General features: G+C 48.0%; 1 pseudogene; it reads right to left on the bottom strand.

Annotated features, from left to right (window-relative positions):
• Positions 1 to 19,936: 19,936 nt before the first annotated feature.
• On the bottom strand, positions 19,937 to 54,286 carry LOC144125575 (cytoskeleton-associated protein 5-like; annotated as a pseudogene).
• Between the last annotated feature and the right edge of the window lie 17,803 nt (positions 54,287 to 72,089).

Genomic DNA, 72,089 nt, shown 5'->3' with positions numbered 1-72,089 from the left:
GTGTTTTTCCGCGCTGTTTTACCACGGATAGTAGTAACCAACTCGTTTAGCTTTCTGTACTTCAACAACGAATTTCCAGTTCAACTGCATAAGACCAGTTGCCAAATGGTTTAACGAACAAGTTTCCAGTTTAACTGGGACCAGCAGCCCTCTGGTTTAATGAACAAGTTTTCAGTTCAACTGGGACCAGTTGTAACTGGACCAGTTGAAGTGTAGAATTGTTCCTTAAACCACTTAAATTGGAACCAAATGGTCCCGGTTGAAAATTATCACCTGGGCCGGTAGCCAGCGGCCTACTGGCGAGCACTCGCCTGCTGACTCCAGCCTCCCGAGTAGCCAGGCGGCCCACCGGCGAGCACCCGCCTGCTGATTCCGGCCTCCCGGCAGCCAGGCAGCCAACCGACGCGCTCCTGTCTGCTGGTACCGGCCTGCTGATACTTCCCCGGTGACCGGGCTGCACCTGCGCCGCCGTGTGCGTCGTCACCGACAAGGACTGTCCACTGGAACCCATAGTCGGACGCTGGTGTTCACCTTGACATAAGTTGTAAGTGCCCTGTAGTGTTTGTGTGTGTGCTAGTGCGCAAGCGGGCGATCATATACCTTCGTCCTCGTTGCTCAAGAAAAACAGCGTCGTGATGCTGGATGATGTCTGTACTATTGCCCAGGGCTCCTGAGCCGACCTGAGTCCATTAATTACATCACAGATGGGTAGCGCGAGGTGATGTGACCTCCTAACGTCATCACACCTTGCCTGCGGCGGCAGGTGTCAACCCAGCCACCGGGGCAGGGGGCAAATAATGCATAGCCGAGATAGGTCACGCGACCTTGTAAACTCATTGCAACCTGCCCATCGGATTGTAAACAGCGTACTGCCTAGAAAGCAATATACATAATCTAAATCAAAAACAAGAAAAAACTGACATGAAAATGTTAGCACTGTCACAGCATAGCATATACCTGCTTATGCAGCTAACAACCCGAATGTTGCACTGGAGTTGAGGTTCAGTTTTGGTCTGGTTGCATGTCTGGCTGCTTCCAATTATGTGAATGTTGCAGTTCATGGACATTAAAATTTCGAAGAAAGCGATGCAAACACACAGAAGCTGAAATGAATGTGAAATCTACTGCTATCATGATTCCACACTTCATGAGCCTTAAGTGTGAAGGCAGGGGCCGATCTGCCACCTCGGTCACGTGACCTACGTGCTGTCACAATACGTAGCTGGCATTGCGGCAACCTGCCCATCGGACTGTGGGAAAACTACCCACCATTGCAAGCTGGCAGTTAAATCAATGACTTCATGAGAGGTTGCTCGGGAAAAGCAATGAGTCTCACAAGCCCCACTAGTGGCTGTGCTTGAAACAGCCACCTGCCGCACAGTGGGCGCATCACTTATCCACTGCACCAGGAGTGGAACGAGCTTTCCCCGCTATCTTTGAATGTAAAAAAAGAATGCAGAGTCTGCGAAGTGATATGCAAAGAGGATCCCAGGCAGCTGAAAGGACCCACAAAGCCATCACGAGACACAGTTAAGGCGGGGCTTAAGTGTCTCCTTGGAGTTTGTTTTTTTCTTGTTCTCACCCATTTCGCAGTTAATTCTGCCGCCTTCTTCGTTTTGCCCCTTCGCTCAACGAAATAAAACCTAATGCAGAAGTATTTTTCCTTTCCTGTAAACCTCTCCTTCGGAGATCATGTATGCATTACACCACTTTGCCCATTACAAAACTTATTGCTACTCTGCCATATTAAAAGTGGAAAGAAAGTAAGAAAGTTAGCAGCAATCACTTATCACCCAAATGTTTTTAATAGGCCTTTCGTGCATTAGTTCTGTACCTCTACATGCCTCCTGTAACACCCTTGAAACAAAATGACAAGTGAATTGTTTCAAAGGCACTGTAAAACCTAATGCCTTGACAGTAATCTGTTACTGATAAGATGCAGTAAAATGGCCGAAACGTGTTTGTTTGCAAGATTCCTGCCTTGAAAGAGCATTTCCGAGGTTTTATAATTTATTGTCATCATTAAAACGCAATTAAAAGCAGAACAACTAAAAGCAAATGCAAGGCACCTGGAAGATGTCATTTATGCTTGTCTAATATTTACACAATTTGTCAATTACACAGCATTAGCTGCCATCACCGATGGCTTGTCTTCTGCTGAACAATCCCTTATGCCGCTGGCTTGCTCAGCAATTAGAGTTCTCGTGGCTTCTATTGTGACCTCTAAGTTCAGAAATCAGCTGTAGTCCGGCTTTCATCAGATCTTCACATCGTTGCACCATCTGCGTGTACCTTGCCTCATGGACTTGGATGGGCTCATTAAATATCTGTAAAAGAAAACAAGAACCCCATAATGAGAATACAGAAAAAAAATAAAAGGAAAGGAAGAAATAAGGTCGGATGCCTGTTGGTTGAAAGGTCTCTGAAAAGGGTGTTTGAGGCTGGCCGTACAAGACCTCAAAAGCGACCCGATAATTTACAATACAATGTTTAAAACTGCCCGCATCCGCGCCTAGCGGCAACCTGTGGTGCTGCGCTTTTGCCTGAATCCGCTCTCATCACGTCAGCATCCACGCTCGTAACGTCATGTGGCACTCGTTACGTCAGCAGCAGACTGCTAGCATTGGTTCACGCATGTCGGCAGCCGGCGGAAAGGGCAAGTGCGAGAGGCCGGCGGAGAAGCGCTGACATTTCAGCATGCAAACGGTGACGATGGGAGAAATAAAGGCGCAAAGATGCGGAAATTCAAATTTTGACTACAGATAACTCAGCTTTTACGAAGCGCATCTAAAAAATTCTTGCTGGAAGATATTTGTGAAGCGGCGTACTTTAGCATCCTAGGCACATCGCATCTTTGTTGAGACCCCCTTTCACAGCCCCTTTAAGAATGAACCTGATTTTTTGTGACAACTACAAAATATGGTTTATAACATGCAGTTGTACAAAACCACTCCCGCGGTAACGTTTTTAGTATTATCACGAACTGTCACACCTTGGGCTCCATGCTGCGCTCGTGGCAAGCTAGGATTTGAGCACAAAGAAATATGACAAAGCAACTGCAGTGGAGACTAACATTAGGGTTGTTCTGCTGCGTGGAGGGGTAGTCATTGATCTGGTAGTGCCTCTTTATTCCTATCGGCTCCAAGGCTGCCTTAATGTGGGCTGCCCACTCTGCCTGGCTCGAGTGGATGTAGCCTTTTGGCAGTTTCTGCAAGTCCCTTTTACGTGGGCTTCCACCTGAAAAATAAGAGCACAAACCGTATGGATCACTAAAACTAGGTGCAAACTTTCAATCTGCTTACACCTGCTTTCTGCCTAACGCGACCTAAAACCATAACACAATAAAAAATAAAGTCAGTTTGCCAGCCAGTAATATGCAAGTCATTATACTGCCTTCCACAAGAGAACTTTAACAGCGATTAAAAGGCCAAAACAAATCCACCAAGAAAGTGATGCAAGAAGCAGTTCGAACAGGCTGCTTCACCCAGCTCGCTATCTAAAACAAAGCAATAGCCGGTGGTGAGGCTAAGTGGCAATGCCAAATGTCAAGAAACGAAACGAACATTCGCAAAGTAGAGTTTAACGTGGATGTAATGAACCTGAGAAAAGTCCACGCGGAAACTGTATATAACGAAAAATTGCGAAGACTTGAAAGGACAATGTAAAACAAACTAAAATAACAAAAATATATATTGGGACACTTAGTTGTCAATATGCAATGAAAATACGTTAGCAAAGGTCTTCCACTTGCTTTTAATTGCTTCTCTACTGCTTCTTATCTTCTCATATTTTCTTATATATACTTTACCATGCATTTTTTTGTTCATTAAAGGTTCTTCAACTGCTGAGCAACTTTGCTGTGCTCTTTGCCGAATTCTTCGCAGTCCTTTTCATTTTTGCAGCCACGGTGTATGCTTGGAAGAGGCTCTGCAAACCCTGCTGCGCCCTTTCAGGGGCAAACCCAGTTCCGAACATCTGAGCCTGCAAAGGTGGTTTTTGTTGTGTTTACACGGGGGTTGAGCGTGCTTCCTGCCTAGTGTTCGGCCATTGTGGGATCTCAACGCTCTGAAAGATGACCCAGCTCAACTTGAGCAATTGCTCCGTTGCTAAGGGTGGCCATCTTATATGGAAGTGGTAGCCTTGTTGTAGAGCTACTGCCTCGCATTTGGGAGTTGCTGGGTTCTACGCCCAGTGCCAGTGGGCACCCACTGGTTTTCTAATGGGTAAAAGGGTAAAAGACCTACCCTGGCCTGGGAAAAGGGTCTGTGACCAAGTTGTTGCGTTGACGGGTCAGCGACTCATTAGGTCGTCAAACAAATTAAATCTTCCCAAGCGGCAAAACCCGCTCGCCAATTTCGCTGATGCTTGTTTGGCTCCTCTGTGACCTTGAAGAGCTGGGTGACTGGGTGCTGCCTGCCTGGGTGGCAGGTGGGCCACCAAGGTCACGTGACCTTGTGGCATCATCACAACCTGTCCTCCATGGCAGTTCAATGCTACTGCGTCAAACGCTTAAGGCGGAGCTTTAGTTTCTCCTCCAGTCTTTGCCTGAAGCCTGCTTGACCTTTAGAACAGAGCCTCGAACCGAAATGGAACTGAAAACGGAAGTGCTATGATCTGGCGATGCGCTTTATGTGCTTGGTAAGACCTTTTCAGGTGGCCCATCTGGGCCAATTTACCCATTGTAGCAACAGTGCTGTTCTTTGGGAACAATACTCACTTTCCTCAAAGTGTATACTCACTTTCAATACTCACTTTTCTCAAAATGGAGGTGGAAATCTACTTTGCACTGAATTCCATCACTGGTTGACAATGTATGAAGGTTTTAACGCGTCTGCACTAAAGATCCCGTTCAGTGGAAAAATCGGTGTCGGTGTTGTGACTAGAAGATCCTGATTGGTCGAGAGGGTAGTGAGGTAGAAAATCAGCTTAGCTGAATAGAAATAGGGTGGCCAAGCCGTATCGAACTGCTACCCTCTAGGTTGGGAGCCGGGCAAGCTAGCTCTACACCACCGAGGAACGTTCTTTCAGCAGAATAAATGGAGACCTTGTACGAACACCTCACACTGCATAGTAGGTTAATTACATTATATGAACACTTGGTTCAATAGGTCACTAATTAGCACCACCACCACCCATTTAATGTGTGAAAATTGCTGCTGATTTAGCTCTGGTTAACCCTGGTCGAAAGCAAAAAGCTACATCTCCCTGCCTACGTTTGTGGTCGAGCGATTGGTGGCTACCACAGATAGCCATACTGATAAAAACGCGGCGGCTGCGTTTTTATGGAGGAAAAACGCTAAGGCGCCCGTGTGCTGTGCGATGTCAGTGCACGTTAAAGATCCCCAGGTGGTCGAAATTATCCCGGAGCCCTCCACTACGGCACCTCTTTCTTCCTTTCTTCTTTCACTCCCTCCTTTTCCCTTCCCTTATGGCGCGGTTCAGGTGTCCAATGATATATGAGACAGATACTGCGCCATTTCCTTTCCCCAAAAAAACCCATTATTATTATTATTATTATTATCATTTTTTTATTTAGACATCTTGCTTTCTTCGAAACAACATTAAAGGCGCTCACACAAAACGGTACATATCTAATATAGCTTCAGTGATTTTTACAAGTGTATTATTGCTCGTCGTATGTGAAGATATGGAACCAAATCCCATTCCAAACGACCACGCACAAACCCTGCAGATAATTTCAGATAGCCAAATTGAAAAAGAAATTGTTTTTTGGGGAAAGGAAATGGCACAATGTGAGACAGGCCCAATGTGAGACAGGCAGTTCTTTATCTTAAAACCAACTTTATTTCACTTTCCTTCCCTTACAGAGGGATTCCCACCTCCACCAAGATATGTGAGACAGGCATTATTTCCTTTCCTTAAAACCAATATGGGCTAGCGAGATATGTGAGACAGGCAAGTGTCATTTCCTTGCTTGACCTCAAGGTCAAACTTGGGGGCCTGCTAACCCTTTGAGAACCTGGCATAGTAAAGCTTTTCCAATCAATAAGGCAGTACGTGATGACAACAAGTGTTTTGATGTTTGTGAAGGGATGTGCGAGGGGACCCCCAAGCAACCATAGGAACCATTTAATGTAATCACAACTATAGTGAACTTAGAGGACTGCAGGCACCTTCAGTATACAAATTTCAGTTGAGTGTTTTTGTCTAACAAACGATGCATTAGATATTAGAAAACACTAATCACCTAGTGGTAGTCGCCTACGACCGCTAAATAATTTATAATCGGATTTCTTTCATGCTCTTTCGGTTTCATTACCGGAACGATTCCTGCGAAGAGTAGTTGGTGTTTAGGCATGAAAAAAAGCAGTTTAATCGCAGACACGCACCTTGAAACCACTACAACATTTAAGTCAGCCTGATTGAAGAGCTGGAGTGGCAAAAAACGATGTATCAGGAGTTATATTACCGTTTTTTATGGCTCAAGTGACCTAAACACTAAACTAACTATGCGTCACAGCCATTGATCAGTTGATGAAACCAAAACAGCATCAAGAAGAAACTCAATCATAAATTATCTAGCGGCCTCCGGCGAATACCAAGGGGTGATCCACGTGTTCTAATGTCTAACGCATCATTTGAAAGAAGGAAAACACGCAAGCAGAAATTGAGTGTCTATACTCCATTCAGTGTCCTCCAAGTTTTTTTTTGTACAAAAGTTGCCACATGATGTGGCTGATACTGCCGTAGGAAAGTAAAAGAAGGGAGTGGGGTGTGGGGTGTTAAGCGGGGGGAGGGGGCATTGTTGCACTAAAAGACTGAACCCATCTAAACCTCCTGGCAGAAAATGTATTTTCTTGAAACTGGTACCTCCACAGGTTTGGTTTTGAACTCTTTGTCATTGTGTGGAAATTTGCTTTTCAGAGCTACTTCACGCTAATCTAAATATTTCTGTGTATAAAAGGACTGCACCCAAATGAAGAAAGTTTCCAGTGCACTTAAAAAAAGTTTTCTAAAACCAAGGGTATTCAAGGATTTCAAGGCCTGTGTGAACTCTGGACACTACAGAAGTGGAAGCTGCAGAGACTGCTACATTTGCTGCGGAGAGGTACCAATAGGGGACATTACCATATTTACCCTGGCAATCCGCCTTTTTCACAAGGTGTGGTGCCATGTGGGCACTGGGCGTAAACTTGCTGAAAACAAACACACTGAGACGCAAGGGTTCCACGATGCACCAATTGTGCCGGCGAATGGCAGGCGTTTGCTTAGCAGCTGCCGCCAGTCACTAACAAGAACTGTGCATGCGCAGGAGAAGCAGACTTTGTTTTCAACCGGTGGAGCGGGAGGAGAGGCACGCATGCAAAAAGCAGCAATGTGAAAAGGGCGGATTGGTTGAAAAAGCGCCCATGCAGGAAAGCTGAAAATCTGTATGGTGAAAGGACTTCCTTACCGTTGTGGTTGGAATCGTTCATAGGAAGGTACTCTGGAGTGTTGCGCGAAGATGGGTCCACAATCACACTCGGGTTTGCCTGAGTGTTCTGGAAAGACAAAGCAGGTAAAGGTAAATCTTCTAGTGAAGATATGAAAAGCAACAGTGAGTTTCAAAGTAACTATTTCCTTTGCATAAAACTTACTACAGCGTTTGCACGCAATGCTTATTGTAAGTACTCATTAAGCATCCTCCGGCTCACTTGATTTCAATCATCATGGGCAGGATGGGGGAGGGACAAAAGAGAAGAAGAGGAAGTGGGCATTTCAGGAAGGTCAGATAATACAATGCTGGACAGGTCACTCTTCGTAGCTAAGTGCACAAAGCCAGCAATAGACTTGACCAGCGAAAATGCAACAAATGTTACTACACAAATACCAGCACCCAAAAACACTTTTCTTTTCAACTTTAGTACACAGTCTCTAGCAGCACATATGCTCAAACCAGACATCAGTCTCTCTAAAGTGACTTGGTGTTCTTCTGTTGTATCTGATTAACAGGTGCCCAGGATCTACAGGTAAATATCTAAATAATGAATGTTTACAGTGTAATAAGCAAACATTTTGCAGAATTGGTATAGAGTAGAGCAGTTCTCTGCAGGGGCATCATGGCACTGCTGTGCTTTCTTGAGACTGTCCAGGTGCGACAGCCCGGTACCTTTCATTTCGCTGCAACAAAGCCGAATGAGCTGAACACTGATGCCAGTTCAGTGGCTGTGCACGGGCGCATCTCTTCTGGAACACAGTTGTCCTCATTGCCGCTAGAATTTTCTTCTTGGCTGCCAACTATTCCAGCCACAATGTCCTCATGAGCGAGGTCAGCTACAGCCTGAACTTCGCTGTCAGCGTTGATGAAGTCCTCAACGGTAAGTTCCGACGGGATGAGCCGGAAAAATGGGACAAGTCGCAAGATGCGTCCTCCAAGCATTCATCATCATCCAAAGCTTCAGGACACTCATTTCCAGCCACTTCAAGGCCTGCCTTGCCGAAACAGTAGGCTACCATGGCCGGTTTTACGTCGTTCCAAGTGCCGGTAATCATCTGGATGACACCGAGCAGGTCAATCTTGAGATCACTTCCCATGCGGAGGTTTATAAGGAGCCACTGAACAAGACGCCTTTTGCAGCCTAATTTGAAGGTCTTTATGATACCCTGGTCCATGGGCTGCAGTCTCTCTGGTTTTCTGCGGCAGAAACTTGAGTTCAATTTTCTGCAACTTGCAAGTCGTTTGATGAACCGAGCAGTTGTCTAACAGAAGGCATACTTGGCGGCTCGACCTGCCAAACTCGGCGTCCCAAGCCCGCAGCCATTCAGCGAAAAGTTGGCATGTCATCCAGGCCTTTCTATTACAGCCGTAGCGGACAGGAGGCTGCTTGCAATTCTTGAAGCAGCGCGGTGACGTACTCTTTCTGATAACAAATGGAGGCAGCTTGCAGGAGACATCCATGTTTGCTGCAAGCAGAACTGTCACATGCACTTTGCTCACTTTCCCGCCATGACATGAGCTCCAATGAAGATTGAACGTCTTATTTGGCTGCATTTTCTAAAAGAGAACAGTTCCGTCTGCACTGAAGACTTTTGCAAACGAAAACTTTGCAGCGACTTTCGGCCACTACTCTGAAAGCCACTGCTGCATCTCCTGGCTGCTGACAGCCCCACTTTCACCTGAGATGGCTTTTCCCACAATGCTGTGGCAGTTTTCAAACCGTTGCAGCCACCCAGTGCCACCGCATAAGTTCTCTTCGCCAAAAGCTGTGGCAAACCCTTTGGCCTTCTTCATTAACACGGGGCCATCCACAGGGCAGTTTTTCACTCGGACTTTGAGAAACCATGCATACAACACCTTCTCAACTTTGTTGAAGGCAGCAGGATACACACGACATGCTCCCGAGTGAGTTTGCTCACCTGCTTTGAGCGTGATGTCCTGCTTGTTTTTTAACAGCGTACTTAGAGTGCTCAGCGGCATGCCGAATGCGTGTGCCAAGGAGGACTTCTTTTAGCCATTCTGGACGAGCCGGATCACCTCAAGCTTTCTCAAGATTATTTCTCTTTTTATATAAGTAGGTGCCATAGCTCATTAGATGACAGCAGTCATGCACGCTGCAATCGGAGCACTCAAACAAAGATATGCACAAGAAAAATGCAACAGCCCTGCAGTGGCCAATGGAGTGGACTGGCATCGGTCGAGTCGAGGAGTCAGCAGTCAGCAAAGGAATGACAAAGGCACAAAGGGAAATGAAGAAGAGAGAGGGAGAAAACTCCGCGGAAATGCGCCGTTGGTGCTAGTTGCGCCAGTCGTAGGGCACCGCGGGCGCAACCACCGCCTGGCTCTTTCCAGTTCTCTCGTCTCCCTCACCAGTGAGGAGGTGCTGCCCTCATTTACGACTGGTTTTTTCTCTTTCCCGAGGAGGCATGGCTTGCAAACGTCTCCGCTCGCCTCCGTGCCGCGCGTTGTGCGACCAGAAATTCAAGTGTCTTTCGGGAATGTGCACCTCCCAGGGGCCCAGCGCAGCGTTCGAAATATCGAATGGCCCGCGAAACTGGAGTTCGATATACTATGCAACTGTCCTACACTTTTGCATAGTATTTTCAAGGGGATAATCTTTTGAGTTCGATATAGCTAATAATTCCAAATATGCGGGTTCGACATATCCGGGCTCGACTAATTCAAACTGCCGGCTTGGTCCCAGCCAACACCCATGCATGTCTATGGCATTGGACACTACGGGTCTCACACTGGTTGATTCGAACAGCTTCGGAAGGCCGCATCCAGGTAGGACTGTTGCCAACAGGCATAACGCAAAATAGCAGGCTCGGTCTCTAACATTAGTTCGACCGTGCAGTTTCAGTTTCACTTTTCCGAGCTTAGCACCAGCCTGCACCAATTGCAGTTATCGGCCAAACATCAGCCAGCAAACCGAGCCCAGCAGCGCGTAGTTTCGGATGTTGACTGGCGCTGCTGCCAGTTTCCCTAGCTTCCATCCTCGTGGTTCTTCTAATCCTCCATTGCACCGAAACTGCACGTTCATCACGTTCCATTTGCCCTTCGCGCAATGAAGCTTCCTCACACGCGATGCAGCCGCTTGGCGGGGGTTCCACCGTATTGCCACCGTTTCGCACTATGAAGGATGCTCTGGAGGCCCTCAACATTTTGGAGCAGTTCTGTTTTGACACTCCCAATAGTGTGCACGCAATAAAGCATAGATGTAAATCTGAGAACTAATTGCTAGCTGTACTCATCTTAAACGAAGAAGACCACGGCCCAGTTATTCACCAATTGAATTCATCATGATGCAAGCAGCTCTTGTTACTTTTTCTCGGTCATTCGGTAATTAGAGCTTTGGATAATTCTAACGTTTTTTCCGGTCACTTTAAATTTGAATTAACTATTCATAGTCAAAAATTTCAATACTCGTACACCCTTACTGATTACCTAATGCACAGTGCAATCCAACAATATTGAGAAGACAAGAAAATTTAATCGTAACAGCCAATTATCGTTATATCTGGACCAGAAAAAAAATTTATAAAAAACACACACACCAAAGAACACACCCACTTAATACCCTATGCAGGTAGGTTTAGTTACTATATTTAATCGTGCAAAGAATCCACTTATTTCCACAAAATTTGACAAACCTTGGGGGAGGGTTCAGTACATAAGGGGGGGGGGGGGAGGGAAGCAAGTTTTTGACACTTTTCTTTTTGGGACATACCATGGATAGCGCTTGGTTCAATTTTATGGCCACACCCTTTGTATAGGACAGGGAATAGTACACTGTCTAGAATTTGTGAAGAATTTTTTCGTTGATTTAAAAATAAGAAAAGGCCGTAGACAATGCCCCCTCACGAATTCTGCCACACTGGACCATTTGCAGCACTTATATCCAGTTTCATGCCACTCGCTTCAAAGTATTTTATTTTGCCAAACTTTCAGAGTAACTTTTGGAGTAAACACCTTCCAGGCGACCAGAATTATACAGTATCCATTATTTCGGCGACAATTGTATCATTACATATGATTTATTTTTACAGAGGGGCAATGGGAGAACTGAAATCTAAAGAATTTGAACATTATAGTGATATATTGTTATAACAGGTATTGTAAAGTTGATAACACTGGTAATAACACTAAAAGGACAACATTTGCCGCAACAAAATTTTCGCCTGCGCCTCCTTTTTTTGCTTTGCTCAGTTAATTAAAAAAAGACAGCTTTGCTTCAATACTTTTCGCACTACAATTACCTTAAAATAACAGAGTTTTACTGTATAGCGAACCATGGTGCAGACAAACAACAAAGTGAGAACAACACATTAAACAATGAATGATTAGAATGCCTGACGAGAAAAGGTATGCGAGCACCTCAGCAGAGGATGGGAAAAGAGATGTCGTGTACCTGGGCCGAGCCTTCGAGCCCAACGGTTACCTCCTGCGATGTCGACTGGGAAGTGAGGGTGCCTGGGGAATGCGCATCAGCGGGAAGCCTGCGGTCTTCATGACTCGAGGGCTAGCACTCTACTCCAGTCACCTGCACAGCACACAAGGCAGCAAGAACGTTAGATATCTGGATTTTCACTGCACATAGCCTGTAGGCCTAGACAACAGCTTTGCATTCATGGAGCTTTGAAGAGACCACAGGCCTACCTCAATCACACAATTTTGTCCTTTGATCTTGCTCTCCTTTTGGCACTGCTTGCATGCTGGAATGTACAGGAGGAGCAAGCAAAACTAGGGGTTTGCGAATACAGTCGATGACAGAAAATTCTGACTTCTTCGTGGCACCGCGACATGGCCCACAGAGCTAAAGTATAAGAGTGCCTGAAATTTTGGACGCATCGGAACTGACTGCTCGATTTCTCGGACCCCATTTGCTGTCGCTGACAATACCCAAGCTACCACATAATGTGTACACTGGAACCTCATTAATTCGCTGCTTATCGATAGCCGCCTTCGGCCGCCACCCGCGCGTGCGGGGAGGGGATGCCAGTTTTGTGCGCTGACATAACAGCTGCTCAAGGCCAGCACCAAGAGCGATAAGACAGAACCACGCAGAAAAAAAATGCAACCACGCTGTAGCAGGCCTGATATCTCGTGTGTCTCGTTTTTACTTATAGTGCAATGTTTTCGTTTAGATTGTAAATCAACCCCCCACTTCGGATTTTCAATTTTTAAAAAACAGGTCGACTTACAGTCGTGTAAATACAGTAGTTGCCAAAGAAAACTACAGTGCGCTGATTTGAATTTCGTGATCATTATTCGATAATTATTAGAAAACCTGGAAATAAATTCAATTCGTTTCAAATCATTTAGAACACGCACTATTTGATTTGGTCAGCAAATAGAATATCCTCCTATTTGATTTGCTATTCGAATATTTTGAATAATTGCACGCCTCTAAATAGTACATTCTCCAGATGCTTGGCCAATCATGTATCACATTTTTTTCCTGCCAGTGTCTACAGAAAGGCCCGACCCGTGGATTAGAGTACTAAGGGTTATTTTTTTTCTCCCTGTTATTGACTGCTTTAACAATGCAGCAGTTTTGTTGATTATGCGTTTCCCTTTTTCTGGCCTTGGTTGTTGGAAAATCACGACCTTATCACCACAAGAAGCCTCTTTCTCTACTTTGCACAGTTACACAAAAATGATAGCTCCCTGTTTGGAGAGAGCTGCACAGTCCATGATGTCACAGGACTGAAGGAGATCGTCCTTCCTCCCTTAAGCTCCCAAAGACTAACCTGCCTTTAGATTGCATTCACCCTTTCCAGTTCTACATGCATGGCACTGGCCTCGCTACCTTTTCTGTATAATGCAATAATGATGCTGAGAAGGAAAATGAATGGCTTAAAGCTGCACAGAAAAGGCTAAGGTGACGAGGCTCACCTGCAGGGCAGCTGTACATCTGGTTCAGACAGATAGGCATCAGAGTCGACTTCCTTGAGGCTCAAGACCTTGGGCGGAGCAAAGGAGGCAGCCTGCTTCAGCATCTTCTCCAAGTCAGAGCTCAGGGTCACCCCCAGCGACCGCAGACGAGCTCCCAAGGGCGCCCCAGTTCCGGGGCGCCTGTGCAGTGGGGCAGGGGAAAGGATCGAGGTCGCACTCCTCAGTACACGCATCAGATGGGAGTCACTGCACGGTCAGACTGCTTCACACAGTTACTGCACAGTGGATCAGAAACATAAATAAGCAAACGAGGCCAAAATACTGAAGATTCTATGGTATCTTGCTGTCAAAGAGGAATAAGAGAAAAAAAATGAAACTGCAGCATTCCAGCAGACCTTCATCTTCCTTCTCCCAGGTAGTGCTTTCATGAACAGCATTTGAAACATATCGAAAGGAAAGGAGAAGTGCAGAAAACTATGGTTAATTCAATTGAATAGAAAACTGTAACATAGCCTCTTCTAATCATAAAACACCCTGGTCACCAAAGATGTCTAACCGGATCTAGTAAATATCATCATAATCAGCCTCACTACACCCACTGCAGGGCAAAGGCCTCTCCCATGTCTCTCCAACTAACCCTATCCTTTGCCAGCTGCATCCACCCTTTGCCTGCAAACTTCTTAATCTCATCCGCCCACCTAACCATCTGCCGCCCCCTGCTCCGCTTACTTTCTCTTGGAATCCACTCCGTTACCCTTAAGGACCAGCGGTTATCTTGCCTTCGCATTACATGCCCTGCCCAAGCCCATTTCTTTCTCTTTATTTCTACTAGGATGTCATTAACCCGTGTTTGTTCCCTAACCCACTCTGCCCGCTTCCGATCTCTTAACGTTACACCTATCATTTTTCTTTCCATGGCTCGCTGCGTTGTCCTTAACTTAAGCTGAACTCTTTTCGTTAGCCTCCACGTTTAGCCTTTTCGTTAGCCTCGCCGTGCGTTCTAGCCACTCTTCGCACTTTGGACTCATCCACTCCCGCCGCTCGGTTCGCTGTTTTTCGCACGAACGTTGCCTTCTTTGCTGGTTTTGGATGTCTGATTCGGTGCCGGGAAAGCGCTGCAGACGCAAGTCGTTGCCCGTGCGCACGTTGGTCTATCGTATCTCTTGCGCGCACGGCGGTCGATCGCACACAAGAATCTGGACTCTGGACCCGTCGGCAGCGTTCAGAGCGACACCCGAAACTACCATAGCAGTCGGCCAAGCGAGTAAGCCTGCCTTCGCTCAAAACTATAAGAACACAGATAACAAACAAGAGAATACAGAGAACAGAACCGTCCGCTTATACAGCTCGCCTGTCAGTTGCTCAGGAGATGCCGTAGGCACGCAGCGCGCTGTGGATCCGCGCTTTGCGATCTACCGCTTTGTCTCGCTCATGCACAGAGTTTCATCAGTATGCCGCCATCGTGCTTCATGTGTGAGTACTGTTCTTCTCTGAAAAATTCATAACGGCACTGTCGCGTGTTTTTTTTTAAAGATTTTCCGCTGCAGTGATGAGCAAGGGCACAAAAACGTTGACCGCTTGGCCATACAGTCCTTCCAGAAGTTCTGCCAACGACATGAGCAGAGCTTGAAGGAAGTAGAGCATTACAAACAGAACCCACCACATGTAATTGGAGTGATCAAGTTCGTTTTGAAGAAATATAAGACACTCAGACTGAGAAAGGAGGCTAGAAAGATAACAGAGAAGGCAAGAGGGGCATATGTTAGAGCACTGCTTACAAAGCAACTCATTTTTCAGCATCAATAACAACCAATTCCAATTGCACTAATCAACTTAACGACATATACATGAAGGAATCCAAAGTTAATGAAGTCAGTGTATATGTCATAATGAGCCCCTCGATTATCTCCTTTTGTCTGCACTGCATCTTAATGACAATTATTTAGTGCAAAGCAAGGAATGAAGGAAACAGGAATAAACTAATAATAATAAATTTTTACAAGCCAAAGTCGCACTTGGGTTATGCAGCACCCTGCAGAAGAGGATTCTTCAATAATTTTGATACCTGGGGGTCTTCCACACGCCGAAAATTTATTACAAAATACAGAGTACCAACTGTTCCAACTAGCCGCATGGCATATTCTCTTAAATACTCCTGATTTTACATTATCAAAAGTTGGCGTTCAACAACTGTTGATACAGTGACAGTAGTGGGGTAGCTTCACCAGTGCATTGTAAGAATGAACCTGGCCAATGTGCATGTTTATAAGTAGTATCGCAGTGTAAAATTCAGGACGGCGTTCCATCACCTTGCAACGATCTCGTGTCGTGCCTTAAGTAAGATAAATAGCAATGATGCATTACACGCAAGGTAAATATGTCTGTTGATTATAGTAGAAGAAATAAGAATCATTTTGTTGAAGTTACTTAAAACACACCTTATATGTGTAATGCGACAACTCTTCACCAGTGCAATGTTCAGTGCAGAAAATGTTTCCGAAGCTAAGATCAATGAAGTGTTCAGCAAGTACTCAAACATTTATTCGCGTTAAAGAAATTTAAATGCAAAGCAGTTGCACATTTCAGCTTTTACACAGACGCTTATGTGCATTTCTGAAGTTTCTATGTTTTGGTTTTGTGGGGTTTAACATCCCAGAGTGGCACAGACTATGAAGGATGCTAATTCTGAAGGGGTCTGCACCAGATGCACAGTCCTGCTATAGATAACAAGTATGATGAAGAGTGACATCAAACATTTATTCGAACATTGTTCATGCAAAGTTACTGTATTGATACTACGTTGAACACGTGTTTTTTTTCAAGTTCCCCTTAATACTGCATCAAGGCTGCCCTATTAGGTGTTCAACAAATGAGAGCAGAGGTCTTAGTACTGTTTCTATTTTTTTCATGTGCATTATTTGAGTGTGTGAAAAGATAAGTAAAGTATTGAATGCTTCATTGTGTATGACTGAGACATTATTTACATGCTATGATACATTTATTTGTCTAGTGTGTACAATATTAACATCAGTGAATTTATGGCAGAAATAAAAAGCAGGCGTTCAGAAACATAACTGCTCAAGTTAAATGACTGTCAACTATGAACCCAGCTGTAACTTTGCAGTGGCAGGTTGTATATTAATCTCACATGCTTGTAATTGTGCAGATACACTGACTGTCAATTTTTTGTTTTACAGAATATGGCCTGAATTTTTAATATTTCCAAAGCTGTACGCAAGCAAACCGCATTTCAACGTTTCTCTTTACTATCATCACCTTGCACAATACTCTGTTAGTGCTCTCCGAGTGCGACTTATCCCACATGTCTCTCGCATAAAGTTCTTCCATGTATGTACGCTTTGGTGCTTCGTTGCAAGCAGATTAAACCTTTCGGAACGGAGTCTGTTTCAGATTTTGCGTTGTATTCAAACAGAATTCGCATCTTAACAGGCAGCGGTACAGAAGGCATGCGCTGCACTCTGCGCGAGTGTCGTCTCCCTTCTGCCTCGTCTCCTGTGTGGAACACCAACGAGATCTGACCGCCGGAGAAGACAGGAGGTGGCGATGGTGCACACTTTACTAAAGGGACTCCAGGTAACGCCAAACGGCCTGGGGCATGCATGTTTTATAATACCCCGTACATCAAAACAAACCTTGCTGAACCTCGCCAACAATCCTCGTTGATCTCGGCTCAAACAAACACAAATCATACGTAATGAGCGGCACAAGATTCGCCACCACCTGGAGGTATCTTCGTGCGCGCACCATCCGGAACATTTTGCGCATGAACTAGAAAGGAATTCAAAACGGTACGTAAGTAAGCCGTAGCACCATTCCTCGTACACCTTTTTGACGCGCACTGCGAAGCGTGCGGCCATGCTGGGGGAAGTTGTGAGGTTGCCAGGTTAGTACGCTGCAAACTTCCGTTAAACCTGGTCTAGGTCGCCTGGACCATGCAGGGAACCTTGAGCGGAGTAACAAGATGGCTGTGGTCCACGGTTATAAAAAAAAGTGGAGAGGGTTTACATGTGAGTGCTGCCGCCGCTTTCGCTCTAGTGTTGGTAGTAGTAGCTCTATGCATACTGCGCAGTAGTGTAAGCCTATTCAGCGCAGTGTCACCACGTCGCCAGCGAACGGTAGGATCTGCAAAGTTATCGGCGCTGTGATTGTGTTGTGCATTAGCTTTGCTGGCAGTGAGTTCTCCTGGCCCCCGCGTTAAAAAGAAGCGACGCCAGTTTTCGCCTAAAGAAAAAGCGGACATTCTGTCGCAGCTGCTGGAAAAAAGCAACTGGACTTGTGCAGGGAGCTTGACATTACACCGTCAACAATGGCAACGATGCTCAAAGATCGGGACATGATCATAAAACTACATTGACAGTCGCAGCTGGCTCCCTCAAGAAAACGTCTGCGGCTGGGCAACTACCGTGGACAGCGACTTTCGAATTATGTGGATAGCGACAGCGCGGCGGCTACATCCGCGGGGCTCACCAACGAAAACATCGTGAATCAAGTGCGTGAGTAAGAAGAATGTAGTAGCGATGAAGACGATGCCGACACTGGATCAGCGCACGAAGAGGAAGAGATTGTTTCCGGCTCGGATGTCTTAGTCTTTCTAGAGAAGACCCGATCATTCCTCGGGCGCTGCAAAGATGTCCCCGATGACGTGCACAGGAAGGTCGAGGATGTGGAGGCGTTCGTCCTGCAGCGCTTGTCGTCTACTCGCCAGAAGAAGATAACAGACTTTTTCAAGCAATAAATTGTAGTTAAACTATGCCCAGCGTTATCGTTTATTATTTACTTACCAACACGTAAATCTGCTGCAAAGGTACGTAATTTTAGTTGTTGTGGTGCATTACTGACATGAAAATAATGGTTTTTCAGTACTACGATATTTCAAAATAACTATTTAAATTCGGCGGTCCCGTGAAGTTCGTTGTAACGAGATTCTACTGTAGCCTGTATAAGCGCGCTTGGCTGGTGGTTAACTGCAATTCCAATGCTGTACTTTGGGGGGGGGGGGGGGGTTGACACTTTTACTGGGCAAAATCATGGGAGCTGGGATATTCTTCGGTCTGTACGCTGACGGGAAGCGCGCATTTTTTTTACTTTGGGGGCGAGTTTACGGCGCCTCCTCATTCGTTATAACCAAGTGGTATGGCCACTGTGTTTTCTATCTGAGGCACACTGCCAGAGCAATAATACATTTTGATTGTAACAACATCCTCGTTCGTAGTAAGCAAGCGTTCATTACAACTGCGGGCCATTCAAGTGGGCTTGACAGTATATAAAATGGCTTAACGGAATAAGGCCTACCCTCATCACATCCTCTTCTTCCTCTACGCCGTAGTGACAAGGGTGGGCGGAACTGTGCAAATCCAAAACATGGCAAGAGGGGCAGTGCACGAGCGTACCTCATACCTTTGCCCACACAAGGGCCTAAGTGGCTCAAGTCTTACCACAGAGACATTAGAGTACTGTTGTATAGAAGGAAGAACAACTACTTTTGTTCGCTTCAGCCTGGTTGTCCAGCTGTAACAAGCAAGACAAAAACACTAACTTCCCTGTTTACAGCAAGGACTTGACTAACAAATAAATGATCCAGTGGTGTCCATGCACACATTTTGATAGAATAAGGAGAGCTAAGACCCCACCAAGTGTGCACATGATCATGCACTCCTACTGGCTATCAGTGCATTAAAAGAATGCCATATTAAGAAAAAAAAAGATCTTAAGAGGCAGAGAGAGAGAGAAAGAGGTGATAGCATTGGCCGTCTCTGGGAGGGTTCCTTTACAGACTGCAGCGAAACAGCCCATTGCACAACAAACTGCTCTCAAGAGCATCCTGGTTTACAGAGCGCACGCAAAGAGCAAACATGCAAAAAAGGAAGTCACGCATGACTGGGAATGTGTCATGCAAAGACAGGTAAGGCCGCACTTTGTGGGAGGCTGACAAAAGAGTGCGTAAGCGATTCTATGTGACAGGACTTGCTCTTAAAGCAAACTTACAACAAAAGAGCTTACATGAACAACAAGTTTAAAAAAGAAAAGAAGCAATAATGCAGACTCAAAGCAAATCCAAGTACAAAATAAGAAATAAGACATGAAAATGCAAGTGAAAGATGCAAAAACATAGTAGCGCAATAAGAAAAATAAATGAAAACCACCATTTTGTTTGTTCTCTTTTGAAAAGTGAAGGGGTTTTTTTCATAAGCAAGAGAACAAAGGCCATATAATGGCGGCACATTTTTCTCATGGTCAGAAAAAAATTTTGACCTTGAGTTTGAAGTAGTGCTTACTTAACACGATCTCCTATTCTACCTCCCTATGTTAGTAAAGCTGCCCATTCAGTTGGAGGGAGCAGCTAAATTTGGCTGTAAAGTGGGTTACTAAAGCACCTCAACATCATATCTACCATTGTAACCAGCTGCCGCATGTGTACGATTGTCATGGGCAAAAATTCAAAATGCCACGCTGAAAGACGTGAAACAGCAATCTTCACAAAAAGAAAAAAAAGTTCATGAAAAAGTGAAATCAGGACCACGTCTATTTCCCTACTGAAGGTTCAGGAAAACCACAAAGTGGGAGCAAAATGCTGACCTCTTATCGAACCAAGGGGTTTTCTGCCTTGAGAGTGTCCTTGAGCGTCTCATTTTCAAAGAAGGTTCCCAAGCTGGCATGTGATGACCATTCATTGCGGCAGGACAGTGCAGCCGCACGCACCATGTTCTGATGGGAAGGCAAGCAGACATGTACAGGCCATGTGTGCAAGCTAGTAAATGCTGAAAGATGTGCCCTTCAGCAGTTTTTCAGTGCAATGAAAGTTACATGAAATGTAAGAACAGTTGAATCTCGTTATAACGAAGTCGAAGGGGTGCGGCTATTACTTCGTTATATCCGTAGCTTTGTTATAGCCCGTGTTGGCCGAGCTTTCAAGGGGAACAGTCATTGGTTCGTTATATACATTATTTCGTTATAAGCCGTTTCGTTATAATGAGGCTCAACTGTATCAACTGCATGGATTTTGGACCCAGACACACATTGGAAGCCTCATAGATCAAAACACAAGCCAACAAAATAATTCGGGTTTAGTTCCAATGTGCACTGTAAACATTACAACTGCAAAAGATCTATGAAACACCCAAGGCTTCAAGCAGATTTTGAATTACTGTAGAGCCATGCTGCTGTGCATTTCACGGATTTCACGGGATCACAGGAAAAAAAAAACATACAAGCCAGGAAACAGTACAGCTAGGAAGTGCGTGTGAAAAAAAAACTACATTGTCATCTGCAGTACATTTTTTTAGTTCTAGTAAGGGCAGCATGCTATTTCGGAATCTGGAAGGTTTTGTGGTTCTTGTGATCATTCACGTGCACAGAATGTCTTGAAAGGGGGTCAGCAGCAAAAAGGAAAGAGCGCATAGCGGGCGAAGTTTGGGCACAACGTGTGTGCACCTCTGTGATGCTTCTAAATCTTACACAATTCTCGCCTGTTGGAACCTAGAGATTGCCATGTTGCCTGCAGCTTGAGAACACAAACTCTGATGACAAAAACATGCCTTGATGCCAGAACAAACGCACCTGTGTCCTGTAAAGTGCTGCCCCTGCGGTGCAATTTCGAACCAACAGCCGCAACAAGGTTCATGCCGCCAGTAAGTGTGCTCGGCGTGGGCATGGATGCAAGAAACACAGAAACCTGCCGAATACGGTGGCAGCCGATAGAGTCTAGCATCCTATGTCAGCTGGTCTGGCATCGCCGTTCGGCACACTCTATGCATAGGCTGTTGAAATTCCAGCACAAGGTAAAGTATTACTGCAAAAAGACATTCGCAACATAGCATGCGGTAATGCTGCTGCATTTGCAACGTAACAGCTCAGTCTCTACTGCATGCATTACTAATAAAGGGAGGCTGGATGGAACTAGCTAATGCAAACTTGATAGCCAGGAAAACTCAGCTCCCGAGAACGTGACATCAGGGTTTTATACCCCTGTCACACGGACACTGTAAAGGTACTTTGAACTAATGCTCCATTACTCTAAGGACGAACGCGCCTGCCAGACGGAAGCGCCAAAGGACACCTAGCTCAAAGGAGCTTCGAAACAAGGCAGCTCGAGTTCGTCCTTTGAGGCTTCAAGAGAGTACTCTCTCTCCCAGCGAGTTAACAGCATAAATAAATTGAGAAAAGAAACGTTCAATTTTCGTTTTATAAATTCACTTCATAAGATTAGTGTTGTTTTAAAATATAAGATCATTTTTTTTCTGGCAGTCTCACCACGCCATACTCTCGTTCCAGATATACGAGCGAGTTGGGCTCAGTGTGGCCAGCACTGTGATGTTATGCTCTGTACTTGGAAAATCATGTCATTATTGCAGCCAAAATTGCGTTGCTTTAACTTAATACGGTTATAAAACTATGTTACTAAAAAAGTGTGACATTTCTGAATTTACATGTGCAGTGAGGTTTGCAAATTTAATAACGCTTTTCGCCGATGAGGGCGCTAAAAACTTCTTGCGAAGGTCGTTCCGCGACCGTGTAGCACGGACGAACTCCCTTGAAGTAGTGCTCGTTTGGGAGCGTAAAGGAGCATTAGTTCAAAGTGCCTTTAGAGTGCCCGTGTGACAGGGGTATTACAGTACTGAAGTTTTACTGTTTTACAGTCGAGCCCGCTTATAACGAACATGAGCGTCACGCGGCACTCATTCGTTATATCCCGAAGTTTGTAGTAATTGTACCGCAGCTTTAAAGAGAGTTGCTTGTCAAAATGCAAAATTTTTTTTTTTGCGAAAAAGTCCGTGATGGACGTCTGTTTTTGCAGCGCAGATCCTGTGAGGGAGGTTTCCAGTTTATTTAAAGCAGAAGTGGGCTCTTCGCCAAGGCCATTGGCATAGACAAGTTGTCTAAGGCTCTCTACGTATCCCATTGCTACAGGTCCGCTTATGGGTGCTGGCTCCGAAATTTCGTCCTCATCTGATTCCTCTGCGTCATTCTCGTCCCGCAATTCAGAAACGATGCCCTCGTCCATGCACGGTTCCGCGGCGTCGGCATCGACAGAAATAAAATCATTCCTACCAATGTCATGTTCCCTCATGTCGGAGTCGACGACGCGCTGCTACAAATCACCGCCGGTCTGGTCATCTTCCGAAACATCAGGCTCGGCATCAGACACTGTGACGACGAAGCCGGCCTTGCAGAAACAGTTCCGCACGCAAGTGGCCGTCAGCTCTGCACAGGCCACTTTCATCATCTCTACTGCTGAATACAATGAAAGTGGGCACGGTGTCCCCGTCCGCCATCCCGAATTGCAACCAGGGCCCAAGATTTGAACGGAGCTAACGAAACGTCCGCACCGCAACAACAGTGACAAAAGCGCGCGATGGGGTAGATGCGCAACGTGCACAGGCAGCAATCAAGCTAAAGATACAGACGCACAGCGCCAGCAGAGAGGCCAATGAAGGGCGCCCGTGAGTGTCAGTGCAGCCACCTCTTGGCTCCCATGGAAGGCCTGCTTCACGGAGCGTGGCCTCTGCGATCGGCACCGGCGGCGGCGCGTTTGATCGCGGAGGCCACGTGCAGATTTCCAAGAGAATGAGGGGAGGGAAGCGGAGTTGCGAGGAGGGGCGGGAGGGCGATCTTGAAAGGCGCGTCGTCGGGGAAAGTGTAGCTCACTTGAGAGCGGCACGAAACGGGGCGGGCAGTTTGCCTTCCCCAAGAGTGATGCCCAAAGGGCCAACATACGTCAGGACCAGTATCCCCCTCCCCAGAATAATTCATTGTGCCAACCACCACCACCACCAGTTCGCCTGCCGCGCGTCGGGCGCACAAAGGGGTCGGAGGCAGGTTATCTCGCGTTGCGGCAGCGAGTTTACACCGTCCGTTCGCTGTAACTGATCAGCAGGGCTTAATGACGTTCGTTACACGTGTGATTTTCTAATGAATATTTTGACGGTCGCACAGGTCTCGTTCGTTATAAACTAAAATTCGTCTTAAGTGGGGCCGTTATATGTGGGCTTAACTGTATTTTCATGCGGGCTTAACTGTATTTACTCCCCTTAACTCTCTTTAGATCCCAGAGGTTTCCATTAGTTCTGATCAGATACCATCTGGTTGCACAGGCTCTTAAATGTTCAGAGATAAGAGCTTGCAATAACAGCAGGTATGCTAAATTTGACATTTGAAAACCTTGAATCTAATAAATGGGCCGAGTAGTGAAACGAAAGGCACCGTGTCCGCCAACCTTGCTGTCACCCAGAGCAGTAAACATGCCATGTGCAAGAGTACGAACATTGGGTCCACAGTGAGGACCTAGGGCTGCACCTAGGCTCTGGCAGATATTCAGGGCCTGGATAGCCTGCAATGTGCAAAAACACACATTGAGAAAACCAAGAATAGCTAAGTATTTGCACTCATCACTATGGCAAAGGTGTGCATAAACAGTAAAAGCCTTGATAATTTGAACTCCTAATTTGAAATCCTGGATAATTAAAAGAATTTGTCTCATAATTTCTCATGTAAATTTGACCGGATAATTCGAAGTGGCGGTGTGGACCAGCCTGGTTAATTAAAAAAACCTGGGGTGCTATTCAAAGATACCCAATCCCAATTTCCCCGTAGACCAGTGAGGCGGGCAGCACCGCAGAAAAATGAATAAAAATTTCTCTTCCAATTTGTCAAGTGGAAACTTAAAACCCTGTAACTCAACGTCTATAACAGGCAGGATGATCATTTTACCTTAACTGCATAGCTTGATGTCAAAAGAAGCCAATGGCATGCTTTCTGACAAGTTCCCTAGTTCTAGCAAGGGCACAAGGACTTGTTTACATCAAGTTAAACTAAGTACATATTTGGAATAAGCACGCAGGCACATATATTATTTAATGTTTACAAAAATGTGTCCTCATTAATAAATTTTTTTTTCTAAGACCAGCCTGCAAAGTCCAGCTGTAAGGTGCCTTGTGCTATTCTAGCACCCGCACGAAAAGAAATTCACCATTTTTCTTGCAGTGAAATTGGATGTCAACCTCAATATGCATACAGTAGAATGTCAACCATATGATCAACTATTGCAGTTACTATGAATTTCTGGAGGATAGAAATTGGTAAAACTCTCTAGCCAGCGGGTACTATGTAGAATGGACAGGATTTCTGGTGTTCTGAATGCTATCCCAAACCACTGCGGACAGTATGAATGAGTCAGCCACAACTGTGCCCTTGAGTACAGTGCACTGCCCACACACTGCCAACGTCAGCCATAAACAGATAAACAACAATGCATTTCCTGCACTTGTGCAAATAGATTTGTAGGCTTAACGCCTCAGGAGCGAAGGAAACGAGACCATAGCTACGAGCCGACACCAGAACAGAACTGCCCAGCCGTGGCAGCACGAGCCACAACCAGGTGCCGTCTTTATTCTCTTCCCAGGGTGGCACGTGCTAGCAGGGTTGTCGGCGCCGCCCAAGAGAGGGCGCTACAGGGCCCCCCGCCTAGACTGGAGAGAGAGAGAGAGAGAAAACTTTTATTTCTTTCCAAGAGGTTCGCGGGGATGAAGACTTCCTGGTCGTCTTGCTTGGGTGCTGGCGACTTGAGTCTTCAAGCAAGAGTGGGCCCTCAGTCCAGGGCTCCACTGAGTTGTGCCGCTTCAGTTGCGTGCTTTACCAAGGCCCTCTGGACCTCAAGCTCGCTGCTGAAGAGACAGCTCTCCCATTGCTCCGCACTCGGTGTTTGTTGATTGTGGAATGCTATGTTTCTCTTGCATTCCCAGGTGATGTGATAGAGTGTGGGCGTACTGCCGCACCAGGGGCAGTCTGGTCTGAATTGCGTTGGTGATATCTTGTTGTATGTGTGTAGGTTAGGGAAGGTGTTCGTCTGTAGCCTACGCCATCCTACAGCCTCTTCCCTATTTAGTGCTTTGTGTGGTGATGGATATCTCTTTCTGATTCCCCTATATAGTTGTAGGGTCTCTGTGTAGCCCCCCTCGCATATGAGTAGCCGTGACTCCGAGACGATCGATAAGCCTGCTCGGTAAGTGAGCCCTCGAGCTAGACTGTCCGCCCTTTCGTTTCCTGCTACGCCTGCGTGGGCTGGCACCCAGATTATATGTTGTATGGGTATTCTTTCAGCTGAGGCTGCCGCCTCGCTGATTATTCTGAGGGCAGTGCCGCTGATATTGCCCTTCGTATAGTTTCTGCATGTTTCTTTCGAGTCCGTTAGGATATTTAGGGAGCGACCTTTTCTGTAGCCTTCGGCTATCGCTAGCGCGACGGCAATTTCTTCGGCCTCTGCTATCCCTGACACCCCTACTGAAGCGCAGGTGATAGTTTCCCCTGTACCGTTGACCACCGCTACCGCGGCTGTGCGCTTCTCTGCTCTTGCGTACATAGAAGCGTCTGTGTATAGTGTGCTTTCGGATTGGCCTAGCCTTCTGTTTATCTGTTCGGCCCTGGCTCTCCGCCTTTCTTCGTGTAGGTTGGGATCCATATTTTTAGGTAAGGGTCCCACGTTGAAAGTTCTTCTGAGGTCGTCAGGAACTTCTGTGTATCTGTCAGCCAGACCACTTGCGTTCCGACCTAGCCTTTTTAGGAGCGCCCTTCCTGTGGGGGAGCCCCTGAGCCTCGTCAATTGCGCACCCATTTGAGCCTCTGCTAGCTCGTCAAAGGTGTTGCTGACTCCGAGCTGGAGTAATTTTTCATTTGACGTGTTCCTGGGTAGGTGCAGAGCGATCTTGTAGGCCTTCCTTAGTATACAGTCGGCTTGCTCTCTTTCCGCTTTTGTTGTTGCGTGGTAGGGCAGCGAGTATGTGACCCTGCTGACGATTAGGCTGTTTACGAGTCTTAGGGTGTCGTCTTCCTTCATTCCGTATCTTCTTTGGGATACTCGGCTGATCATTCTTCCTACTTGTTCCGTGGCTTTCCTGAGCAGGGTGATGGTGTGGCTGCATTTGCGGCTACTCTGTAGCCACATGCCCAGAATGCGGATTATGTTTTTCTCCGGGATCGGTTGTCCCTCGAGGACGACGTCCAGTGGGGCTTGGGTAGGGTGTCTCCCTATTCTGATGAGCTCCGATTTTTCGGTCGAGCATTTCAGGCCCCTCTCCTTCACGTAGTCTTCTACGCAGGTGGCGGCTTCCTGTAGTCGGTCTTGTTTTTCTCCTAGCGATCCTTGGGTGATCCACACGGTTATGTCGTCGGCGTACATGGCGTGTTTGATACCCGGGATCTCTTTGAGCTTTCTTGCCAGTCTTAGCATTGACATGTTGAAGAGCACCGGCGATATGACTGAGCCTTGGGGTGTTCCTTTGCAGGGTGTGGCGAAGACGTCACTTCGCAGCTCGGCTAGCCCTACGGTCGCTGTTCGGTTGCTTAGGAAGGCCCTGATGTAGTTATGGGCTCTCCTTCCGCAGTTCGTGTCGTTTATGCCTTCCATGATGGCGGCGTGGCTTACGTTGTCAAAGGCTCCTTTGATGTCGAGGGCCATGACAACGTTTTCTCCGCTTCTCGGCATTTTTTCAAGTACTTCCTCCTTTAGCTGGAGGAGTACGTCTTGCGTGGACAGGTGGGCTCGAAACCCGTACATGCTATCAGGGTAGAGTTGGTTTCTCTCCAGGTGTGACTGAATTCTCTTCGTTATTATTCGTTCGTACATCTTGCCTAGGCACGATGTGAGGGATATCGGCCTGAGGTTTTCCACTTGTAGTTTTTTACCGGGCTTCGGAATCATCACCACGACCGCGTGTTTCCATTCGGCGGGTACTGTTCCTTCCTGCCATAGTTTATTGAGGTACGCGGTGAGCTGGTCAATAGCTCCGTCGCTTAAGTTTCTGATCAGTGAATTGCGGATTCTGTCTGCTCCTGCTGCCGTGTTTCTTGTTGCCGACCTGATCGCATCGACCACCTCTTCCCTGGTTATGGGCCTGTCCATGACGGGGTTCTCTTCGCCTTGATATTCCTCTTTGTAACACTCGACCTGGTCGTTGCCGTAGCATTTGACCCGGACCTCCTCCAGTAGTTGTTTATCTGTACCGGTGTATTGGTGCACCAGCCTTCGTATTGCTTTGCCGCTCTCCGACCTGTTTTTGCTTGGGTCCATGAGGGACTTGAGGATCTGCCACGTTCTGGCCGTGCTCAGGGTGCCGTTCAGCGCGTTGCTAAACTGCTGCCATCCTTGTCTGGCCAGCTGCGTCGCGTACTCCTCCGCCTGCTTGGTGATTTCAGCTATCTTGGTCTTGAGCTTCCTGTTCAGCTTTTGTCTTTTCCACCGTGCGGTGAGTCCGCGTCTCGCCTCCCATAGCTTGAGGAGTCGCTTATCCACCTCCGGGGCGTGTTCGGTTCGGTCCACTTCTTTGGTGTAGAGTTCCTGGACCTCCTTGAGCTGTTGGCTCCACTCCCCCACAGATACAATGTCGCCTCCTTGCATCTGTCTACAGTGGGCCCTGAAGGCGTCCCAGTCGACGAGACGGGTCTTGCCTATTTTTCGTTTTGTGTCTTCGGCTGTGATGCTGGTTTTCAGTATATAGTGGTCGCTTCCTAGGTTTTCGAGTAGGTTTTCCCACTCGACCTGTCTGGCGCCCCTCACAAAAGTCAGGTCGGGGCAAGTGTCTGGGCTGACGCTGTTACCCTGTCTGGTTGGTTGGGTTTCGTCAGTTAGGAGATCGCAATCCGTTTGCTCTGCAGCGTCGCTGATTGTTCTTCCTTTTTTATCGTCTTTGCTGTAACCCCATTTTGGGTGCTTGGCGTTGAAATCGCCTGCTATTATTAGGGTGTTGTTGCCCGCTAGTTTTCTAGCCTCTGTAAAAAGCCTGCTAAAGTCCCCATCCTTCTGCTTAGGCGGGCTGTATAGGTTGATAATAAAGGTGCTCTTGGATTGTGCTTTCTTTTTAGGTATAATCTCTGTGATCGTGTGGTCGATCCGAGTGTCCGTTATTTCGTCGTGTGCTGTGGCTACCAATTTCTTGCTTACGAGGGTCGCCGTACGGCGAGCTTCCTGACACGTATAGCCCCTCAGCGAAGGTGTGCAGTTGGTTTCCTGTAATATAATTACGTCTGGCGGGGTTCCTTTGGCATAAATGTACTGCTGCAGGAGGCCTTGTTTTTGCCTGTACCCCCTGCAGTTCCATTGCCATATCTCTAATTGTTGGAGGCGTTCTGCCATGATGGTGTACTAGGGTTGGAGTTGAGGGTTTCTGCGCCGAACCTGCGTTCGTTATATAGGCGTTCTCTAGCGTCGTTAGTCGTTCTCTGCGCGTTCTGATTCTTAATGTGTGTTCTAACGTTTTGCTCTAGAAGGGCAAATTTCTGCTGCATAAATTGCATCTGCTCTTGCGTCTGTTTCTGCATGTTCATTATGAGAGCCTCGAGCTGCCCATCTTGTGGCTGTGTTGCTTCCACCATTGGGGGTGGTGGGGTCTGAGTTTTGGGCTGTGTCTGCCCTGTCCTGATTTCGCGGAGTTCTTTAAGGACCTCGCTCAGCTGCTTTCTGAGTTGGCCTAGTTCCTGTCTGAGGGCTTTGTTCTCTTCCATTAACTGTTTCTCGCGAGTGGATTGTGTGTTTGTGTTTGAGTGCGGAGCAAAGAGCGTTTTGGGAGGGCCGTCTCCCAAGCTCACCTTGACACCGCCGGTCTTCTTTTTCTTCTGTTGCTCTTGTCCTTGCTTCTGCTCCTGTTGCTGTTGTCCCAGGGGCGGGAAGGACTCGTCCCGCCCGGATCCTCGACTCCGGCTCCGGTTGCGGTTGCGTCCGCGGCTGCCGCTGCGCCCGGATTCCTGGCTCTCGTCTCGGAACCACCGCGGCCTTCTTCTGCGGCTGCGGTCCCGGCTCTTGCGTTGCTGCTGCAGGGGGCCCCACCGCAGCTCGCACGCTGATTTGAGTCGTTGTTTGCAGTCCCTCGTGCCCGTGATGTGGTCGCCGTCACACACTAGGCACTTGGGTGTACACTGGTGGTCCGTCGTTGGGTTCTGAAGTCCGCATTGTCTGCAGACCTTGGCGTTCGGGTTTGGGCAGACGTCCATGCGATGCCCCTGTTGGCCGCAGGTGTAGCATACCTGCCTTGTTGGCCTGTACGGGTGGCACCGGTATTCGCTGCTGTGGTAGATGACAAACTTCGGAAGAGTAGGGCCGTCGAAAGTGATGAGGGCCGTGCTTGAATTTCCAAGCATTCTTGCCGTTATGACTCTGACGCCCTGGGTGCGAAGTCGTATGTGGGCCTTGAGTTCCTCGGATGTGGTTTTCGGTGCTGGGCCGTGAATAACTCCCCGTAGCGTTCCCTCCGGGGCCGCCGCGTGTGTGTTCACTGCAAAGCTTTTGCCTCCAAAGTTGATCTGCCTGATGTGCAGAACCTTCTTGGCTGCGTCTTCGTTAGCTGTGCTCACGATTATGATGTTCGAGCCGTGGCGAAGTCGGACGAGAAGATCTTCTTCCTTGCATCCTCTTCCGGTGGCCGCAACCACCGCTTCCACCACTTTGTATTGCGGTAGATCCTTGACTGCGAGTCCCCTCGGCCGGAGGACTATCTTGATGTCGTCTTTCGGGAGAGGAGGCAGTCGCAGCCTCGGCCCTCCCTCCCATTGTTTCTTCTCCGGTGCGCCAGCTGCGCTTCTTCCCGCTTCGTCGGAAGATGGCGACCTTCCTGCGCCGTTTCCCGCCAAAATTTGCGGTTTGTCGCCGCCATTTTGGCGTCTCTTCGATTTCTTTGACTGGACGACCGCCCAGCCTTCTGCTTTGTCTGCGTCCATTCCGTTAACTTGTGGTCGTTGTAGAGTCGAAGGGGTGCTGCATCCCGGGGCTTGAGTCCCTGTAGCGACGAGGCCGTCGTGGCCTCGCGGTACGTGGGTCACGTCGATGTTGTCGTGGAAGTCTTCTTCCATGTTTTCGGGCGGTTCCGTAAAAAATCCTGGTTGTCTTGTGATTGTGGGTTGTTCCTGACTCGAAGTTTTCGTTCGGGACATCGCTCCGATGCGTCTTCACCGCGGGCCGAGGCCGGGAAGGCCGTGGAGCCCCGAGCTCGTGCTAAGCCTCGTTAGGCTTAACGCCTGGCCGACCACGTGGGAACTTCAAAGTCCGATAAAATCCTAAAAAATGGACCCACCGGCTTGGAAGTGGTATCCTCGTGGTCCGCTTCACTTTCGGCGTCGGTTCCAGCAAGAATTTTGGAGATCCGTAGGGATTAACCGGGTCAGAGGACCCAAAAATCGCGGAGCGCATGTGAGGCACGTCCGTGCTCTTCGACGATCGCAGCGCCGATCCCCTAGACTGGAAGTCTAAACGGACGGAGGGCCGGCGATGGCACTCGAGCGCTAGGTCAGGCGGCGCTGGGAGTCGTTCCAGGGTTGGTCCGGGAGGCGAGGGTCGCTACAGGGCTTTCCCTTCTTCCTAGACGATTAGTCGGTATCAGTCAAGAGTCGTGCAGGCCGGCCGGGGTCTGAAGGTGAGGCTCAGGAGGACGACTCTGGCTGTGGCGTTGAGGCTGAGCTTTCGGAGGGCGTCGAGGGACGCGGAGGGGAATGTGAAGAAGATGGGTCATCCGGGTCGGCCTGCGAAATGCACCAAGTGCCGGTGGTTCAGGTGCAGCAGCTGTTGGCCGACGCATGAGAGGTGGTGCAGCAGAGGGAGCTAGGTGTGTAGCGCAGCTGACGCCGGGCTGAGCTGCCTGGTACCCAGAGGGGCGGCTACGGGAGGCGCATCGAGATTCCAGGTAGGGAGTAGCTGTGGGGGACTGCATGGGGTGCCGGGACACGCTCACAGACACCTTTGGAGCGATTGACTTGAACTTGACGGGCGTCCGCACGAGTGGCGCCCTTGGCGCTGAGCCGTGCACGTAGGAGGACGCTGGCGAGGTAGCGGCAATAGGAGGCGCCTGGAGTGGCGGAGCTGCTGGGAGTGCCACGGCCGCGAAGAGGGCAGTGAGCACCGGGAGAGCCGAGGCCACCGGGAGGGCCGAGACCGCCAGGATGGCTGGGGGCGCTGGGTGTGCCGAGGCTGTCGGGAGGGCCGATGACACCTGCTGGGCAGGAGACGCCGGCAGGGCTGGCGGCGCCGGGAGAGCCGAGGCCGAAGGTGGGGCCGGGGGCGCCGGGAGCTCCGAGCCTGCCGGGAGGGATCGTGAGTCGTGACGATGGACGGCGGCGCCGGAGACGCAGAATTGGAGTGGCGGGGAGCTAGCGGCCAGGGGCTGCCGAGGCGGGCAGGGCTGAGGCGAAGGCGGCGTGGGTGAGACCGAGGCTGGTCCTGCGGCAGCGGCTGGCGGTGGCGACAGGGGGTCTGCAGCGTCGTAGAGCGGCAGCGGGCAGTAGGAGACGCCGAAGTCCTCCAGAATGGCAGCGTGCAGCTCGTCGTAAGGCCGGCTGCCCAAGGCAAGGCAGGCAGATAGGCGCAGCAGGTCGGGCGGGATGATATCGCAGAGGACAGCGTGTTTGAACGGCTGGGTGGTGATGCCGTTCAGGTACAGCGCCGCCTCGAATTGAGTGAACCACCCGCCGACGCCTTGAGGCCGGAACGCCGTAAGTGGCGGGTCGAAGGCTGGGTTCTGCCAGTAAGCCATCCAGGAACTCAGCTGATGGAGAAGGCGCGGCTCAACGGGTCACCACAATGTAGGCTTAACGCCTCAGGAGCGAAGGAAACGAGGCCACAGCTACGAGCCGACACCAGAACAGAACTGCCCAGCCGTGGCTGCACGAGCCACAACCAGGTGCCGTCTTTATGCTCTTCGCAGGGTGGCGCGCGCTAGCCGGGTTGTCGGCGCCGCCCAAGAGAGGGCGCTACAGATTTCATTCATTTTGGATGATATGATTTTCAGAAAATACTTTGACTCACGAGATTGGTATCATTGAGATTCTACTGTACTATTATGCAGCAAGCCCCCTTTTGTTTTCATTTTTAATTTTTCTTCTCCATGCTTGCAGCAACTGGCTGCACGTAGCAAAAACATCAATTTGCAACCTGTACTTCGAACCCGACCACGGCGGCTGCGTTTTTATGGAGGAAAAACGCTAAGGCGCCCGTGTGCTGTGTGATGTCAGTGCACGTTAAAGATCCCCAGGTGGTCAAAATTATTCCGGAGCCCATCACTACGGTACCTATTCTTCCTTTCTTCTTTCACTCCCTCCTTTCTCCTTTCCCTTACGGCGCGGTTCAGGTGTCCAACGATATATGAGACCGATACTGCGCCATTTCCTTTCCCCAAAAACCAAATTATTATTATTATTATTAACCTGTACTTCCTCTATAAAAACACAGCCTCCGCGGTCGGGTTCGAACCCTGGAACTCCGGATCAGTAGTCGAGCGCCGTAACCATTGAGCCACCGCGGCGGGGCAAAACGCTAAGGCGCCCGTGTGCTGTGCGATGTCAGTGCACGTTAAAGATCCCCAGGTGGTCGAAATTATTCCGGAGCCCTCCACTACGGCACCTCTTCTTCCTTTCTTCTTTCACTCCCTCCTTTATCCCTTCCCTTACGGCGCGGCTCAGGTGTTCAACGATATATGAGACAGATACTGCGCCATTTCCTTTCCCCAAAACCAAATATTATTATTATTAACCTGTGCTTGAAGAATGCACAACATGAGTAGCCTGTTCTATAAATCACTGCTCCTATCGTTTCAGATACATGCATGTGCTGATCACTACGCATGCCGCTGCCCAACTTGAACAATGGTGTTTTCAAGAATCTAGGGCGATTTCCCCACCGGATATGATGGACATTGGCTCTTGTTACAGCACATTTCAAATGAAAGAGCGTGGAAGAAAAGCTTTGGTTACCGGACAGCAATGTGCAGACCCAGTTCATCAGTTGCCACAATGTGAAGAAATGTCCGTTTGTTTGCTTTAGCATTAACCATGATGGGAACGAATTGATGCAATGCATTCTGCACTGACCTGAGCAGAGTATAGGACAAGCCTTTCCACTGAGAAGAAAATGAGTAGCCATCGTTTAGAGTGCAAGCTGCCTTCTTCAGCAGAGTGCTGTGCAATCCAAGTGCAATCTCTAGTATTCAATGCTCGATTAAAACTCAACTGCTGTGCCACGGTTGGATCCACTCTTAAAAATTGATAACTTGCACACAGGTACTTTTATTTTTTGTAACATTTGAAAGTTCAGTGGCCTGCCAATTAGTGAGGCTTAGGCATTCATCTTGAAGTCATTCTTCCTCTGCCTTTGCGCTAGGTATCTAGCATAAATTTGTACACAGGTGTACATGTGCCTTCTGTACTTCAAAGTTGAGTTGCTTAGTCACAGCCGCATACTTTCCCATTTCATAGTCAATGTCTACATAAAATACCAATTTATGCATGCACTGCAGTGTTACGTCTCGCCTACGACGCGCGGTATAGCCGGCGCGGATGCAACGGACGCCGCGGCTTCGTTCATCGCGGCCGCAACGCCTCCCGCCAAGCGCGTCCAGGCAGGTTTCAGTGCCACGTGTCGTCGTGCGTGCGTGTGTGTGTGTGTGCATGTTGGTGCCCACGCTTGTCAAAGCGCGGCAGCCGGGGAGAGGAGCTCCCCAACTGGGAGGCGAGGAGGTCTGACCGGCGCCGGCCTGGCGGACGCGCCCGTCACGTCTGGACATGTTCAAGCGTCGCCGTATCGGACGCCTCTTCCCAAGCCGTTCCTTCTTGCCCTCGACTCCGTGGGTATAAAACGCCGCTGCCCCGGACGCCGAGAGAGACTCCGATTTCTTCCTGCGAGTAACGTGGTCGCCCTGACCGGCTGCTCTTTTGCGATGCCAGAATAAACAAGTTGTTCTGTTGCCAGTCGACTCATCCTTTGCCGGGACCTTCGGATGTTTCCAGCTTTGCCCCAGGCCGCCAGGCCAACGCTACCCTTGGGGCTTGCAACCCATTTGCAACAACTGGTTGCCAGCGGTGAGATCCCGACAACGGAGGCCAGCAGCGAAGATATGCGGTCAACTGTATGCTGAGCAGCACAACGACCATCCGGGAGCAGTGCAACGAGCCCTGTGTGATGACTGGTTGCCTGCAGCGGAACGACTGCGCTGAATTCTTGGCTGCAAGGTTTGGTGAGTGCGGGACTTTCTTCTTCTGAGTTTTGCCAGGCTTTTGTTAGTGTCAGAAACAGAGCTGGTAATTGTGGTTGTCGTTGCTGCCGGGTTAGTTTGCGGCAAGACAACAGTAGGCAGTAGAGAAAGCAGCATTCGGAGCAGCCATGGATTTGAAGTCGTTGCGCAAACCGAAATTGCTGGAGCTTGCAAGAGAGTTGGGTCTGGATGTCTCAGACAAACTCAGAAAACCAGAACTGCTAAGGCCTATTCTTGAGTTGGAGGCTGAGGATGACGAGCTGTCGGAATGCCTTGAGACCATTGAGGAGAGGGAACAAAAAGAAAAAGAGAAAAACGAGCGCGAACGTAAAGAGCAAAAAGAGAAAGACGAGCGCGAACGTAAAGAACAAAAGGAGAAAGAGGAGCGAGAACGTAAAGAACAAAAAGAGAAAGACGAGCGCGAACGTAAAGAGCAAAAAGAGAAAGAAGAGCGCGACCGTCAACACGCTTTGGAAATGAAGCGTCTCGAGGTAGAGATGGAACGCGCTCGTAATGGAAGTCAGGCACACGGTGCAGGAGAACGGGTATCGTTCAAAATGACTGACCTGATGCGGCCGTTTAAGCTTGGAGAGGACATTGGTTTGTTCCTGGTTAACTTTGAGCGAACGTGCGAGAAGCAGGGGTTCTCTCGGGAAACGTGGCCACAGCGCTTGCTCACTTTGTTACCCGGCGAGGCGGCCGACGTAGTCGCTCGCAGGAAGAGAGAGGAGGCAGAGGATTTCGACCAAGTGAAATCGAGTCTGCTAAAAAAGTACAGGCTGCCAGCGGAGGCGTTCCGTCGGAAGTTTCGGGAAAATGAAAAAGGCAGAAATGAGTCATATACAGAGTTTGCCTACAGGCTTATGTCAAACATGCAGGAGTGGCTCAAAGAAGAGAAAGCGTTTGGTGACCACGAGAAAATTCTGCAGTGTTTCGGGCTAGAACAGTTTTATAGTCGGTTACCTGAGAACGTGCGGTACTGGGTCTTGGATAGGCCAGACGTTAGTACAGTGGCTAAAGCCGCCGAGCTAGCCGAGGAGTTTGTGACGCGTCGGGCTCGCGGAGCTAAGGACGGTCAAAAGGGTGAATTTGGCTCCAAGTCTGAGAGGCCGAAGTTCACACCCATGAGAGCAAGAGGGGACACGCGTAGTGCGGATGCGAGTGAAAGCAGTCCGACCGAACGTAAGGAGACGGCGGCAGCCGAAGCCGAACGCAGAAAGCGGTTCGAGAGGAGGCAAGCGCGCGTGTGTTATACGTGCCAGAAGCCGGGTCACTTTTCGGCGCAGTGTCCAGAAACAAAAAGAGAAGTCGTGTGTTTGTCATTATGTAGCACTGACGAGAACATGAAGCTTCTCGAGCCTTACATGCGAGACTTCCTCGTGAACGGGAAAGAGTGCCGAGTGCTTCGTGATTCCGCAGCTACAATGGATGTAGTTCACCCCTCTTACGTAGAACCCGATATGTTCACGGGCGAGTGCGCATGGATCAAGCAAGCCGTGGAAGCTCATAGCGTGTGTCTGCCCGTAGCAAAAGTGCTTATTGAAGGACCTTTCGGAGCACTTGAGACTGAGGCCGTAGTGTCATCGAGGCTACCCCCCCAGTACCCGTACCTATTTTCGAACAGGTCCGATCACCTCCTGCGCGAGAAGGGGCTTTTGTTTGGTGAGGCTAGCGTTCAGGCCTTAACCAGATCGAGAGTTCGGGAGCTCGCTGCAAAGGCGGTAGTTGCGGGGCCGACGTTGTCGAACAATGAGAAAGGGTCGGAGGCGCAGCAAGCTGATACTCAGAGCACGTCCGAACTGAATAAAATTGAGCCTGTAGCGTTGAAGGCACCAGGTACTGGAGAGGAAATGCCCGACACGGGAAAGTTAGAAGAGCTTCCGGTCGAGCTTCCGGGACTAGGCTCAGTGACGAACAGGGAAGACACTGATCAGGTCATTAGTGACTTAATCATTAAAGCACCGCTGTCGCCTGAGCAGAAAACCGAACTACACCAACTCTTACAAGAGTTTCAAGGTCAGTTCTCTGAGAGGCCTGGTAGGACTTCTCTCCTTACTCATGATATAGAACTTACCTCCCCAGAGCCAGTACGATCCAAGGCGTACCGGGTGTCACCCCGCCAGCGCGATATTATGGAGACTGAGGTAAAGAAAATGCTACAGCTCGGTGTTATTGAGGCGGGTGAGAGTGATTATACCTCCCCTTTGATTTTAGTTGAGGTACCGGGCAAGAAACCTCGTCCTTGCGTCGACTACCGCAGGCTTAATTCCATTGCTAAGGATCAAATTTATCCGATCCCTAACATCGAGGAGCGCCTTGAGAAAGTTAGTAGCGCTCAGTTTATTTCCTCCCTAGATCTTGTCAGGGGTTATTGGCAGGTTCCACTTACAGAAGAGGCTAGTAGGTATGCGGCGTTCATTTCACCAATGGGAACATTCCGTCCTAAAGTTTTGAGTTTTGGTTTGAAGAACGCGCCATACTGCTTTTCAAGCCTCATGGACAAAGTGTTGCGGGGACAGGAAGAATTCGCTTTACCGTATTTAGACGACGTAGCGATATTCTCCGCATCCTGGTCTGAGCATATGGCACACTTGCGGGCAGTGCTAACCCGCCTGCGCGAAGCGGGCTTGACAGTCAAGGCTCCCAAGTGCCAATTAGCACAGGCCGAGGTTGTCTACCTCGGTCACGTGATTGGACAGGGTCGTCGCCGCCCCTCTGAAATAAAGGTGGCCGCTGTGCGAGACTTCCCGCAACCGCGCACGAAGACCGATATTCGGTCGTTCTTAGGTGTCGCCGGCTACTATCAGAGGTACATCCCCAGGTACTCCGATATCGCGGCTCCCCTGACGGATGCTCTAAGAAAAACAGAGCCCCAAACAGTCGTCTGGAGCGAGACAAAGGAAAGAGCTTTTAGCGCCTTAAAGAGCGCCCTAACAAGCCAGCCTGTGCTACGATCGCCAGACTACACAAAAGGGTTCGTTGTTCAGTGCGATGCTAGTGAGCGAGGCATGGGCGTTGTACTGTGCCAAAGGGACAATGGAGAAGTGGAACACCCCGTCCTGTATGCTAGTCGTAAGCTGACCTGTCGTGAGCAGGCGTACAGCGCCACCGAGAAAGAGTGTGCGTGTCTCGTGTGGGCCGTTCAGAAATTGTCATGCTACCTAGCCGGCTCGAGGTTTATCATTGAGACGGATCACTGCCCTCTCCAATGGCTGCAGACCATATCTCCCAAAAATGGCCGCCTCCTGCGCTGGAGCCTCGCTTTGCAACAATATTCCTTTGAGGTGCGTTACAAAAAGGGGAGTCTCAACGGTAACGCCGATGGCTTAAGTCGAAGCCCCTAACGTAGGAATCCGCCTCAAAGTTGTTGGTTACTGATGTTTTCTTCCTGAGGCAGGATTTTTAACATATTGCTTTTGTTTAGTGTTTCAAAGTGATTATGTGCTTTCTAGTGCAATTTTCCAATTTGTGGACGCGTTCTGAGTGCTGCTTGACTAGTGTAAGGAACTAGGCAGTAGTATAAAAGGGGAAAGAGTCTGGCAGAGCTTAGTGAGAGTTGTCTCGTGCTTGCTGACTGAGCGGTTGCGTTTCGGCGTAGTTCTAACGCTTGCTGGGAACGAGCACAAAAATGGCAACTCTCCCGAAGTGACTTTGCAGTGTCCTATGTGATCCTGAACCCGAGAACGAGGCCTTCTCTGTGCGCTGCGCTCAAGCAACGTCGAGGGACGATCGGTTTCAATTACGAGCATCATCGAGCGACATCCCTCTGGACAGCGGATGCAGTCCCCTGACCATCGGGATCTCCTTCTCCCGGCGGGGCGGTCTGTTACGTCTCGCCTACGACGCGCGGTATAGCCGGCGCGGATGCAACGGACGCCGCGGCTTCGTTCATCGCGGCCGCAACGCCTCCCGCCAAGCGCGTCCAGGCAGGTTTCAGTGCCACGTGTCGTCGTGCGTGCGTGTGTGTGTGTGTGCATGTTGGTGCCCACGCTTGTCAAAGCGCGGCAGCCGGGGAGAGGAGCTCCCCAACTGGGAGGCGAGGAGGTCTGACCGGCGCCGGCCTGGCGGACGCGCCCGTCACGTCTGGACATGTTCAAGCGTCGCCGTATCGGACGCCTCTTCCCAAGCCGTTCCTTCTTGCCCTCGACTCCGTGGGTATAAAACGCCGCTGCCCCGGACGCCGAGAGAGACTCCGATTTCTTCCTGCGAGTAACGTGGTCGCCCTGACCGGCTGCTCTTTTGCGATGCCAGAATAAACAAGTTGTTCTGTTGCCAGTCGACTCATCCTTTGCCGGGACCTTCGGATGTTTCCAGCTTTGCCCCAGGCCGCCAGGCCAACGCTACCCTTGGGGCTTGCAACCCATTTGCAACAGCAGTTATAAGTGATACATTTTGTAACTGCCTTATTCTGATGCAGTAGTTCTGAAACCACACTATGTCATGAGCAATGCACCCAGTTGCAGTGGCACTTTTCATGGGCGCAGCACAATGCAATGGTTGGCATAGGATCCTACCAATCAGCTCACATGCAAAAGAAAGAAAAGGGAGGGAAAAAACTGGCCGACTATTACGCTTCTTGGTAATGTGACTTTTGAGCGCAGCTGCTGCGGTATCGGAAACGCAGGCTACTGCATATGAAACATGAAGTGCCAAGTGGAAGTGACTCTGGGTTTCGGCTTGGGCATCAAGCACAGCGATCAGCCGCCACTGAGTCTCGCCTCGTGTGATTGGACAGTAGCGTGCAGTACTCTGGCGCCATCTGAGCAAGCGGCGGCCACAACTGGTGCTCCTTACGGCATGCTCGCTGCATACCTTACCAATCATGTCACTGGCGAGCAGACGACGGCACGCCTTACTCCGGAGCCACAGGTTGCGGCCATGCAACCTGCTTCACGCTACTATCTTGCCGTCTTTTTCCACCTCACCCTCCGCTGTGCACCGTTATGCGGACAGCGAGGCATGCCGCTCAGCCCAGGAACGGGCACCTAGGAGCTACACTCTAAAAGAAGAAAAAAACTATGGACTTGCCAGGTTTTTGTCGAGCAGACGTGCTCGCAATGCACCTGGCAGGTCTCCCAGCTTGGGGCAGATAAACTTGGCCTGGTCGACGATGGCCGCCAGCTTCTGGAGGGCCTCCTGGCGAACCTTCCAGTTCTTGTCCGACAGCAGGGACTCAGTCAGTTGGCCACTGCAAGGTGCAAGGATGCAGGTAGCATTGACACTGACCAACAGGAAGCAGTGGCATGGTGGGACACAGCAAAGCAAGGAGAGCACCACCAACTAGCCAACAAGCCTTGATCAAGATTGGCCCGCAAGCCTGTCTTCACAAGTTAGGCAAGTTTGCAACATGAAACACACAAAAGTGCCCACCTTTTTCCACCTCACGGTTAGGAGAAAGCGCACAGATGAGAACTTCCTAGACAAAGCCACCCAACATGATTGTAACAATGACATGTTGGATGACCTGCAGGGCTGAAATTCCAAAGAAGTTCCGAGCAGCACTCCACCAATTTGATTTAGAGCGCAGCTCTTATATGCCCGTTAATGAGTTCCGCATCGTAGTTGTTGTCGTTGTTGGCGTAACAAACCACCTGACAGGTGGCGGCTGCAGGTGCGCAAGAGGTGGCATGTTGGTAGGTAGAAGTACAGCGAAATGCCCTCAGCCTGGGTGAGAGATCCCATAGGGTGGCTAGCAGCATAGCACGTCAGCAGTGGTAGGTGGCGTGTGAAGAGCTGCGCTCAAATTTCGCATTACTGACTCTCGTAATCATCAGTAAATTTTGTTTGCACTGCCAAGAACTGCCTAACTTCGAAGTTTACCTTCATTCTCAACACTTCACATCTTAACAATGCTCATGTATTGTATCTCTTACAGCATAAATGATGAACCGTGTTATGTTCTAGTCCAAAATAGCCAACCATCACGGCTGCTGTAGTGGCTGAGTGGCAGAGAATTTGTCTCCCATGTGAACGTCAGCATGTCTAAAGACTAGTGCTACCAGGAAGCGTTAGCAGGTCAGAGCTCTACTCTGCATTTTAAGAAAGCAAATCCACCAGACTGGACATCAAGAGATACTGCCAAAACCTTTGCAAAAAGCCCACGTTATGACAAAGGCTTCTGCATCAAGCCAATATGCCTGAACCGTGGCACGCTTTCATGGCGATGGTCCTAACAAGTCGGTGCACTGAGTCTCTGCATTGGGTTCAGATGACCCGGTATGTTGGCACTGCACATCTGTGATTTGCTGTCGAACCTGTGGCAAATTAATCGTGCCCCATAAAGTCTCGCCCTGTTGTTCTGCCTTGTTGCTCTTTTTAAACCCATGACGGTGGGTAACGGGATCGCGGACGTGCTGGTGCACACAGACTCAGATGTGGACATGGCGAAACCAAGGCAGCTTGCCATTAGCAGCAAGTGCTCTAAAACGTAAAAGCATGAAACTTCAAAGCCCTACTCAAATCTGCTTTAAAATGCTTGCCTGATGTCAGTCCGAGGAACCAAATCCTCCATGTCAACAGCAGCCTCCTGCACATCATCTGCGGCGTCTCCAGCTCCACCTGTGCCTTCACCACCAGAGGGGGCTGCCATGCCACGAATGGGTGCTGGGGGCTTTTGGCCTTCCAGCTGCACACCAGAAAAGTGGCACAACTTTCACCCCCACAGTGATCACAGCACTACAGAGGCATAATTGGATTTTCCAGAACAGCGACTGCGTGATCATTTTTAAAGATGACTATAGAGTACGGGCGTTTTTTTTAAATGGCAAAGGTGCTGAACTGTTTACAAACAGATCTGAGAAGCAGCATTGTGTCCACTATGTCTAGTGGACATAGCGCAACTTTGTGCACATGTCGGAGGCCTGTTCTGGCATTGCCTGCACTGAAGGCACAAAAAGGATAATTAATTAGTTCGTTCTGCCCAGCACATGTTCCTTCACATTACTACGCAATGCATCAAAAAACTTTTGCCTCGCCACGTAAATAATTGGTGTACCTGGATCAACAACATTTAAAAGGCCGCGCGAGGTAAGAGAGATGAAAATGCAGTTTTTGCATTATATTACTACGAAAAGTTAGTATGATGCAATGAATGCCTCACCAAATAGCCAACATACAATGCATGTTTGGAGCTGCTGCCATCATCGGTGCTAAAAATGTGACACTGCATTTATCCTCATGGCACAAAGACCTTGCATGATGATGCCAAAAGGCATCTCATCAGCTGTGGTCAAAAGCAACTGCCTTCCAAAGATGTGCACCTTCATGTCTGACCATATGCAATTTTGGAGCCATGCCAGAGACCATAAGGAAGACCAATTCCTACAACAAAGGAGCTTCACGTAAAAAAAGACCAGAAAAGAGCAGTCCCCTCAAGTGATGGCAGCACTCTGGTTAAAACTAGGCCTGCGCGAATATTCTATACTTATTTCGAATATGCGATCGAATAGTAAAGTAATTGTGCCCACCTTTGCAAGCTCGGCATCCAGCTACTGTACGAGGGTTGCCTTCTCGCCATCCAGCAGAGTGCGCAGGGTCTTGCCCATGTAGAGGTACAGCACATCAGCCAGCGTGATGGACGCTGTCCTCACAGCCTGCTCCCAGAAGAGAGAGAATGGGCTGCTGAAAGCACCCTCCAGGAGAACCACCAACAGTCTGCCAAGGCTAATAAGTAATGCAAACGGCAATATGAAGTGCATAACGCAAAAGATGCATCCTATGTTTTCCACTCTACAGCAAAAATGTAGCAACTGGCAAAGGTGTCACAGCATGCAGAAACAGAAAAAAGGCGTAGAGTTGACTCACGGGATTCGATGCAGCGAGCCGTTTCTTTATGCTTTCTATGACTGCCTTAAGAGGGACCCTGCGCAAATTGGTAAGAGGAGCACACCACAGTCAAATTCATTAAATGTAGCACCAAGCCATCTGCAGCCAACCAGATGAATAAGATTAATGGCTTCCCTACAATGGTTTGCAGCCTGGACAAAACACTCCAGACTTACTTCAGCCCAAATTCATTGATGGCATTGGCCAGCCACACCAAGCTTTCACTCTGGTTCTTCGGGTTTTTCTGAGCACAACAAAGCTGCAAAACCTGTAAGAGAAATAGGGGAGAAAGAGATAGAGAGAGAGCCAAACTTACCACCTTAGCACATCAATCAGCAAAAGCTGTAGTAACTTTAGTTTAGCCATTTAGCTCTGCATTAGGCTCTAGAATCAAGGTACACTGTCGGCTGTAAGAGGAAGCCGAGCCAAGTTGAATTAAACTGAATTATTTTAAATTCATTCAAATAAGCAATTACACTCATTCACCATGAAATTAAGGACTCAATGCAGACGCTGTGGTTCAACGGTAGAATGCAGGGCTCTATGACTAAACGAAAGCTATAACAGCATGCACCGGAAAAAAAATATATTGATGCAAATGAAACATGCTAAGCAGTTCTGGGGGCACTTAATTGTCGTTATGCGATGACAATTCGTTAGCATTAGTTTTTCTCCTTGCTTTTATTTGCTTCTGTTCTACTGCTTTTCTTTTCTTCGTATTTGCTTATATACTTTGCCAGGTATTTCTTTGCTCAGCTGAACAAAGAATTTTTAATGAGTAAACTTCTGTGCTTTGCACCAAGTCATTAGTGGGAGGCCTTGCTAACCAGCCCTGACCCTGAGGTCCAGCTCATGCTCGTGCACAGTGCTTGGCGAAGGGCCAGGGCCCACAGCCTCTTGAACTAAGAACGCCAGCCCGCTTAGGGTGAAGACCCTTGCCTGGTCATTTGGACAATAAATTTTATTACTACTACTACTAGCAAAGTTAATCTTAATCATTTTAATTTATGATTAGTCATTTTATAGTCATCAATTTTATAAAGCAACTTTTGTCTGGGTTCTTCCACCTTCCTGCCTTTCTTTCTCCAGATTTCCTCCTCCCCACACTGCCACCTGCCAACAGTGGCAGGTGGAAAGTGCGCACAACACTATGGCGCAGAACGCATATTCTTCACCATACGGCTTCTAATTCAAATGCACCGGAAAAAAAGAAAAGCTGCATTTCATTTCTGCTACACCTAGAAAATTCACTACAAGGTAAAACAAGCATACAGATGGAAGGAAAAAAAATCCAATGCGTATGAGCTACTCCGCAGAAACGCTCTTGGAGCAAAGGACCTGCAAAATACCCAGTGTCCTCACACCCAGTATATGAAAGGCACAGATTGCATTTGAATATGCAATAACCCCTCAGTGAATCTCCAAACTCCATCTTTTACATATGCTCCAGGCCTGGGCATGAGGAGCCGAACATGTGGCTGGGGGCATTCTAGCACTCACTGTAAAAGTGGAGAGCTCCAGGTGACACTGCAATTTAAATCCAGCACCTCCCACATACAAGAGGGATGCTCTATCTCTGGAACATCCTTGTAGTGCAATGCTATTGAGATTTTCTCCAAGGCCCAGTTTAGCTCCAAAATTCTGCCCGCAGGTTACAAGCGCAGGCTACCTGCTTTAAAGTGTGCAAGGAACAACTCAAATGAAGAGAAAGGGTATAAACTGCGTGAACAAGACGGGACGAGAGGCACACAAATCGACAGACAAAGCGCAGACCGATACAAATGCCAGACTTTCGAACATAAAATTGCCCGTCATGAAAGCTAGCGGTAGAGTTAAAATAAAACTGCAAAAGTTCTAGGAACTGCTCTATGCTAATGCCAGCAGTATTCTGGAAGTCAACTTCACCATGTTCGTCAATACTGTCTCTGATCGCTTTGAATAAACCATTATGAGGCACGGAGTAAAACAAATCTTCTACGTCGATGGAAAAGGCCGTAGAAGATAACGGAATACCGTCTTCCAGGACTTTTACCAGGTCCTTCGAGCTGCGGATGAGGTAAGGATCCCCGCCTGCAAGTTTATCCAGGTGTGGTTTTGGAAAGGATCCCACAATGTGTTGCCAGCGGCCTCTCTCAGAAATAATAGCGCGAAGTGGGCAATCCATCTTGTGTGTTTTGCCGGTGAAAAACATCTCCAAAGGGTCCCTCTCGGCTTTTGAGACCGAAAGAGCGACAGAACTAAGGTTCATTTTCTTAAGGAGCCTGGTAGCTTGCTTTCGCTGTATTTTCCCTTGGAATTCAATCGGATGAAAGTTCTTCAAGACAGCTTCCCGGGCTTTTTCAGCAAACATTCCCTGTGGCAGGACAACGAAGCCGCCCTCCTTGTCCGCTTCCATTATTGAAAGCTCGTTGGCGCTCAGGAAGTTCACAAGTCTCTTCACTGGGGCCTTCCGTGAAGTGAAACGACTTACGTTTCGCAGTAAGCAGCCCTACAGAGTCGTTGACAGCCCGTTCCTTGTCCTGTAGAGAGGCAAACGCCCCCACACGGCGTACCATGGCTATTAGTTCAGAACGTCTTGCTGAAGGTTCGAAGCAAAACTTCGGTCCCTTTTGCAGCGTCTCCTTGATGTTACTAGGAAGGTCGATATTGCCCAGTATCGAGACGGAACCCTCTGTAAGTGTTGTCCGGAGTCTTGCCGGAAGCGTGAGACGCATTCTCTGCCAGAGAAACTCGGTCGTCTGCGCTGAAAGTCGCTTGTATTCTTGAAACCATCTTGCGGCTACCCAATCGTTAGATTCTTGGAAGACGATGAACTTCAGCCAGTCTGAGTAGAGCCTCACTCGCCTCCAAGCTTCTGATTTCATTATCTTGCACATCCTGCGAGCGTGCCCCCAGGAAGGACCGGGGACGCCAAAGAGCCCCAGAAGTTGAGGTGGGACCATCTTCCTCCTGAGGTAGTAGGCCAGCACTCGCGACAGGCACGTAGACATAGCGATCAGGTTCACAAAGAAGAGTGCTTGATCGTTGGTCTTGAGAGGTAAAAAAGAGCCCATGGGAGAAGAAATATAATGAAGAAGGACGTTCTGGCGGGCTAGTTGGTTCATGATGAACATAAAGGTTATAAACTGCGCGAACAAGACGGGACGAGAGACACACAAATCGACAGACAAAGCGCAGGCCGATACAAATGCCAGACTTTTGAACATAAAATTGCCCGTCATGAAAGCTAGCGGTAGAGTTAAGATAAAACTGCAAAAGTTCTAGGAACTGCTCTGTGCTAATGCCAGCAGTATTCTGGAAGTCAACTTCACCATGTTCGTCAATACTGTCTCTGATTGCTTTGAATAAACCATCATGAGGCACGGAGTAAAACAAATCTTCCACGTCGATGAAAAAGGCCGTAGAAGATAACGGAATTCCGTCTTCATAGACATTTACCGGGTCCTTCGAGCTGCGGATGAGGTAAGGATCACCACCTGCAAGTTTGTCCAGGTGTGGTTTTAGAAAGGATCCCACAATGTGTTGCCAGCTGCCTCTGTCCCAAATAATAGCGCGAAGTGGGCAATCCATCTTGTGTGTTTTGCCGGTGAAAAACATCAACAAAGAGTCCCTCTCGGCTTTTGAGACCGAAAGCGCGACAGAACTAAGGTTCATTTTCTTAAGGAGCCTGGTAGCTTGCTTTCGTTGTATTTTCCCTTGGAATTCAATCGGATGAAAGTTCTTCAAGACAGCTTCCCGGGCTTTTTCAGCAAACATTCCCTGTGGCAGGACAACGAAGCCGCCCTCCTTGTCCGATTCCATTATTGAAAGGTCGTTGGCGCTCAGGAAGTTCACAAGTCTCTTCACTGGGGTCTTCCGTGAAGTGAAACGACTTACGTTTCGCAGTAAGCAGCCCACAGAGTCGTTGACAGCCCGTTCCTTGTCCTGTAGAGAGGCAAACGCCCCCACACGGCGTACCATGGCTATTAGTTCAGAACGTCTTGCTGAAGGTTCGAAGCAAAACTTCGGTCCCTTTTGCAGCGTCTCCTTGATATTACTAGGAAGGTCGATATTGCCCAGTATCGAGACGGAACCCTCTGTAAGTGTTGTCCGGAGTTTTGCCGGAAGCGTGAGACGCATTCTCTGCCAGAGAAACTCGGTCGTCTGCGCTGAAAGTCGCTTGTATTCTTGAAACCGTCTTGCGGCTACCCAATCGTTAGATTCTTGGAAGACGATGAACTTCAGCCAGTCTGAGTAGAGCCCCACTCGCCTCCAAGCTTCTGATTTCATGAAGCCCACCTCCTGGCTGACATGGTCGAGGGAGGTGGCCTCTGCCAGGGTGGTGAGGGCGGCCGCAGCGCTCTGGCCATTCTTGATGTCCCCGACTTTGTCCACCACGTCCGGCAGTAGGAAGTCAGCCACACAGAGGGACACTGGGCCCCTACCCAGAACTGCCACCAGCGTCTCCAGCTTCAGCTTCAGCACCTACACATATACCCCATACACCACAGTAAAGGGACAGCAAAAAACACTGCCCCTCTAAGGCCATTAGGCAGGAGGAAAAAAGCGGACGCGAAATTCCCCATTCACCAGAGGTATCCATGGAGAGGCATATATAAGCATTAGTAGCACCGTCTGGCGCAGAATACACGTACAGAGTGCTTTGCTCTCCCAACAAATCATATTGATTGCACATGAAAACCACATCAGAAACAGTAATAAACGAAACCCGCCACCAAATATACTAACCCTATGCAAAGCATAAGGCCATAGCCTTCAGTTTGGCTTGGAGAAGCATTCAATAACAGTCTCATGGTATGATGAAGCTGTCTGCGCACCCGATGGCTACACTCAACTTCAAGTCGAAATGTTTAGGTCTGCCCACACCTCACCACATGTGGTTCCACCAATCAACTCTATCACGATAATGACATAGAACAATGGCAGCCAGTTAAATGAGGAATACAAACCTGGAAGTTCGTGTCTCGAAGACCAGGCTTGCGGCAAAGGGTCTTCCCTATAACCTGCACGGACAGACTGCCTTCCATTGCTTCGATGATACCTTTCATCTTCTCAATGGCAGCCAAGCGGTCCTTCCAGTTTGTGCTCCCCAGTGCCGTGAGTGACTCCTCCGGGAAAAAAGCTGCTGCCCTGCCCTGAGCCTCTTCATCTGAGAGAGCCACCTCGGAGAACACAAGCTGCAACAGGGTGGGGGATCATGGCAAGTGATTGATTTGTGCTCTACTCATATATCTACTAAGCGAAAGAAATTATCAGCGGTTAAATGAAACATAAACACCTAATAGAGGCAGCATGATTAAGACATGGGCCCACACGAGAAAGCATAGTCTACCTCATCACTGAGAACAGGTGTAAGCATGAAACACAGAACGAAAGGCGTACAATCTAGACACTTCGTGGATGTTGGTAGCCAAACTGGTATTGGCCAGCTCCTTTGGCTGCTGGGCGAGCCGCCCCACCTTTTCCTGTTTCTATTCTTCAAACTGGGCAGCCTTTCTAACTCCTGGCTTATCCAGCTTTATTTAATGGCTACAGCGGCAACACTACTGCCGCTGAGCACTAGAAAGCGCGTAATGAATGGATGAAAGATTAGGAAGATGATATGAAAATAAAGAGCGTGAGAGGCTACCAGTCAGAATATGCAATGCGAGAGGCTGCTGCAGTGGCCGAGCAGACTAAGGCATCGGGATGCGGACATGCTGTTTGCGTTGGCGCTGGCTGAAATCCTGCTTGGGGCTGATATTTTTTTCCGCAGGATATCATTTGGACAGGAAGTCTTGCAATGAATCGGATAAGTTCCACTTTATGTTCAGCCTCTGGTTCAATTTCAATGCCACAGGTTCACTGCAGTGTCTGGGATATGTCCACCTGAATTTACAGAGAATGGGAGTTCAAAGCATTTAAAAAAAAAGAAACAGGGAGGGGGGGTGGTTGACCACAGTACCTACTCCTGACTGCAAGCACAGTTGAACCCCACAAAAATGAACAATCAAAGAGGACGCTTGTATGAAACGTCCATGTCTATCACAACAGTATTTTTTTTCTATCATGGCACCCATGTCCTCTCACGTGCAACATCCTTGACGGCAGCAGTTTGCAACATAAGCCCTCTTCATCAGCACTGATGATATCAGAAGGCTTGTACAGTAAACTGTCGTTAATTTGAACTCAAATTGGAACATATGGTTTACGTGAACAGATGATTTTGGCTTTAGAGAACTAGGGGCATCAACATTTGACAGTGTGCGAGGCCTGTAGTACTGCTCCTGGCAATGAAAACATTACTTCCACCACGTATCAATTATGGATGAGGCATAGAAGATATTCTGAACTGAAGTCAGCAGACCAACCACGCTGAACCTGCCAATATTAACAGCAGTGTGACGTAGATAAACAGCCCCAAATTTCATTTCACGTTAGGCTCATGTCACCAAGCGAGCTGCGCTGCATTATTTTAACCTTGCGCGTTACGAAACTTTGAATTAAAATCCGGTCAGAACCTGTGGGTAATTTCTGTACATTAGAGATGGCAGCACCACTTGTGAGCAGAGAAGCAAGCTGTTCACAGCCCTATTACTCTTGTCTTGTCCAAGGCACATGCTATTGGGGCTGGTGATTTGCTAGGTGTTTCGCAAAACCTTAACCTATCTCAAACTGGTTTTCAGTGCATGTTCCTGTGTTCTGTAGCTTCAGTAATGATTGCTCACTTCTCCTAGAATGCCGAAAAATTGTGCTTTGGCCAGAGGTGAAATAATGCAAACAGTACGCCTTTCAAAGCATCAGACAGAATGCTCATAAGCATAATCTGCTGCTCACAGCAAGCAAGACTATGTGACTGCTAGGGTTCCCGCAAGTGTACTGCTTGGATCCAGAATGAAATTTGCATGTTTCTGGGGGAATGATGACCAGCAATTAACTAATTTAGCTACAACAGCTTATCTAATTTGTACTTTGGCGACACACAGAAACAGCAAGAGAAGATACTAAAAAGGAGACATTCAAACACTGGACATCGACGCGAATCCTCATGGGTATAGTCAGTGAAATGAGTGTGAATGGCGGACATGATCTTCATGATTCGCATGACATGACAGCTTTTTTGCTATAATTCCTGGAACAAACCGTACTAGTCACTGCGCCATTTTGAAAAGCGCGGCCCAATTTCAGTCATTGTTTGCTTCCAATGCATACTGGTGCAGAATTTAGCACAAGTATAAAATGGAACAGCTGGCTTGCCAATTTGTATATTAGTAACACCTTGTACCTGCAGGAGCAAAGCATTGCTGGTAACTTCAGGAGCTGACTTTAAATTTTTTTGTGCCACAATTCTGCCACAAAATCTGCAAATTTAACAAACACTTTACTCTAGGCCACAGAACAGAGTATTCATTCGGAGGCAGCCCAAATCGGGAAGTGGCAACCCCATTGCTTTACCTATTCAATTTACGGTACTGCATGCCACTGAGCAGTGTGGGCAGTAGCAGTGCCAAGGGAGTGCGACTTGTGCTTACTTTCCACCGACACAAGGCACATGGCTGGGCAAGCAAGTATTGCTCCAGACAATGTGCCAACTATTGAGAAATGTCGGTACACCTAGCGGAGCAGTGACTTGGTGCCCCCTTGCAATACTGACATTCAGCAACTGCCTTTGTCAGAAGTACAGAGCATATGGGGCCATGCTGCATTCTAAATCTCTTGAAGGTTTCCAGGGACTTCTACACATGCTACAGGAGCCCCGAGGGCGCATACCTTTGGCTCTTTACTTCAGATGAAGGCTGTATATTCACTGCACTTACAAGCTCCTGCATTTGCATTTATCCATAGCTCAGATATCTCACTCACTGCACCTCTGCCATAACACACTAGTCCGATGCCCCTGTGTTGGGGAAAACAAACAAACAAGAACAGCCTTTTCAGCCCAGCCTCAAGAATGTGTAATAAGTGTACAAACCATGGAAGTCGCACTGCTGCTTGACTGCGCTTTCGCAGGCCTCGTTGCCCTAACCTTTGGTGTGTCTTCCGCCGCAGGAGCAGCTGCTGCCGGTTTCACCACTATGGCACCAACACGAGGGTTGGCAGCAGCAGCTGCCGGCTTTCTCTGACAGGGGGCCTGTGCCTCTGATTTTTGCTGCGCACTGCCCTTGGCTGGAGAGGCTGCCGGCACTACTGCTGCAGGCTTGCGTGTGGCCTTCTGGCGGGGGGGGGGGTTGCAGCAACTACTTCTGCCTTTTCACAGCACTCTTTCACCTGCAAATTCATGACAACAAAGCAGGTGCAGGTTTCAACCGGTGGAGCACTACGATTAGATAACATTCAGGGAAGCCTAAATTATTCAATAGAGAGAGTCGAAAAAAATCCGATTGTTTTATTATTTGTAACTATAATAGAAGTGTCAGAAGAATTGCAGTGAAATCAAACATTAAGGGGGGGGGGGGGGATGACACAGCTTTCAAATCATGAAAATCTCGAAGAAAAAAAAGCTAATTTTAGAAAACACCAGGTCTCATATCTATCAGGTATTTAGAATTATAGCCCGAAAAAGTTTCCCCCCGAAAAACAGCCCAGAAATGAGTTCAAAAAAAGTTTATGTTATCTTAGACAGCAAAAAACTTGCTGAAATCTCTCTGTAAATGCCAGTTTTCTCAAAAATGATTTTTGACCCGACTGCCCTGCTTGCAGAAAGCATAGCATGACAATGGCTTCATGGATTTTCATGCGGTTTGTTGCATCATGTTCCTTAATAAATTTCTTATGCAGCGATGTTCCTATATTACTGAATTACTTGCTAACCGGCTTTTATTCCGTCACATGACGATAATGAATGCATTACGCGAGCGTGGATATAACATTCTGTGTAGAAAAAAATCCATCTGATAAAAGTTTAGAAAATGTCACTGCATAAACTATTCGTCTGGGTAAAACTTAAAAGTGACTACAGATTCCTACCTTTTGTTGTCATGTCAAGCTTTCTGCAAATTTGGTATAGCAATGCAGCATTTAAAGATTTATAATGTAAAATCTATTTAATTCTATTTAAATGAAATTTTGTATTTAGGCATTCAGCAGCATTTCCAATCAGCATGCCAAATTTTATTGCTCTATGTGAAAAAGTGTACAAATTTCACTTGAGCAGCACGCGTTGCCCCCCTTAACTTGGCACCTTTAGCATATCGCTGCATAGTGACTCATCTTTTGGATCTTGCACAAGATATTTTATCACCCTTATCTTGGAAAACTTCTCTTGCCCCTCAAATACACTTCACTGCGCTTAGCTGATGCTCGTAAGATAATTCTACAGCATAAAATTAACACTCTTTTCGCTGCTCTTACCATGAATATCAAATGTGCAGACTCAATTCCTTCCCCCACTGCCACATTCGAAGCCTACCAACTACTCTGGGATGCCATGCTAACATTGTACAGCTAGGAGTCCTTTTTCTCCTTCACATATCGCTGCACATTATTTTTGACTAGCAACCACTATCCTCACTAATGCCATTGGCCCCGATGGTATCCAAAAGCAATAAACAAGCTTGCCGTGGTGCTTCCACGGAATAGCACAATAAAAAGGTTACTGCAACCATTTTGGCAAGTTTTGCATGTATAACCTGGCAATGTCAGGAAAACCTGTGAGCTATAGCACCGCACAGGACTCTTTCTCGTCTTACACAAACCCAGCCCGCACCGACCCAGTTAAACCGATCAGCTGACAAAAGGCATTTCCTCCTGCAAGCATCTACCTCTCACCATTCTCTCAGATTAGGGATGAAGAGCACAGAGGCCTGTAGTTCTCCATGGAGGATGCTACATCAATAACGGGTTCTTGTTGCAGTCAGAGAAGACTATTTCTATCCATGTAAATACCTGGTGTGCTACATCAAATGATATAACACTGCTCCGAATTTATTACTAGAAACGTCAAGAAAGCTGCTGTCATTTGTGCCTAGATTTAAAAGTAAATTTAACAGGAAAAGTTAACAAGTGCTCATTTAAAATTACAAAAAAAATTAGATTCGAAGTTAAAAATGTGATGTAAGAAAATAAAATATGAAATTAAACTACATACACAAACACTGCTCAACATTATATCATGTGGTTTTTAGTCTGAGCTTTTAGGAAGTTGGAGGCTCGAATTACCGCTTTGAAGAGGCCACACTCAACCCAGGTTGGAAAGAAATTTGTACTGCCCAGCGTTCTAACCAGGACACACCAGGCCCATGCTTTCAGGAAGGCCAGGGCCAGTGCAGTACTCTACCCTGAGCCACCAACATGACAGCCTACCTTTTCCATCTTGAGAGTGTCCATGTCACCAAGGAACGGCATGATCACCCGCTCCCCGACCACTTTCATCGCGGTCCCCAAGGCCACGCTCGATCCTTCCCTCACTGCTGGGTCAGAGTCATTCAGCATCTTGAGCAGCGATGTCACTAGTGCCTTCAGGAGTTTTTGTTCAGCATAGCCGGAGTCAACTTGGGAAAGACGCGTGCCAGAAACAGAGTAGTCTCCCCCTTGATCTGTGGGTTTTTGTTGTCGAGTGCTGCAGTGACATACTTCAAGATGGCTTCCAAGTTTGTCGCCTGAAAAGCGTTGTCCAGGGCTTCTCTCAACGCAGTGACCACATTCTGCTTCTTTTCCCTGAACCTCTCTAAGTACGTCGTGATGCATGAATAAGGAAACTTCTGCCTCAAGCCAGCAGTAAGGTCAGCCAGGCACTTGGCAGCCAGCGCCATGACGATCACGTTGCTTCCCTTGGCCACTATCCTCTTCAACACTTTCACGAGATCAGCATAATCACCAGCTTCCAGCTTGGGATTGCTCGTGAGCTCGAGCAGTTTCTCGAGTGCCTCCTTTTGTTCCTGCCAGTTTTTGGCTTCGCACTGTTCGTAAAACTCCTTAGGAAGATTGGAAAGGATGCCGACAGCTTCCAACAGTTCGTATGCATCCACAGGCACTCCAGTGTCAGCGCCGCACTCCTCACCCTCTTCACCGCCATCCACTACGTCTGTGCCAGCTTCAGCCGCCTGCGCACCTCTCATCTGTTCAGACCTGATGTAGCACTCGGGGGTTGCGGTTCCTTTCTGCACTTTGGCAAACTCTGCCTCAAGCTCCGACACTTGAACTGGCTTCAGCGACTGCAGCAAGGGCTTCAGTGCATCGCCAATCCAGCGGTATAGCTCAACGGTCAACAGCTTGCTTTCATCCCGCACAGTCTTGTCTCTGTCCTCGAGCAACTTGGGAAGAGCCTTGAATAGAGGCTTCACAGCGATTATGCGAGCACCAGGGACGCAGACACTCCCTTAACATGGCCACGCATCCAGACACTATCTTTGGGGTCTTGTTGTCCAGGGCTTTGACAAGCTCCTCCACGACCGCCTCTTGCTTCTCGATTTCGACATACATGAAGATGATCTCCTGTGCCAGCTCACGTGTCTTTTGTTTTGGAGCAGAAATGCACTTAGACACGAGCCCCGCGAGAACATCGCCAGAGACACGATTGGCCAGGTGGGCGTTTTCAACAAACGACAGGACGGCTGCCAGGCCCTTCTGCGATACAGCATTGCTGTCGGTGACAAAGTTCTTGATGAATGGCACAGACTTCTGGAACTCTGGACCTTTAGGATCTGTGGCAGAGCCAAATAGCTTTGCCGCATCTTCGTATCTACCCAGACGAGCTTTCCACAACTGGGAAAAGGAGACAGTGAAAGGGCAATGAGCACTGAAGAAGAGCACCACAAACTATCAACGGCACCAAGATATCCATGAAAAGCATCAATCTCTGTTTTCTTTATGATTCCATTTTTTTCTGTGCAATAATCAAGGCAGCCAAATCAAAACATGCTTTGTGGCAGATCTACCACTGCAGAATGCGCCAGTCAAGATGTTGCACATCGAAGACACTAGTCTTCACGGCACCGAAGCACAACTCGCTTACATGAAGTGTTACGAACCACAGGTTGTAAAGTGAAACCTTTATAATATCTATGAATGAACCACAGGTTGGACCTGTACAAAATTAAGCAAACACCATAGACAAGAGCAGCGGTATCGCCTTGTGTTGGCAACGATCCTCTGCAGGTAACTTCAAGTACTCAGTGTCATCAGCCATGTTCTTTTGTCAGAAGCCTGAAATTTGAACAGGAGAGCATATAAGATCCTGCAGCATGGACTTGAGGAAACAAAAACGCACTAACTGAAAACAAATGCTACATGAGTCACTGAAGAGAACTGCTGTAGACTGCAAGAGAGAAGGAAATCTGCAATTAATAGAATAAGTGAATGTACACAAATCATCCAACAAACATCCAACCTTTTGTAACATAATGGGACTTTCCTACCCCACTATAAGATTAACTATACTTCAGCTCTCAGCACAAATATATCCAAAAAAGATGTACAGGTGCAGACAGAAGTAAACGGAGCACGCCGCACAAGGAAGACCTGCTTGTCAGCGCCGCCTAGCCAAACTACACGTAAGCTCACAATCAGGACCCGCATATGGTGGCTAGAAGAGAGGTGTCAGCATCGGCGTGCCGGAGAGGGTGCGAGAATTCATCAAGATGCGGCGGCGCTGCTGTCGGCTCCAAGACGCTCCCCACGCACGCGCGTGCGTGTATCTGTTGCTTTCCGTTGCAGTTACTGCACAATACCGTGCGGATTAGAACAAAGGATAGTTGGCACACTTTTCTGATCGCTCGCAGCAAAGCGTGTATTGGCACTGAAAACTATGTTTGAAATTGCTTCCCTGTATATTAGCTGCATGCGCCGCTGGCACCCCGAAGCGCTGGAAGATGTTTGAAATTGCTTCCCTGTATATTAGCTGCATGCGCCGCTCGCACCCCGAAGCGCTGGTAGATGGCGAATCAAATGACTTGCCTTCAGCCTGTCACCAAAACAATGTCCATGCAGTTTTCGCTTTGATGCCACAGTGCACTCCATGACGTCTCAATTCAGGTAGAAGCAGCAGCAACCATACTTGACCGCTTTATTTTGATGACTTGCACATCGAAAAAGCAAGGTCTATTTCGTACAAGTCCTAATAAGCAAGACATTTATTTTGACACACTCTTACAGTTGAACGTCAAAAACACCATCAAAAGAAAATGAACAGAAAATGTGCATCAATGTAGGGGAGAACTGCAAGTTATACAAAAACTGAGCTAAAAAAAAGTAAACAAGGAAAGTAAAAAGAAATCAATATGCAATGCTAAAATAGGCATACACACATGGCATTGAGATTTGATTGGCAAACACAGATGCAGTCATAAGCCAGTTTACAAAAATTGATTTCTACCTGTGTCAAACACAGCCAGATTGTGACATCTCAATTGACTAATGGGACCTTTGTAACAGTGAAGAAGACATTGCTAAAAAGTCACAACAGACGACACAATGTGGGTAATGTACAATAACATGAAAAAAAGAAAACCTTGTTGGCTGTGTTAACGTTATGAAAGTTAAGTAGTACGTCTCAACTTCAAGAACTTCATCTTTTCTCTCTTTTTTTGGTTGCTAGCATTTTCTCCAGCAACAAGAAAATGCATCTTTGTCAATGTGAAGAAGCGAATGATTTGATCCACTTTGTGCTGCTCACAGCCGACCATATTTAACCTCTTCACAGACAGGCAAGAGATAAAGTCCATGATGCGATCAGTTTTCAACTTGTTGAAACTGAAGCAATAGGTAAAAGCATCCTCCATAGCTTTGACCAGGTCTGCTAGGGACTCAAACGTATACAGGAGGCCACCTCTACCTATGTAACGTGTGAGGCATGACTCTGCCGGAAGCAAGCTCGAGTCCTCTGGGTGAAGCAACAGCCTGCTACATTCGTTGCACTTCGTCTTTTTCAAAATCTTCCAGGCCACATAGCCACTGATGTAATAAGTTATCCATTAGTAAATTTAACGTCCAACGATTTCAGCGTAGTCAGAGAGTACTTCACATGCCACAATCATTTCATGAAATTCGTTGAGGCGTCCCACATCTAGGAGCTCATCCAGCTTATTCTGTAGTTTCATGGAATTAGTGTGAGTGCCCGGACTTAGCAGGCTGCTCAGGAGTGCTGAAGGAATGTTGCCACTGGAGGGTGACTGCGCTAAGCTGGAAAAACTGAGGCAATTCAGAGATATCAAAAATTATGTCGGTGTAGGGTGATCGTTCGAGCCAGACATTCGCCTCAGTATCTCGAAGAAGTTTTCAAGCGCGTCTTGGCACAAACGAGAAGTCATCAAGTACTTAAACCCTAGGGTTTTCATGACATAGAGCAGGATGGAAAGTGTGTTGGTAAGAATAACACGGAATCCTTCAGCTGTGTATTAACTCAGGAACCCACCCTGCTTACGCACATTTTGCCAAGTCGCTAAAAACTCCAGAAAGCATTTGATGCTTGCTACTTCTTTACTGTCTGGTCTTAAACCTCGCTTTGAGTATCTCGATGCCATGGCATCGATGAGATCTCTCATCATAGAAACAAATGCAGAAGTAGCCTTGGTACACCCAGTGCCATAGGAGTGTTCCACTTGGTGGTTTAGAGATACAGGCCCCTTAAAACTTCATCACTGAAGAAGGTGAACGTTAAGTTGACCCGCATTTTTTCGAAGCCATTAGGCTGGCAGACAGCCATGGTGACGTGCGGCATTGCCCTGAGTATCACTGAACTTGAACTGTCGCATTTGCAGGCCACCTTTACATATTTGTTGCCAACTCGACCATCTGGTGTTAACAGCCCTTTGGAGGTTACAGCGTTATGCACACATTTCACCAGGTGGCGGAAATATGACAAAAAATGCAAATACCAGCTTGGATCCACTGGGTGCTTTCATTTGCATACTGTCCATTCGAGCTTCCCAGTTGCGCCAAAAATTTTCCACATGCTGCGGTTCCACACAGCTCCGTCGCATGTTACAAATTCCACGAACCCCGACTTCTCGGCACAAATCATAGCGTCAACAATGATTTTGGCCAGAACATCTGCCTTTACATTGCTTTGCACACCAAACGCACCGAGAATTTGTTTCCATTTGCCTGTGAATGGCTGAAACAAAATTACAAGGCCATGGTCACATTGAGCACCTTCTTGCCCTGGTGAGCTGTACTTGCCGAAGGTCAATGAAACCGTGAACTTGCCCTCTGCTGTCTAGAGTCAAGTTTTCAGACAGTTTCATTCCATCCACGAGTATGTCGCCGTGTCGGTGATATGGATCAATAGTGCATGCTTTCTCTGCAACCGCCTTGAGCACTTCTTCAGTAAAGCCAAAACCACTTTTATATTTACGGACATAAGTACGCAGGCACGAAAGGCTCGGTACAACCATGATCTTGAGCTTACGAATGTGCTCGTAAAGAGGCGGGCTTTTCATATTCATCACAATGAATTCTAGGATCTACTACCGCTGAAATATCATTCCATGTGTTTTTCTCCTTTTCGATGCTTCAAAGCATTCACGTACCTGCAATTGCTGCTTTTTTGGCAGGCTTTGGAACTTTTCTTCAAAACTAGAGCTGCCTATAGCTTCGTTGTCCTGTTTAATCTTTTCTATGGTCTCACTCAACTTTGCAATGCTGCGCTTTTGCCATTGCAGCTGCGCATTTTTTCGCAATAGCTGCTGTGTGAGGTTAGCTCTTGCCTGTCTCGCTCTTGTACGCTTATGCTATGCCTGATTTAAGAACGTTTTACGAAGGTACTTGCACTGCAAGCATCGGCTTCTATTTGGCACTGTCACAAAACACGTGAGGCTGTGCAGTTTCCCTCCATGCAGTTTGTGCTTTGCTTTTATTTGCGCACTTTGCATTCCTGTTTCCATTTTAAACCCCTCGCAAGGAATCATGGCATCCATTTCGAACAGGAGGTGCTTAACATCACTAATGCTGTCGGCATCCACTGTTTTTACAAGAACACCCCGTAAATACATATGCCACGCAATGAAAGGTTGAGGCATTACTTGAACACAAAAGTAACTTTTCAAAGTACAGAGTTCCACCACTTGAAGCACACACTGAGAACGCTACAACGTCCGTATCGTTTGCGATTACGTGTTTCGCCCAGTACTTACTTGGAACGTCGTCTTGCATCGATCATACCCTCCAAGATATTGTAGCCGCCGCTACAGTTCCAACTCTGCGGTTCCTCGTGAATGGGGTCAATCTTTCTTCGCTTGGAAGTCGCACCTCCATTGGACGATACCATCTTTCTTTTTGGAGGCAGCTTTTTTTTAGAGGTAAGCAGGCACATTTGGAAATATCGTGGGAATCGCGTCGTCTGTCAGTGTAGGGCGATCACGAGGGATTTCCGCAGACTCGCCGTTGATGACATGCTTGAACCTACGGACGATGAATCTCTCGTCGAAATGAGCCTCGCACACGACGCAGTTCTGATAGCACGAGGAATCGGCACCTTGCATCTCTCGGCCAGCGTGCCCTCAACGAACCCGTCACCGGCGTCTTTCCTTTGTACTTAAAAAAGTTATATTAGTACTCGAAACCGGTTAACTAAAAAGTAAACACGTGCATGCAGCGCATGATGCACGTTGTTGCAGCTACCGCTTAACATGCAAGTCGGCGCGCGCACACCTCAGTCGTGTTCAGTAAAAACACACCTGGATTTCGCTTAGCTGCCGCGAGGTTGCATCGAGGCTGATTCATGGCAACACTTCGCTACGATGTGCTGTTTGAAAATTCTTCACGCGGTTCGGGATGGATATTGGGGGCCGTCGATTTGGGCGCCACGCTGCTGGCTGCAATTTGTTGGCGACGCCAAGGTTAGCAGACGAACTGGCCTGCACTTGACCATTCGTTTTGGAAGCAGCCAGTGCCAAGCAGCACTCGAACTTCTGGAACTGGCGCTGCACGCTCGCGGTACCGCCACTGCACTGCCGCGGAACTTTACAGAATTGGTGCAGGAAGTGCAGCTGTATCGAACGGACCTAGAGTGTGTCAGACACCTATGCTAGGGTGGCTAGAAAAGTTCTAGCCCCCTACCTATGCCGCCTGTGTAACAAAAATTGGAGCAAAAAGGAATAATTTTCGCTAAGATCGCTGCGAACGTTATCCTTAATAATAATAATAATAATATTAACGCCTATGCCACCTGTGTGTCAAAAATTGGGGCAAAAAACGGTAATTTCCGCTAGGATCGCTGCGAACGTTATCTTTACCTAGGTGCCTTTTTAAAGGTGGCGGAACCCGCGCGCTCCGTGGTGTAGTGGTTATTGAGCTCGCTTCACATGCGGAAGAGTAGGATTTGATTCTCGCAGAATGAACAAGTTTTTTTTTCTTTTGTTTTAAATCACAGTTTGTTTTTGGACAAACAAGCCATGGTAGCTTAAAAAAAAGACAACAGAAACCGAAACGGAAGTTTGTGCCGCGCCACCTTGCTGCTGCCGTGGACTTCACCTTGTCAAAATACAACGGCCGGAATCTCCGTGCCACGCCGCTACAATTTTAAATGCGCGTTTAGAGCACACCCGACGTTACTCTCTAAGCTCCGATCTATGCTTTTAGCTGATGAGTAAGACAAACACGCCTTTCAAACAGGGCTGGGAATTGTTTCATTCAGTTTGACTTATGCGAGCTGCACAGAGTGCGTCACAAAGACGTGCGCTGTCACTACAGAATGACGGCCTGTGGGGCGAGTTTGTGCATGACTGAAAAAACTGCGTCGCAATGAAGACAACACAGGGAAGAAAAGACAACGCATGCTCCCAAAACTAACACTGTTGGGACTTGTGCACCTGAACTAGCTTCCACTGCTGCGCTGAAGCGTTGAAGCGGTCAAGGGAACAGTTACATATATATAGTGGGCACACGGGCCGAGACCATAACGGGCTAGAAGAAAGGATTCCGACGATGACCCGGGAGGACGTCTTTCTCGCTTGCTGTCGCCTTCTGACCTCCCGCTCAGCGCGGCTCGATTTTTATACCCTCTGGAACCGTTAAAGTAGCCAGCATGCAGTTAGAATATTCCTCCAATCAGGACACGCCGCTGATTCCTGTTTGAATTGGACTAATAGACGAGATGGCTCAGCTGTTCAACGTTTGCATCTGGGAAAGGGCTGCCAGCGAACCGTTGCAGCAGCGAGCAGTTTGATTGCTGTAATTAGGTCACGCCGCTGGTTCCTGTGGGAATTGGACGAATAGACGAGAGGGCTCACCCTTTCAGATCGAGTTTATGCCGGCGAAATGTTGCAGCAGCCAGTCGATCGTCCTGAGCAGCACGCCTGCCACCAGCGAAGCGTCGTTTGAGCCTACAGTAGCGCTAGCAAGAGGGGGGGGGGGGCTGCAAGCGGCGTCTTGTCCAGAGCCGTTAGACGACCGGGGCTTTGTGCGATATATGCCAAGCGCACGGCGCTGGTTTTCACGAGATGCAGCGGAATGAGTGCTCGGGCAGAATAGTGCCTTTTTGTCACGTATAATAGGGAGTCTAAAACAAAATTATAAAGGAAAGAGGTATGAAGAAGACGAAGAGGTTGGCAATAAGGATATGACGTGGATTAACCGAAGACTAAAGAAGATCAAGAAGAAGCATTCGGTGAGGTGGAGAGAGATGATTGGTGGAGAAGAGAAGACGACAAGATTTACGTGGACTAACGCGAATTGGCTATAAAAGGGCGAGGCATCGAGAGTGAGGCACGGGGGGGGGGAGAACAGAGGAGCGACTTCGTGAGTGACTTCTGCTTGACGGGCAGGCATCTTGACGTGTGGACGTGAAAGATCTTCAAAACTTATCTTCAGCAGTCTTCCGAAGGTCGACCGACGCGGACTACCGTCTTCCCTCTACGGTGAGGCCGTTCCAGGGGGGGGGGGGGTTTGGCCAGGTTTCTTTAGTGCAGTACCGATAGTTAAGGGCAATGTCCCCTTAGGCCTAACGTCATGTCTTTAGCTTCCCCGGGTGGGGGTCCGGCTCCCTGGTTCGCCAGCCTGCCGGCCCAAAGTTTGCCCTTAGATGCTTTCGGTAGAAATGGTGTCACAGACAGCCCAGTGACGCTTGTACCCTTTGGAGACGGGGCACTTAAATTGAAAAATTCTAAACTGATCCAGGAGCAGCTGAAGGATGTTACCAGCCGCCACCTAGAAATCTCCGAAGTGCGCCATTTCGGGCGTAGATGCATATTGTGCCGATCCTCGGATGTGCAGTGCGTGTCAGGGTTGCTGCGCTGCACATCCTTCGCATCATTGCCAGTAAAACCTTTCATTCCAGAGCAACTTGCATGTTCGAAAGGAATCATCCGCGACGTGGACCCATCGGCGTCTCCTCAGGAACTACTTGATGACCTTCAGGACGCCGGTGTTGGCGTGTTGTCAGTTTACCGCTGCACCAGAGAGGCTAATGGCTCACGTGTGCCGACAGAGTCTGTGATCGCTACATTTGCAGGATCTTCAAGTCCGTCTGAGATAAAGGTTTGGCCCATAGTGTACCGAGTCGACCCGTTACATCCTCGTATGTTGCAATGCAGGAATTGCTGGCGCTTTGGTTATAGCAGTAACGCTTGCAAATTTGCGACGCGTTGCCGACTATGCGGGGAGAATCATTCCGCAGACCTCTGTACATCTGCAAAAAAGACGAACTGCGCAACAAGAACACGGACGAAAGGGAGGCAGACACACACTAACGCAGTGTTAGTGTGTGTCTGCCTCCCTTTCGTCCGTGTTCTTGTTGCGCAGTTCGTCTTTTTTGCATTATGATCAACCAACTAGCCCGACAAGTCCTGTCTGTACATCTGAAGGTCCCATTTGTACTCTATGTGGCGGCAGTCATCCGGCTGATGATGCTAGCTGTCCCAAACCTTCAGAAGAACAGAATGTTCTGTACATCATTCAGCAGAGAAGGTGTTCTGGGCGGATGCTTATGCACAACTAGACCGAAAGAAGCACTCTTATGCGGGCATGGCAAGATCAGCTGGTTCTGAGGCAGAAGCGTTGCTGACAAAGTTGGTGGTGTCAGTGGTCGAGAAGGCGCTGGCAGGTGTTGTGGACCCTATGCTGACTCCATTCACTGAAGCTCTGTCCCAGGTTATTGCAAGTCAGGTTGCTCATTCAACTGTTGGCCTTCCTGTTCCATCATCCAGTCGTTCTCATAGCCTCTCTGGTGTCTCTCCCCTGGCTCCTATGCCTGTTGAGTCCTCCTCTGTGCCTGTACAAGATACCGGGGATACCAGCATTTCTACTGCTTGCACTACGGACGTCGAGATGGGAAATCCTTCCCAGAAGCGTCGTGCTGCTTCCTCTTCTTCGAAGTCTGCCCTCCAAAGCAAGAAAGGTTCCCCCAGAATTCCACATAAATCTGATTTGCTACTGGAGGCTGTCACAGCCTCTCTGCTTTTACAGTAATAATGGCGGGGTTAAAAGTACTACAGTGGAATCGCCGTTCAGTGGTATCTTCTTTTCACGATTTACACCACCTTGCCTCACAATTAGAACCAGACATAATTTTGCTTCAGAAACTTGGCTTACTTCTATTAGGTCATTCTCTCTCAAAAATTTCTGGGTATTCCGAGCCGATCGCAACTGCGGTCGGGGGGGGGGGGTGGCTTGTTAACATTAATTTCTTCTAAATTTGTTCATGGGGTGCAGATAGCGCACCAAATTCAAACACCTGACTGCGAACTGTTGGCTGTTGATATCGCAATTCCACAGTGGGCTCCCCATACCGTTGCTAATTTTTACTTTCCTTCAGGTGTACACAATACAGATCATTTAAATGTTCTTTTGCGGTCTAACAATAGGGTGGTGATTGCTGGTGATTTCAATTCCCACCACGTAATTTGGGGCTTTTGTACTGATGCATGTGGGCAGCTTCTATGGTCATGGATGTCGGCAAGGAACGTGCGTTGCTGTAACAGTCCAGGGGTAACTTTCTTGCGTTCCGACTCTCGGTCTGTCATTGACTTAACACTGGCTGTGAACGGGGCGCAGGTTTCTTCGTGGTCTGCAGTGGACTGTGGTACTTCCAGTGACCACTTTCCAATATCTTTCACAATAGCAGCTTCTCCCGTAAGGACGACTGCGTCTCCACAAAAATTCGTAAACCACACAGTTTTAAAAAAACTTGTGCAATCCTCTTTCTCCTTCACTGCATCATCGGATAACTTGGATCGCGCTAACCAAGTTCTCGGTTCTGTGTTAAGGGCCTCTGAGCCTTCCCTGTTCACAGTGCAGTCTACAGTCAATAACAAACAGCCCTCCCTGTGTTGGAATGATGACTATGAGTGAGCATATCGTCTTAGAAAAGCTGCTTGGAAAACGCTCTCTCATAACCACTGCCCGCGGAATTGGATAAATTACAAATTTCTGGCGGCTTCATTTAAAACGACCATTGGTAAAGCGAAGAAGGAGTACAATGAGAATTTGAACAGTTATCTATTCAGCCCTAATAAGCGCAAAGCTTTGTGCCGATTCATGGAACGCACCCATAAAACACCGACCTCTCATGTCACACAGTCAGTGGTGTTAACACCAGAGGATGCAAAAAATCAACTTGACCAGATAGCACAAGGCCTTGCTTTGCGCTTTCAAGGGCGGTTGGTGGTTCCATTCGTACTACCCCCTCCGCGCGCAGGCTTCACTGCGGTTACACCCTCTGGATTATTTTCCATTGTTATTGGCCTCAAACCTGCAGCTCCCGGATGCGATGGGACCTCTATCGGTATGTTGAAATCTCTTGTGGAAGAATGTACCTCGGATGTATTGCATATCAATCAATCAATCAATCAATACTTTATTCAACATCATCAGGATGTTGGGTGCGCCGGCAAAAAGCCAGTGAATGAGGCTTGACGAGGCCGACGCACCCTACAGAGGCAGTTTGGTAGTGACACACATAAACAACAAAAGAAAGAAAGAAACCAAGTTGATACAGAGAAGATCATGGATTAACATTCGAACATTTAGGGAATGAGGTAGTACAGTTATCAATCAGTTGTTCGTCAACTCTGATTCATCATTTAATAAATGTGGGAGAGTGAAGCGCAACATTTGACAGCCATAATTTGTGCGCGTCCTAGGTAACAACCATTTCAAACTTGTTCTAGTTGAATACATAGAATGTTTACACTGTAATCTTGACAGCTGTAACATAAAACAGTTGTTTTTAATGACGCTTGCCCTGTATCGTTTGCGAAGTAATGTTTTGTATAACTGAGGAAGTGGGATGATGCCTAGTTCTTCACAAATTGGTGCAGAATGTTCGAGTCGAGGAGCGTTCACAATATTTCTAACAGCTTTCTTTTGTAAGCGATGCAAGCGGTTGATGTTAGTGAAAGATGTGGTACCCCAGACCAGGAAACAGTAATCAACAACAGAAGAAAAAAGTGCGTTATACAGCATTTGCTTTATATGCTTTGGCATAAAATATCGCAGTCGACATAAAATGCCAACGGAGAAAGCTTGGCTCCCTCTTGAATAGAAAATTGCGAAAATAATCTTACTTCTCAAGGATCCAAAAAAGGGTTTAGAAATTGATAACATTCGGCCGATTTCCCTCTTGTCTAATTTAGTTAAAGTTATTGAACGCATTGTGCACAGCCGTCTTACAGATCATGTTCTTGCAGTACAAGCCTTCAGTGCTTCTCAGATAGGGTTTCGTCGGGGGTGCTCGATTTGGACCGCACACTTGGATTTGAAAACAGAATGAGGATGGCAATGGAGAAGAAAGAGGTCGCGGCTTTAGTCACCTTGGATATCGCTAAAGCATATGACAGTGTAGAGCATTCGATACTATTGAACAAGATGGACAAAATTCGGTCGCCTTTTTATAGCCTTGCATGGGTTCAGGAATTCCTAAATGAAAGGCGGTTCTTCTGTTCGGACGGTTCCTTTACTTCCGATACTTTTTCACAGACTAGAGGTGTGCCTCAGGGTTCCGTACTGTCTGCGTTACTTTTTAACATACTTATGCGAGACATGCCAATTCAGGGTGACGTCAAAGTGTATGTGTATGCGAACGAAATCGCCTTTTTCGCTTCTGCTAGAGACATTCACTCACTTTACCAGCTTTTGCAGACCTACCTCAATGCACTGAAAGTATGGCTGCGCAAATTACACTTAACTCTAAACGTGAACAAATCTTCTGTTCTCATTTTTCCTCCAGCGTCCCCTCTTTATATAAGTCCACAGTATTGTGGCGCCCAAATCCCGCAAGTGGAGTCCTTAAAGTATCTAGGTGTAATTTACGACACTCACCTCGACTGGCGACCTCATATCAAAAGTAGTCTTAAATGTTGAGTGAGCTCTCGGTCGCCTTATGCGAATCAGCAATAGGAAATTTGGTATGCGCAGAGACACTCTGTTATTTCTCTATAAAACTTACGTAAGACCAATTTTGGAGTTCGGTTGCGTTCTGTTCTCCGGTTGCCCTAGATATAAAATTCAACCGCTGGTTCTTTTGGAGAGGCGCGCTCTACGGCTATGCCTGCGATTACCAAAATCAGTGGCGAATTGTGCCCTCTATCTGGAAGCTCGCATACGGGACTTGAACTCTCGCTTCCAGCTTCTCACAGTGCGCACCTTCTTACGGGGACTTGAGCCAACGCCTAGAGCGGCTCCTTCAATTTTTTGAAAAACCCAGCTTTCTTTCTAAATAAACATTGGCCGATTTACAAACTGCCTCAATTTGTGCTTACCGAGCACCTTTTGTCTAGAATTACAGTCTCGCTTAGGTCTGTTCAATGCGTCAGCGATTTGCAGGCTGCACCAGCTGTTTGCTTCGACCATATGCTGCCGCTTTACGCAAAGCACTTACCTGTCAACGTGCTAAATTGTCTCCTGGAGGATTATCTATTGCAGTATCCGAGCCATGCTGCAATTTTTACGGATGCCTGTCAACAAGCCGAAAAGGCAGCAGTAGGTGTTTATTCACAAACACTAGATTGGCGTTTTTCTCTCCGGATCCCTGATTATACACTAATTTTCACTGCTGAATTTCTCGCTATTGGTTTGTCCCTTCAAAACGTTCCCAGCAATATTTCTCAAGTCATCATTTTCTCGGACTGCCGCTCAGTGTTTGCTGCACTAGAAAGCTCGCAAACTCGTCTCCTGTACCGATCCCTACTGTACTTTGTGTCACGTCATGTCCTGGAGGTGCGCTTTCAGTGGATCCCAGGGCACTGTGGAATTACTTCAAATTCGATGGCCGATTTCTTAGCGAAATCTGACATCAATGGCCCTGTAGCCCAGGGCGTTCCAAACCTCACACTTCTGACCACTTCCCGTTATGAACGTTTCCAAATTCACCATTACCTTAGCCATGAGCCCATCCTTGGTACAGCGGATTTCGAACATTTGAAATTCCCATGGAACTTACGATACTGCGCATCAAGACAATGTGAGGTTTCTATGACGCTACTGCGCTGTAGGATTCCTCGCCTTAATCTATATTTCTGCCATTCGGGGTTCACGCCGTCGAATCTATGTGCGTCATGCGGGGACGTTGAATCAATAGATCAATTCATCCTCTACTGCCGGCGGTTTGCACGACAGAGAATTCAGTTCTTGGTAAATCCTCTCGATCAATTAGGTCTGCCGTTTACTCTTCCCGTCCTCCTATGATTCGGTGCAACCGTCAAAGGGCATGCCATTTGGCAGGTGTGTCAGCTACTCCACAAGTATATCATTTCACCCGGGAGATTTTTGTGTTAACTTCTCGATTCATGTTTTCCTTTTCACTCACAATTATCTTAATTGATAAGCCGTTTGAGATAAACTTGGATTAGACTTTCCCTGTTTGGATCTGCACCAAACCCTGGCGCCAATCCCCCACCGTGGGTATGTGCCATAATCTTTCAGGCAACAACAACAACAACAGAGGAGCGGAGGCTCCGGCGGGTCAGGGACGCTTCGGCGGGAAGAGAGCGACGCCGGCTACTGCTCCGGTGAGTTCGCGTTCTACGGCTTCGCATCGTGGACTTCCTGCCGTGAACCCGTTCCGGGGAGTTAACTGAGGACGCTACCACCTGCTACGGCCAGGGGTGTCTCCATGGATCGCTGTTGCCACCCCTCCGCGTGGTGCCCCCAACGCCAACAAAACCGGCATCACCTCCACGGGCGCTTGGACCGGGAGCTTGTACGACGCTGCCACAACGACGCCGCCAGCGACGCCAGCCGCAGCACGTCGAACGCCATCTCGACGCCGGCTACTGGACCCATACAACGCCGCAGCCGCACCGAACCAACCGTGAGCACGAACGCCGACCGCTAATATAGTAGAACGCTAGTAGTAGACGCTGGTAGCAGTATTCCCGGGTGGTGTGTATTTATAGTCTGTGTTTTGTGTTAGTTTGTTAGTTTTGTGTGCTAGCGTTTGTGTCACGCAGGGTGTACTAGATGTGCGTCTGTGTGGGTACACCTGTCGCCTAGTCCATTCTTTCGGTCCGAGTGTTCTCCGGGAAGATCCGTGACAGGCTTACGATTGAACCAACTGTAACGAGCGGTGAAGAGACGTCCTTCTTTCGCGGTCCGTGATCGTGGCGAAACGGACACAAGAAGACCCGAACATTCTGCCTATGGCAGGCAGGATGTATAAGCATTAACACGAAACAAAAAATCTATCTCGCTTTAATTTTCCTGCTTCACAAGCTCTAAAAAAACACACTATACAATCACCTCGCTAGTGGCGGTGCATGCCAAGGGTAGGCGAGGTGTGGCCGCACACCAGAAATTTGCTTGACCGCATTGCAAATTTGCCTACCGTTTCAGGAGGAATGTAATTGGAAGAAAAGGGGCACATGTACACCTCACTTACCTTGTGACACCATTTTTATGATTATGATGTGCCCTTTATGATTAAAAACAAGGGGATCACATGCACTAGTGATTGGTGTACAGCTGTGCGACACAATGAATTTGCTATCCTGCGACGCTTTTATGAAGACCTGTGCACGTCAAGAATTGTCTCTTCCTTTCCGGCGTCCGACTCCAAAACCTGGGTGGGGCTGTTGTTGTAGAAGGCTTTTATTATGTTTTTATTATTTTATTTTGATTTGCTTTTACGTTTAAGGTTTTCACTGCTTTGCGTCGAATGCATGACGCTGCATTTGCTACGATTTAGTGACACTGCTATGATTTTGTTTGGTTTATCTTTCTATTATAACCTATAGTGCTTTGTGCATTCTTTACATAAGCTTGGGCTTTAAGCGCATTGTAGATAAGCCTTCTGCGTTTTGTTTTTAATCTTGTAATTTGCATATTACATGTTTCTCCGTGGCTTGTGAGCGATAAAGCGGTGTCACATGGTGAATGAGGGTTATAAATGTGCCCCTTTTCTTCCAATAAACAGTTGGTAGTGTGAGCATGTGTTCTCTTCTTCTTCCATGGGTTGTCTTCATTGCGCAGCAGTTTTTTCAGTCATGCATTAACTCGCGCCCCACAGCTGGCCGTCATTAAGTGACAGCGTACTTCTGCGTGACGCACTCTGTGCAGCTGGCAGACGCCAAGCTGAACGAAACAATTCCCGGCACTGTTTGAAGGGCGTGTTTGTCTTACTCATACCTGTTAAAAGCACAGATCGGAGCTTGGAGAGTAACGTCGGATGGGCTCTAAACACTCATTCAAAGCTGGCGCTGCATGGCACGGATATTCTGGGCGTTATATTTTGACAAGGTGACGTCCACGGCAGCAGCAAAGCGGTGCTTCACGAACTTCAGTTTCGGTTCTGGTTTCGTTTTTTTTCTACCACGGATTGCTTGCAGTAAAACAAACTGTGATTTAAAAAATAACAAAAAATTTCTTCGTACAGCGGGAATCGAACCCTTCTCTTCCACGTGTGAAGCGAGTTTACTAACCACTACGCTACGCAGCGCGCGCGTTTTGCCGCCCTTAAAAAGGGGCCTAGGGAAGCAAGACCTACTGAACTCGAGACCTGCACATTTGGCACTGCTTCAGCGCGCACCTTCTAGTTCATGTCTTTTGCCGCTAGGGAATGGCAACTACGGGCGGCGTGGCGCTACAATTGACCTGTTGAACAAGATGGCGTCAATTATTTTACCTCAAGGATGTTATAGTTTTGTCACTTGTCTACGTTTTGAGTATTTATCATTTTTCCTTTGCCTTAGCAAAGATGCCGGAAAGTCTCACGCATGCATGCGCGCAAACAGACTATTCACCTCTAGGATTTAAAGAAATGTCATATTTGCATCGTTCATTACTAGGTTTCAAAATAATAAGACAGGACAAATGCACAGGGAGGCAGTGAGAGGAGAAAAATCATTTGTCGCAAGCAGACGATGTGATGATCATGACCTACGAACAGGTCAACCGAGCGCGCTCAACGGCTGAAACGTTAACGAAAGTTCGTGCACGCAGTCCCGTAGGACCTCGCCAAATGTGCAGGTCTGTAGTTTCGTAGGTCTTGTAGGGAAGGATAACGTTCGCAGCGATCCTAGGCGAAATTACCCTTTTTTGCCTCACTTTTCGGGTTTCGTTTGACAAACTCTATCTTCTAGTTCACTCTAAGCGGAAGAACATGCTGCAGCATTTTAGAAATGCCCAGAAGTTGGAGACGGAAGGAGCATTCTGTAAGTGCGACCAGTGCAGCAGCGGGCTGCAACGCTGGAAAATTTGGTTCGCCACTGCATGCTGCGTAGTACACAATGCAGTTCCCTGCCGAAAGTCTGCATCTTCCCTTTGGGAACGACAAAGGTAATTATTTCTATATCGTGCGTGAATTTCAAAGCAGTCAGCCGCTGTGACGTCTCTCAATGTCTCTTTTTTTGGGTTGGGGCCGTGGGAGCTTTGTCGTTCTTGAGCAAGTTTGCGCGAATGCAGTGCAAATTAGTCCGTTGCGCGCATATATGCACATGCAGTGCTGTGCGTTTTTATCGTGAAGACTAAAAAGTTTCCCCGCCTTAACCGCTGGCTCATTTGCCGTGAAACTTCAAAACAGAGCTTGCGTATTATGGTAACTTTTGTATCGTAGCAAGTTTGACAACGGTACTTACTTAGTTGAGCCGTGCATGATGCGAAAACGCAATCGTCTACGTAAAGATCGGCGAACGAAACCCCGCAGACGACGTTTTTTTCGCTGAGTTGCGGTAGTGCGCCATCTATTTTTGGCAGCCGAAAGCGTCACGACAAGGCCGCCGAGGCGAGCGTTCGAGAAGCGCGGCCCTTTGAATATGATGTTCCGGCCGTTTCGTCTGCTTCAACTGAAGCGCTTGCAACATTTTCGGCTAATTGAGAGGAAAAAACATCAGAACAATAGATTTAAGGAGGCTTTACATTTCAAAGGATATTGTTTGCAACGCTCTTCTCGGCGGCCTTGTCGTGACGCCTTCCACTGCCGAAAATAGATGGCGCCACTGCCGGCCTTTAGTGAAAAAGCGTCGTCTGCGGGTTTTGGTTGCCGATCTCTAGACGATTATGTTTTCGCATCATGCGTGGCTCAGTTAATTAAGTACCATTGTCAAACTTGCTACGATACAAAAGTTACCATAAAGTCGAGAGTTCGACGAAAACTCGTCTGGTCGGGGACAAACATGTTGACGAAGAAGAAGGAGCGCCGACCAAAGAAAACAAAAACAGACGTTTCGGCTCCCGTAAGGGAGCCTTGTTCACATTGAAATGAAGCAAGCAGCTCAGTGGCATTACATATGCTTGAAAAGAGGGCGCAGGGAGCGTGCGTAGATTGGGTTAAGATTTCCATCGTTGCGGTTGAGGGTGTGACTAGTAGTTTGGATGATTAATGATTCCAAGTGCAGGCGAGGGTATAGCTTCTTTTCCGTTGAAAGCACGTGTGCCCGACACCAGTCGATGTGAACAAGGCTCCCGTACGGGAGCCGAAACGTCTGTTACTGTTTTTTGTTTTCTTTGGTCGGCGCTCCTTCTTCTTCGCCAAAAGTTACCATAGTACCCAAGCTTTTTGTGCTGTTTCACGGCAAATGAGCCAGCGGTTGAGGCTTGAAAATTTTTTAAGTGTTCACGACAAAACGCACAACACTGTATGTGTGCTACGAGCGAATTTGTAGTTTTTCTTTTTTTGCGACCTTCTGTTCTTCTTTCGTAGCTTGTGTAGAGCGCGCTCAAACGGCGGGCCCTGTTGTGCATTTATTTATGACAATCGCCACTTCTTGGCGTACGGTACAGCTTTTAAATACATGAGGTTAAACACGAACCGAGTTCCATGTGAATGTGCATGCACGACAAGCCATAGGCCACTCGTAAATGACGTACGTACGTGCACTCCGGCCACGGTGCGCCGACAGACAGGTGTGGTCGACTTAGCGTGGCACTGCATGCATGTAGACAGTGTTGGGGTGAGGAAAACGAGAGCGTTGAGCCGCAAACCGGACAGCTTTATTCCAGCCAGGCGAATGCCGGCATGAGCACGAGACGCGTGCCGGCCGGCGTTATTTCGACCAGGTGAAAATAACGGAAAGCCAAGCCAAATCGTTATTCCGACCTGGTCGTAATAACGGAAGCGTTATTTTCACCCATGGATTATAAATTGGCTTGGCGTCATTTGTGATTTGTGGATCGCGGTCGTGCGGGCCTTTTGCATCACTTGCTTGTTTGATCAGCCTCTGGATGCTCTGGACGTGTAGTGTGGCACATTCGTTGTGAAAGGACGCTTGTGTGCTTGCGTGGTTTGTGTGCTCGCACTTGTGTAGTGCCTGTGCCTTGTCGTAATTAATTGACCATATAAAAATATGCTTTCATTTCGCGTAATTTATGGGTTGGTCGAGGGGGCATATGTGCGCTCATCCGTTCCAAGCTTTCGTCCTGATTTGCGCTGAGTATAGGCAAGTTAGTAATGTGAATTCATTACAGCGTGTTGCAATGGTCAGAAATACGATCAGGCACGGTGGTTCTGCAGTCCCAGAGGCATTCGTCAGTCGAAGCGAGCAGCGGTCCCATATGTACAAGGTCGTCCACCTTGAACACGCCAGTGTGTGGCTGCACTATATGGAGGGCCACTGCGTTCGACA

This window comes from Amblyomma americanum, chromosome 1, assembly GCF_052857255.1.
Source record: "Amblyomma americanum isolate KBUSLIRL-KWMA chromosome 1, ASM5285725v1, whole genome shotgun sequence".
NCBI classification, from domain to species: domain Eukaryota; kingdom Metazoa; phylum Arthropoda; class Arachnida; order Ixodida; family Ixodidae; genus Amblyomma; species Amblyomma americanum.
The sequence above is the reverse complement of the archived record's forward strand: the minus strand, read 5'-3'. Positions and strand labels throughout refer to the sequence as shown.